The 66,217-nt window shown below is 42.6% G+C and overlaps 1 protein-coding gene across 1 annotated transcript; it reads right to left on the reverse strand.

Moving 5' to 3' along the window:
* Positions 1-34,520: 34,520 nt before the first annotated feature.
* LOC126480844 (putative defense protein) lies at positions 34,521-60,694 on the reverse strand. Its single transcript, XM_050104192.1, has 6 exons — positions 60,536-60,694; positions 55,539-55,720; positions 47,755-47,891; positions 45,376-45,464; positions 38,368-38,434; positions 34,521-34,850 (listed from the first exon to the last, which is right to left on the reverse strand). Exons 2-6 carry the CDS (start codon positions 55,717-55,719, stop codon positions 34,845-34,847), a joined length of 480 nt encoding a protein of 159 aa, XP_049960149.1. The 5' UTR covers position 55,720; positions 60,536-60,694; the 3' UTR covers positions 34,521-34,844.
* Between the last annotated feature and the right edge of the window lie 5,523 nt (positions 60,695-66,217).

Consider the following 66,217-nt stretch of genomic DNA (forward strand, 5'->3'; position numbering starts at 1 on the left):
ACCGGTTTCAGGCTCTGTCTCAGGCTGATATTGATCTTCGGCCTGACATGGCTGCTTGTCCTGTTCCAGAGGTTGCCCCTCAGTCTGCAAGATCCGGGCGGTCGCAGAGGGTGGGCTTACTGGTAGTTGGGAGGTCCAACGTCAGGCGCGCAATGGGGCTCCTTAGGGATATGGCAGCAAGAGAGGGGAAGAAAACCAATGTGCACTCCGTGTGCATACCGGGGGGAGTCATTCCAGATGTTGAAAGGGTCCTTCCGGATGCCATGAAGGGTACAGGGTGCACCCATCCGCAGGTGGTCGCTCATGTCGGCACCAATGATGTGTGTCGCTATGGATCCGAGGAAATCCTCTCTGGCTGCCAGTCTCGCTAGCGGGATGAAAGCAGAGCTCACCATCTGCAGCATCGTCGACAGGACTGACTGCGGACCTTTGGTACAGAGCCGAGTGGAGGGTCTGAATCAGAGGCTGAGACGGTTCTGCGACCGTGTGGGCTGCAGATTCCTCGACTTGCGCCATAGGGTGGTGGGGTTTCGGGTTCCGCTGGATAGGTCAGGAGTCCACTACACGCAACAAGCGGCTACACGGGTAGCAGGGGTTGTGTGGCGTGGCCTGGGCGGTTTTTTAGGTTAGATGGCCTTGGGCAAGTACAGAAAGGGCAACAGCCTCAACGGGTGCAGGGCAAAGTCAGGACATGCGGGGACCAAGCAGCAATCGGTATTGTAATTGTAAACATTCGAAGCTGCGTTGGTAAAGTACCGGAACTTCAAGCGCTGATAGAAAGCACCGAAGCCGAAATATAGGTACAGAAAGCTGGTTGAAGCCAGAGATAAATTCTGCCGAAATTTTTACAAAGGTACAGACGGTGTTTAGAAAGGATAGATTGCATGCAACCGGTGGTGGAGTGTTCGTCGCTGTTAGTAGTAGTTTATCCTGTAGTGAAATAGAAGTGGATAGTTCCTGTGAATTATTATGGGTGGAGGTTACACTCAACAACCGAGCTAGGTTAATAATTGGCTCCTTTTACCGACCTCCCGACTCAGCAGCATTAGTGGCAGAACAACTGAGAGAAAATTTGGAATATATTTCACATAAATTTTCTCAGCATGTTATGGTCTTAGGTGGAGATTTCAATTTACCAGATATAGACTGGGACACTCAGATGTTTAGGACGGGTGGTAGGGACAGAGCATCGAGTGACATTATACTGAGTGCACTATCCGAAAATTACCTCGAGCAATTAAACAGAGAACCGACTCGTGGAGATAACATCTTGGACCTACTGATAACAAACAGACCCGAACTTTTCGACTCTGTATGTACAGAACAGGGAATCAGTGATCATAAGGCCGTTGCAGCATCCCTGAATATGGAAGTTAGTAGGAATATAAAAAAAGGGAGGAAGGTTTATCTGTTTAGCAAGAGTAATAGAAGGCAGATTTCAGACTACCTAACAGATCAAAACGAAAATTTCTGTTCCGACACTGACAATGTTGAGTGTTTATGGAAAAAGTTCAAGGCAATCGTAAAATGCGTTTTAGACAGGTACGTGCCGAGTAAAACTGTGAGGGACGGGAAAAACCCACCATGGTACAACAACAAAGTTAGGAAACTACTGCGAAAGCAAAGAGAGCTTCACTCTAAGTTTAAACGCAGCCAAAACCTCTCAGACAAACAGAAGCTAAACGATGTTAAAGTTAGCGTAAGGAGGGCTATGCGTGAAGCGTTCAGTGAATTCGATAGTAAAATTCTATGTACCGACTTGACAGAAAATCCTAGGAAGTTCTGGTCTTACGTTAAATCAGTATGTGGCTCGAAACAGCATATCCAGACACTCCGGGATGATGATGGCATTGAAACAGAGGATGACACGCATAAAGCTGAAATACTAAACACCTTTTTCCAAAGCTGTTTCACAGAGGAAGACCGCACTGCAGTTCCTTCTCTAAATCCTCGCACAAACGAAAAAATGGCTGACATCGAAATAAGTGTCCAAGAAATAGAAAAGCAACTGGAATCACTCAACAGAGGAAAGTCCACTGGACCTGACGGGATACCAATTCGATTCTACACAGAGTACGCGAAAGAACTTGCCCCCCTTCTAACAGCCGTGTACCGCAAGTCTCTAGAGGAACGGAAGGTTCCAAATGATTGGAAAAGAGCACAGGTAGTCCCAGTCTTCAAGAAGGGTCGTAGAGCAGATGCGCAAAACTATAGACCTATATCTCTGACGTCGATCCGTTGTAGAATTTTAGAACATGTTTTTTGCTCGAGTATCATGTCGTTTTTGGAAACCCAGAATCTACTATGTAGGAATCTACATGGATTCCGGAAACAGCGATCGTGTGAGACCCAACTCGCTTTATTTGTTCATGAGACCCAGAAAATATTAGATACAGGCTCCCAGGTAGATGCTATTTTTCTTGACTTCCGGAAGGCGTTCGATACAGTTCCGCACTGTCGCCTGATAAACAAAGTAAGAGCCTACGGAATATCAGACCAGCTGTGTGGCTGGATTGAAGAGCTTTTAGCAAACAGAACACAGCATGTTGTTATCAATGGAGAGACGTCTACAGACGTTAAAGTAACCTCTGGCGTGCCACAGGGGAGTGTTATGGGACCATTGCTTTTCACAATATATACACTCCTGGAAATTGAAATACGAACACCATGAATTCATTGTCCCAGGAAGGGGAAACTTTATTGACACATTCCTGGGGTCAGATACATCACATGATCACACTGACAGAACCACAGGCACATAGACACAGGCAACAGAGCATGCACAATGTCGGCACTAGTACAGTGTATATCCACCTTTCGCAGCAATGCAGGCTGCTATTCTCCCATGGAGACGATCGTAGAGATGCTGGATGTAGTCCTGTGGAACGGCTTGCCATGCCATTTCCACCTGGCGCCTCAGTTGGACCAGCGTTCGTGCTGGACGTGCAGACCGCGTGAGACGACGCTTCATCCAGTCCCAAACATGCTCAATGGGGGACAGATCCGGAGACCTTGCTGACCAGGGTAGTTGACTTACACCTTCTAGAGCACGTTGGGTGGCACGAGATACATGCGGACGTGCATTGTCCTGTTGGAACAGCAAGTTCCCTTGCCGGTCTAGGAATGGTACAACGATGGGTTCGATGACGGTTTGGATGTACCGTGCACTATTCAGTGTCCCCTCGACGATCACCAGTGGTGTACGGCCAGTGTAGGAGATCGCTCCCCACACCATGATGCCGGGTGTTGGCCCTGTGTGCCTCGGTCGTATGCAGTCCTGATTGTGGCGCTCACCTGCACGGCGCCAAACACGCATACGACCATCATTGGCACCTAGGCAGAAGCGACTCTCATCGCTGAAGACGACACGTCTCCATTCGTCCCTCCATTCACGCCTGTCGCGACACCACTGGAGGCGGGCTGCACGATGTTGGGGCGTGAGCGGAAGACGGCCTAACGGTGTGCGGGACCGTAGCCCAGCTTCATGGAGACGGTTGCGAATGGTCCTCGCCGATACCCCAGGAGCAACAGTGTCCCTAATTTGCTGGGAAGTGGCGGTGCGGTCCCCTACGGCACTGCGTAGGATCCTACGGTCTTGGCGTGCATCCGTGCGTCGCTGCGGTCCGGTCCCAGGTCGACGGGCACGTGCACCTTACGCCGACCACTGGCGACAACATCGATGTACTGTGGAGACCTCACGCCCCACGTGTTGAGCAATTCGGCGGTACGTCCACCCGGCCTCCCGCATGCCCACTATACGCCCTCGCTCAAAGTCCGTCAACTGCACATACGGTTCACGTCCACGCTGTCGCGGCATGCTACCAGTGTTAAAGACTGCGATGGAGCTCCGTATGCCACGGCAAACTGGCTGACACTGACGGCGGCGGTGCACAAATGCTGCGCAGCTAGCGCCATTCGACGGCCAACACCGCGGTTCCTGGTGTGTCCGCTGTGCCGTGCGTGTGATCATTGCTTGTACAGCCCTCTCGCAGTGTCCGGAGCAAGTATGGTGGGTCTGACACACCGGTGTCAATGTGTTCTTTTTTTCATTTCCAGGAGTGTATAAATTACCTAGTAGATAGTGTCGGAAGTCCCACGCGGCTTTTCGCGGATGATGCTGTAGTATACAGAGAAGTTGCAGCATTAGAAAATTGTAGCGAAATGCAGGAAGATCTGCAGCGGATAGGCACTTGGTGCAGGGAGTGGCAACTGACCCTTAACATAGACAAATGTAATGTATTGCGAATACATAGAAAGAAGGATCCTTTATTGTATGATTATATGATAGCGGAACAAACACTGGTAGCAGTTACTTCTGTAAAATATCTGGGAGTATGCGTGCGGAACGATTTGAAGTGGAATGATCATATAAAATTAATTGTTGGTAAGGCGGGTACCAGGTTGAGATTCATTGGGAGAGTCCTTAGAAAGTGTAGTCCATCAACAAAGGAGGTGGCTTACAAAACACTCGTTCGACCTATACTTGAGTATTGCTCATCAGTGTGGGATCCGTACCAGATCGGGTTGACGGAGGAGATAGAGAAGATCCAAAGAAGAGCGGCGCGTTTCGTCACAGGGTTATTTGGTAACCGTGATAGCGTTATGGAGATGTTTAACGAACTCAAGTGGCAGACTCTGCAAGAGAGGCGCTCTGCATCGCGGTGTAGCTTGCTCGCCAGGTTTCGAGAGGGTGCGTTTCTGGATGAGGTATCGAATATATTGCTTCCCCCTACTTATAACTCCCGAGGAGATCACGAATGTAAAATTAGAGAGATTTGAGCGCGCACGGAGGCTTTCAGACAGTCGTTCTTCCCGCGAACCATACGCGACTGGAACAGGAAAGGGAGGTAATGACAGTGGCACGTAAAGTGCCCTCCGCCACACACCGTTGGGTGGCTTGCGGAGTATAAATGTAGATGTAGATGTAGAACCTACATCTATTTGAACCTACTCACTGTAGTCCACCCTTAGTATCCTCCGACTGCTCACACTTCCTTCCTTTACGAAAATAATAATTACCTCATGACTCTGGATATGCTCTGTCAACTGTTTCCTTCTTTAGTCAAGTAGTGCCATGCATTTATTTTCCACCCAGTTTTCCAGTATCTCTTCATCAGGTGTTCGGACTACGCACTCGATCTTCAGCATTCTTCAATAGCACCACACTTAAAAAGACTTTACTCTTTTATTGTCTGAGGTGTTTATCATCCAAGCTTCATTTCCGTACGAGACTGCACTCCATGCAAACATTATGTGCTTATAACTCTAGTGGAGCTCCTCACGGAGGTCCAGCTGTAGTTACCGTATGACAGTCAACATTGATGCCAATGCCCTAATGCGGAACCGATTTATGTTGGAAAAAAATTAGTTCCAGTTGTGACCACCCGGAGGTGCTGTACATTGTTTGTATGACGTTATGACAACCACGCTGTGATTGAGAAGTTTCGATATCGAAAAGTGAGACCGTATGCTGTTAGTGAAACTGTTTTATGTGAACGGCAGCAATCACAGTGCTGAATTAAGAGTATTTTCGACTCAAAAATCTGGGGAGAGCCCGATGTCATTAAATGGTTTAAAGAAAATGATAATGAAATTGTAAAACACAGGTGCGCTTGGTGTAGCACGTACACTACTGGCCATTAAAATTGCTACAACAAGAAGAAATGCAAATGATAATCGGGTATTCATTGAACAAATGTATTATACTAGAACTGACTTGTGATTACATTTTCACGCAATTTGGGTGCGTAGATCCTGAGAAATCAGTACCCAGAACAAACACCTCTGGCCGTAATAACGGCCTTGATACGCCTGGGCATTGAGTCAAACAGAGCTTGGATGGCGTGTACAGGTACAGCTGCCCATGCAGCTGCAACACGATGCCACAGTTCATCAAGGGTAGTGACTGGCGTATTGTGACGAGCCAGATGCTCAGCCACCATTGACCAGACATTTTCAATTGGTGAGAGATCTGAATAATGTGCTGACCAGGGCAGCAGTCGAACGTTTTCTGTATCCAGAAAGGCCCGTACAGGATCTGCAACATGCGGCTGTGCATTATCCTGCTGAAATGTAGAGTTTCGCAGGGATCGAATGAAGGGTAGAGCCACGGGTCGTAACACATCTGAAATGTAACGTCCACTGTTCAAAGTGCCGTCAATGCAAACAAGAGGTGACCGAGACGTGTAACCAATACCATCACGCCGGGTGATACACCAGTATGGCGACGACGAATACACGCTTCCAGTGTGCGTTCACCGCGATGTCATCAAACATGGATCGTCCATCATGATACTGTAAACAGAACCTGCCTTCATCTACAAAAATGACGTTTTACCATTCGTGCACCCAGGTTCGTCATTGAGTACACCATCGCACGCGCTCCTGTCTGTGATGCAGCGTCAAGGGTAACCGCAGCCACGGTCTCCGAGCTGATAGTCCATGCTGCTGCAAACGTCGTCGAACTGTTCGTGCAGATGGTTGTTGTCTTGGAAACGTCCCCATCTGTTGACTCAGGGATCGAGAAGTGGCTGCACGATCCGTTACAGCCATGCGGATAAGATGCCTGTCATCTCGACTGCTAGTTATATGAGGACGTTGGGATCCAGCACGGCGTTCCGTATTACCCTCCTGAACCCACCGATTCGATATTCTGCTAACAGTCATTGGATCTCGACCAACGCGAGCAGCAATGTCGCCATACGATAAACCGCAATCGCGATGGGCTACAATCCGACCTTTATCAAAGTCGGAAACGTGATGGTGCGCATTTCTCCTCCTTACACGAGGCATCGCTACAACGTTGCACCAGGCAACGCCGGTCAACTGCTGTTTGTTGTATGAGAAATTGGTGGGAAACTTTCCTCATGTCAGCAAGTTGTAGGTGTCGCCACCGGCGCCAACCTTGTGTGAATGCTCTGAAAAGCTAATCATTTGCGTATTACAGCATCTTCTTCCTGTCGGTTAAATTTCGCGTCTGCAGCACGTCGTCTTCGTGGTGTAGCAACTTTAATGGCCAGTAGTGTAGAAGAGAAAGGCGCGCTATCCCAGTGGAAATTACTGACGACGGCGTTTTTGTTGCTGTAACTGGCTGCGCAGCACATCCCATGGGTAGTCCTCGTGCTCGTGCAGTGTCACTAGGACTGTCCATCCCATGGTCAACGATACGGGAAGCTCTATGGTCTGTTCTACACTGGTACCCGTACACGATCCAGACGGTGGAGCAACTGAAACCTCATTATCCGCAGCAACGTTCTGAATTTGCTCTTCAGTTTCTGGCACACATCGAAGTTGACGACATGTGTCCGGGCAATATTCTATGGAGTGACGAGGGATATTGTATACTACAGGGTGCAGTGAATACACTGAACTGCTGTAATCCGGATACTGTTAAAACCGCGTGTTGTTCGCGGAGAGCCACTGCATCCGCCGTATGTCACTGTGTGGTGTGGATTCAAAAGCACCTTTATTCTCGGTCTGTTCTTGTTTGAAGAGAATATACCCAAAGGACTGTCAGGTGTACCGTTACGTCTGACGTTATGGAGACCACCTTGTACAGCATGTGATTCCTACTTCGGAAGCGTGCAGCTGTTTGGAAACCACTGTTTTCGTTCAAGATGGGCCGCCTCATGCCGCTAGCCCAGTGAAAGATGTGCTTAATGCAACCTCCCCCGAAATTATTATTTCCAGAGCTTTTTCAGATGCATGCGTAGCAAGATCACCTGATGTGAATCCATGTGACACTTGGCTCTGTGGTTATCTAAAAGAAGGTGTTAGCCAGGGACACATCCAGTATTCACCTGATCCGAAGGCCAGTATACAGGAACCACGGTGCTCGCATTCCACCGGAACTGCTGCGAGCGACTGTTGCTCACATTGCTCTACGGACTCTGCATCTCGTCGACGTCTCTGGTGCTCATATTGAACAAACTCTTTAAGCAGCGGTTAATAATAAAATCAACAGTATGCCTTCTCACTTGTTTCACCTTTTCTACCCACGTCCCGTTGCTAAATCGTTATGTATGTAAATATTTCTACACGTCTTTGTTGCATTCACGGCGCTAGATTTGCCCCGGGTGGCCAAAATTGGAAATATTCACTTTTTCCAACGTAAATGCGTTCCGCATTAACGCCTTAGAGTATCTACCAAGTTATGGGCGCAAATGGTTCAAATGGCTCTGAGCACTATGCGACTTAACTTCTGAGGTCATCAGTCGCCTAGAACTTAGAACTACTTAAACCTAACTAACCTAAGGACATCACAGACATCCATGCCCGAGGCAGGATTCGAACCTACGACCGTAGCGGTCGCTCTGCTCCAGACTGTAGCGCCTAGAACCGCACGGCCTCTCCGGCCGGCTACTACCAAGTTTTGCTGCCATACGATAATTATAGGTAACACTGGTGGTACCCCGTGAGGACCTGCACTTTAATTATAATCACACAGTACCTTCAGAAACGACTTCGTAAAACTTACATTCTGTGTGAACTATTTCTCGAAGAATTTCCTTCCTATTACCTGTCTGCACTTTATTTCCTCTCTATTTTAACCACAGTCACTTCTTTTTCTACCCAAACAGCAAAACTCATCAATAACCCTGTCGGTTTTCGTAATCTAATTCCCCAACACCCTGTGTTGATACTGTTGCTATTCATGTTACAATGTCTTTTCAAACCCTGTCTATTCCATACAACGATCTCCCAGTTACTTTGTCGTCTCTGAAAGAATTACAGCGACATAGGAAAAATTCCAAGCTTGTATTTCTTCGCCTTGAATTTTAATTTCCTTCCTAAAATCTCCTTGTTCACTTACATGAATCAGTGAAAAAACGCAAAATTTTCCACAGTAGGAACAGTACTGTGGAATGTTATGAAAGTTCCGTGAAGTATAGAGCACAGAACAATGCACAAGTAAACCATAATGACTTAGCAGTTATCAAAGAAAAAGAACTTACGCTTCATCTTAGAAGACGTTTGCATTCCACAAATCTGATGTGCCATTTTGATATCCGTCCCAAGTAAACTTGTTACATAGAGTGATTACTTTGAGCATCAATAGAGCGCAGCAGTGGGTGACTAGTGGTTATTTGCATAAACTCTAAAGGAAGTGAAGCCGCTCTCAGCACGATAAGCGGCTGGAGTGCAGGATGGAGACCTGAGAGCAGCTACACGTATCCAGAGAACGAGCAAGCCTGCTGTGTGAGATTCACGTCTGAAGAGCTACTTTTCCACTCCGCGCACTGAATTGCTTGCTCTTGAAGTTAACTCTCCACGAGACAATCCCTAGACAGTCAAGTGTTATCATAATACAGGAGATCTGTTGCAACAGCATAAGGACGAACAATCAAATGTGTCACATATAAGCCTTAAAAAGTCACAATTCCAAGTCAATAATTCAGTTTGTGTAGGCGTAGTGAAGAACATAAACAGAATTTCTATGCTACACTTTCCATCAGATTTAAGCATATCAACGGGAAATTCAGAAATGAAACTATTCTTAGCAGTCTTGGAGAAACTTTTGGGAGCGATAAACTGTGAGCAAGGGGGAACAGGTGTCTATGCAACATATCTGAACAACCTATGTTCGGCCAATGAAATTGTACTTTTTGCCTCCAGTGCACGTAAATACACACATCAAAAAAAATTTTGGCTCACCTCGTTTCCGAGAGTTCCGGGACCTGTACAGAAAATTGGAATAGAGTTCAACATAAACATCATTTCCGCTCTATTTATTGCTCATGAAAACCAATCATTCCATGCTGAGGTGGTGGTCCAAATTGCTGTACACACCGGTACCTCTAATATCCAGCAGCACGTCCTCTTGCATTGACGCATGCCTGTATTCGTCGTGGCATACTATCCACAAGTTCATCAAAGCACTGTTGGTCCAGATTGTCCCACTCCTCAACGGCGATTCGTCGTAGATCCCTCAGAGTGGTTGGTGGGTCACGTCGTCCATAAACAGCCCTGTTCAATCTATCCCAGGCATTTCGATAGGGTTCATGTCTGGAGAACATGCTGGCCATTCTAGTCGAGCGATGTCGTTATCCTGAAGGAAGTCATTCAAAAGATGTGCACGATGGGGCGCGAATTGTTGTCTATGAAGACGAATGGCTGGTTCAAATGGCTCTGAGCACTATGCGACTTAACTTCTGAGGTCATCAGTCGCCTAGAACTTAGAAGTAATTAAACCTAACTAACCTAAGGACATCACACACATCCATGCCCGAGGCAGGATTCGAACCTGCGACCGTAGCGGGAAGACGAATGCCTCGACAATATGATGCCGATATGGTTGCACTATCGGTCAGAGGACGGTATTCACGTATCGTACAGCCGTTACGGCGCCTTCCATGACCACCAGCGGCGTACTTCGGTCCCACTTAATGCCACCCCAAAACAGCAGGGAATCTCCACCTCGCTGTGCTCGCTGGACAGTGTGTCTAAGGCGTAAAGCCTTACCGGGTTGCCTCCAAACACGTCTCCGACGATCGTCTGGTTGAAGGCATATGCGACAACCGTCGGTGACAGAACGCGATGCCTATCCTGTGTTGTCCATTCGGCATGTTGTTGAGCCCATCTGTACCGCGGTGCATGCTATCGTGGTAGCAAAGATGGACCTCCCCATGGACGTCGGGAGTGAAGTTGCGCATAATGTAGCCTATTACGCACAGTGTGAGTCGTAACACGACGTCCTGTGGCTGCACAAACGCATTATTCAACATGGTAGCGTTGCTTTCAGAGTTCCTCCGAGCCATAATCCGTAGGTAGTGATCATCCACTGCAGTAGTAGCCCTTGGGCGGCCTGAGCGAAGCTTGTCATCGACAGTTCCTCTATCTCTCTACCTCCTCCATGTCCGAACAACATCGCTTTGGTTCACTCCGAGATGCCTGGACACTTCCATTGTTGAGAGCCCTTCCTGGAACAAAGTAACAATGCGGACGCGATCGAACCGCGGTATTGACCATCTAGGCATGGTTGAACTACAGACAACACGAGCCGTCTACCTGCTTTCTGGTGGAATGACTGGAACTGATAGGCTGTCGGTCCCCCTCCGTCTAATAGGTGCCGCTCATGGATGGCTGTTTACATCTTTGGGAGAGTTTAGTGACATCTCTGATCAGATAAAGGAACTCTCTGTGATACAATATTCACAGTTCTAGCGTTAAAAGGTTTTTTGCTTTTCGTATTTAACCAAATATAACATTGATGATGATAATTTATGGCAATGTTTGCCGACAAGATAAAGAATGCAACCTTTTAACACTAGATTGCGTACTCACGGCAGTTCTCCTGGGCCGTTTTTTTTTTTTTTTTTTTTGGTACGACTTGGAAAGAGAGAAAAATTAATGAATGATCGACGATGCGTCGGTTCTCGATTGTGTTCAGGAGACGTACAGATTGACTGCGTGAAAATAGTTTCTCAAATGACCTCTTAACCCGGAATGCTTTCACGCAATCAGACTCTTCAATGAAATTACCTAAGGGACCTATTTGAATAAAAAAAATGCAAAACAGTGAAATTTTGTAAAAAAAAGTTGTCAGATCGGAAACTGAACACATTAATGGTCCCCCAAATACAATCGAGACACCGCGATAAAGAGCGAACCTGTAACAAAGTCCATTTAAACATAAACATTATTTGTGGTTAATTTAAAGAAAAGAATAAGCATAGATTTTCTGTACAGTGAAGCATCAATATATTCTTAAAGAACAAAGGCGTTAAACTATAAACATTAACAAATTTACAATGTATACAAAACTTACATTTTTATGTTTTTCTCATACATGGAGCAGTCCAGCAATCGCTGCTTTTGTATGTGTGATATTTTGTAAAACTTAAATGTCCTGGCGTGCGCGTGAGTATTTTTTATCGTCACAAGGTTTACAAAAGCGTTTTCTTTCTTGATGATAACGTGGTTTTTCACACTAAATGAAATATAACTTGTAGCGGTGCTACACAACACGTCTTAACAAGTCGGCAACCAAACATCAAAGATAATGAAGTACATGTTAACATATCGGCGACCAGAAGTACAACTAACTGTAAAGACTCTAGAATTTTCCTAACAAAAGATAAATTGTTCTTTCTTCAGTTTCGCAGCTTCTTGCTATCAAGCGCTGCGGCAATGATTTTAAATATCTGCGCCCAGCGAGTCATAGTGTTTAAAAGTACCTTTTAAACGCTGGCCGCGCGTCTTGGTATAAGCGCACGTTATAAACAGATTTCGTTTCTTTCCTCTCGCGTTGTCATGCTTAGTATCATTACAAACTACAGCTCGACGGCTGTCCTTTTCTCATATGCAAAAATCTGTAATCCAATAATGTCACACAGTCAATGTCTGTCTTCAGAAGTTCTGGGAGACGGGGTGATGCAAACCTTTTTTTGATGTGTTTATTAACAACTAATGTAGAAACATTACAGGAAGAGGTTGCGCGTAGGTGTGAAAATCAGTTATATAAGGGGAATTCAAATAGTTTCCATTCTAAGGTCGTACATTCCAGAATCGGTATGCCAATCAGGTAAAGTCGCCGCGAGCATTGAGGCCATCGTCCTACCGAGGCACTGGGTTGAAGACACCCATTTGGCAAAACACAGAGTTCTGCTGCACGGAGATAACTGCCTGCTGCATATCCTCGTCCCACAGGACTCGTCGAACAATCAAGGTCTTTTTTTAAGGAGGCGGAGGTGTGACAGTTGCATGGGAACAGATCAGGACCGTGAGGCGGTTGCTGAAGTATATCCCACTTGAGTTGGCACAGTTTCTGCATTGCGGCTGTTGCGATATTGTGATTTGCGTGTCGAATCGCAACCAGCATGGAACTTGGCGCACCATTCCACAACGGTGATTTTCGACAAACGTCCTGCCCCATACACATTCTTCATTCTCCGTTTGATCTTAGGCAGCCAAGAAATCAATAACAGTACGTTGGTCCTGTTTGGACTCTCTTGGTCATAACGTCGCCATAGTGAATGTTTCTGTATTTACAGTACGCAAGCCCTACAGCAAAGCCCTCTAACGGTAATGTTTTGATCGCCCCTTGTAATAAAACTACAAGTTTTTGTAGTAAAGTTGTATAAATTAACAATTACGTCACAGAGCAAATACATGAAATTTTGAATTTATATCCGTTGAAGATAGGACTGGAAAGATAGAAGATTATTCAAAACTATGTTCCTAATGTGGCTAAATAAGCAAGTGCAGTTTTGACTTACAGCAGTTAGAACTGTGGATAGGCGAAAGGATGGTAACCGAACCAAGGCGTGTGACATATTGCACAAGAAATAAAAAATCTCGAGATGACAGACTAATGGAAGATGTATACACGGTATTAGGAACCAACGTTGGTGAGTGTAGCTTCGGACTGCAGTGCGTGGAGAAGTGCAACAAGAGGCCTTTATCAAGAAGCTGTTGTCTAATGTCCAATGATGATGAATTTCTCAGACAACCTCGCACAATGCAGGCAATAACTCCTCCGATGGTATCTGCTTCGGAGATATTTGTTGGATGGTAACAGGTTCAGGGTTCTCGCCAAAATAAAAATAGATTTGCTATCGCTCTATAGGTTACCGAAAAAGTTAAAATACTGTCCCCAGTCAGTTGGTTAATTATGTGTTCCATAGATCGTTTTAACGACTTTATCGAAAAAAGTGGAATGAGTCAGTTTACAGGACACGTACACACGATTAGTCTTAATATTAATATTAATGGGCATGTAGCTTATAAATCTCTCGTTTGACCAATACTTGAACATTGGTCGTCAGTTTGGGATACATACAGGATAGGTTTGATGGAGGGAATAGACAAGATCCAAAGAACAAGAGCCTGTTTCGTAACAGGTTCATTTAGCAATCGCGAAAGAGCCCTGGAGATGCTCAGCCAACGTAGTAGCAGACGCTACAAGAGAGGCTTTCTGCAGCACGGTATATGGTTAACTGATTGTTTCGAGAGTGTACGTTTCTAGAAGAGTCAACCAACACATTGCGTCCTCCTTTGTATTGCTCGCGATAAGACCACGAAGCTAAAATAAGAGAGAGTCGATCTCACACGAAGGCTTGCCAGCAATCGTTCTTCTCGCGAACAGTTCACGAGTGGAACAGGATAACGGGGAACGGACACTGATACACGAAGTATCCGTCACACACTGTAAGGTGGTTTGCGGAGTATAGATGTAGATGTAGATGATTTGCAGTCCTACTACACTTAAGAATCTTTTTCTTTCTGGTACCAGTTCTATAAAAAAAATCGTCTCTTGGCTAGAAGGAGCTGTTCAGAGCGAAAGATTTTGGGTTAGACTGAAAACTACCTTTGCTACTCGTCAGAGACTTTACGATATTGGGTAAATGACAAAAAAATTTGTTCACGCATAATGAACTCGTTTCTGAGCCCCTGACAGATTTAATAATGGGCAATGAAGATAAATTTTCCATTTAGTGTCGTAAGTATAACATCACTATCCTCCTCAAATTGTGATGAGATATTTATGATGAATTTCATTAAATAATACATATATTGTGCAGGTGGAGTTAAAACGCCTAATTCTTTGAAGAGATACCTACAAAATGACAGTGGGTGACAACCACATATTATTCTTATTGCACGCTTTTGTGCAATCAATATTTTCTTTCTGAGTGATAAGTTACCCCAGAAAATTATTCCATAAATCATTTTTGATTGGAACCGTGTGAAACATATTAGGAGATTGATTCGTCTTTTTAGCAATTATACGAGGAGCAAAAGTATATGAAGTTATCTGTTTGAGTAGCTCAGTTAATATGCTTCTTCCAGTTCAAGTTTTCATCAATACATGCATCCAATAATATAGAATATTTCGATTACTGACTCCTGTTGATGTACTGCATCAATTGTTGGTACGCCTATTTGTTGTACAAAACTAAATACAATATGTTTTCTCAAAATTTATGGAGAGTCGATTTTCAGAGAACCATTTGATAGTAATTATTTGAAAGCCAACATTAACAGTTTCTTCAGTTGCTTCCTCACTAATAACACTACTTTCATCCGCAAAAAGTACGATTTTGGTCGATGAATGTTAAGTTGTAAGTCATTCACATATATACGGAATAGGAGTGGGCCGAAAATTGAACAATGTGGAACTCCCTTCGCGATTTTTTCCAGTTACTGAAGTTTTTCTCCTTTTAACATAGTTTGAATTATTCGACACAACTTTTTGAATTCTAGTTGTTAAGTATTATTCAAACCAGTCATTTGTAAGGCCATCAGATGCATAAACTAAAGTGTAATATGATCTTCACAGTCAAACACCTTTGACAGTTCACCAAAAATACCAGCTGGCAGTATTTTATTATTTAAGGCTTGTAAAATTTGGTGAGTGAATGTAGAAATATCATTCGCTGTCGTGACATCCTTGTAGAATTCAAAATGTGGTATGTGAAGTGAATTTTTTCTACTTAAATGAAAGACGATTCTTAAATATATTCTAGAATATTTTTAAAAGAGGTCTGTTCGGTAACTGGACGAGAATTACTTAAGCGTTTATTGTCACCTTTCTTGTAAAGAGGTTTAGCAATGGCATATTTGAATCTCCCGGGAAAAATTCGCTATACCAGTGAGGCACTACATGTATACTAAGGACATTACATACTAAACCACAACAACTCCTCAGAATTATGTTTGAAATTTCATCACCACTATAGGATATTTTGTTTTTGAGAACGTCGTAATTCTATTAATTTCAACGAAGGATTTTGGTGCTAGTTCTAGTTGCTTAAAGTTTTGTGGAATGAATTGTTAATAGTCTCTTGTGTCAGCAACGGAACCATATAATTCTATTTTTGCTGCTAAGTTTCAAAAGTGATTGTAGATTATCAGTCACAACACTGTTTCTCAGTTTGACTGTTGAAGTATCTTGTGTACGACTGGTTTCTTATTTCGCAATATCGTGTATAGTTTTAATCTTATTATCTGCATCATTAATCTCTGTCATGATGTACATACATCTGCACGCTGAAATGACTTTCCTTAAAATATTAAAACAATTTTCTTGTAGAATGAAAGCAATTTCGGACTATGACCTGTTCTGGCCTTTATATAAATTTGTCCTTTTCTCTTACCTCCCTTTAGTTATTCATGGCTTACTTTTTTTTTTATGGATGTCCTGCAGCCACTTTCAAATACAGACACAAATGTACTATGAAATATATTGAAATTCTCATTAACGTGTCTTTGCATATATACCCGATTTCATACCATCTCGTTTAACTTATTCTTAAATCATCGTATTTTGGTATCATTAATAGGCCTTACTGTTTTTTTAACATGCCTCTGAGCTGTAAGATGCTACATTGTTTATTTCCAATAATTTTGCATATGATCAGAAGTCCATTCGGTACATATTAATAACTGAGCACTGTCCTAAAAATGTTATCGATTACGGCACTGCAATCTTTGTGCACATGGTACATATTAATAATTGTTTTAGCCTGAGTACTGTCTTAAAAAGTTATTAATCAGGATATTGCTATCTTTCTGCACACGGTATACATTAATAATTGTTTCAGCCTGTGCACTGTCCTAAAAATGTTATCTATCAGGGTGCTGCTATCTGTCTGCACACGAGTTGGGAAATTCACAACTGAAGTCAGACTGAAACAGCCAAGTAAAGATTCCAGGTCTTTTTTCCTGTCTGGATCTTTTAAAAAAACTACACTGTTATATCCACAAACTAATGCGTCTTCTTGTCTGACAGGTAGCTCGATAATGAATCTAGACTTCCAATAAAAGCCCTGAAGATTCCTACAAGGACGTATAGACTGTTAAAATTGGAAAAGCAGTTTTCTACAGTAACAACGCAAAAGCGCATGTTTGTCGCTTACATCATGATGTTTTTTGGGCTACGTTTCGTCAGTTCTGGTACCATTCTTCTGGTGGCCTTAGCAAGTGCATGCCATGGTTGTTATGGGATCGTGGTGATGTTTTTTTTTTAGTTCAAAACAGCAAAAATAACTGTTGTTTTCACAATCTATAAAAAGAAGGATAAACATGATGTAACCATGCTGCCACCTGTTTCTATTTTGACCAGTCTCCATTCTGCCAAGGCACCCTATCACCGTTCGCCAGGTAAATGGTGCCTCGACGTCATCCGCCAATTCCCTGTTGTCTTCTTGCCCTCATAGCATCAACTGGTGTCCTACTGTCAAACAAGCAGCGGTCTGTAAAGTACACATGACACAGGCAAATTACGTAGACTGTACCTAGCGTGAAGTAATTTTGTGCGGCATAACAGTGGTAGCAACACATCGACGTTCCATGTCAGATTCTTTTTTTTTTTATTTGATATTTCTACTTTTGTGATTATTACCTCACTTTATGGAAAATTATGTAGATTATATTTAAAAAACTCTAAAATCATTATCATTGTATTTACATCTAGCCACGCTTGACTTTTGCGTAGAGTATTATGCAGTAATTTGGTTAATATGAGTAGGATTTTAACAAGCTAGCATGTGTCCGTCAAAACAATGTGCAAATTACGTGTCTATTGTCTCAAGGAAAACGAATACTCCCGCGTTTAAACCTTATATTGTGTCATCACGACCACATGGTGCCACCACGTATACTATTGCGCAACGAACTAAAATTAGATCAGGCCGCCTGTTTTGAGATAAGTTTTTGTACGTGTCTACTTGGTTAATGGTACCGGAAGTCACAAGTTTTTTTTTCGTTTGAGTCTCTTCTTAAGTAAAAAAGGGACACAGATCCATAAATAAGTTTAATCAAATAAATAACAATTCGAATATAAATACATCTTTATACGTGCCGGGTAACGAATCTTCAATACGTTCTTGCTCGAAATTTGCGACCCTCTCCCCTAGTTTTGTCTTCTGAAGTTTAGCAGTAATCATTTATGGTAATGAAAATATGTACAGTTAGAGGGAACCTCTACAACTGAACGATTTACATTTTATCTAGATATGTGCCTGCCATACTTTCAAGTACACCTCTTAGCTTTTCCTTCATGGTCTAAGGTGAAGTTATCGTGTCTCATAGATTCCGTATGCTCATTCTCGATACCCTGCAGTTAATAGATACCGAAGTGGAATTAAGTGGAACGTGGGACAGAGCGCTGTACATCTTTTCTCATTTTCTTCGGGAATACTGAGCGCGACAGCATTCGCCTCGGCTAAATTGTGCTCACATTCCTTTATTAGAAAACCTAAACGCCGACATGACATCAGTACAGTGAGTTACAGGTCAGCCATTTCTCATATATCGCAGTTCACTCGAGTTAGCGTAAGGTCCATAACTCTTGTCAGAGGTCTAATCTTCCAGCTCCCTCTGACCAAAAGTATTTCTGTTCTTACCGCGAATTTCAACACAACAAAAGTCGCTACATGGTTTAACTACCACGCTAAACTTCAATTTTTCACCTTTAGAAGTGTGATCTGGCATGATGGAGGAAGATAGTTGGCCAGATGTTGTGAATTTCCGTTGTATTCAAGCCATTCCTTCAGTTTGCTTTATTTAGTTTAAATGCTTTTTTCAAGTCTGACAACTGTTTTGTGCTGTTTTTAACTCCCTGTAATTGATAATAGGTGGGATAAATAATAGTTAACCCAGCATTAGTCATACAGTAAATAATAGATATATTTTGGTTTTATATAGTATAGTATAGATAGATATAGCAGACAGTAAATAGTTGATATGGAGTTCTGATTGGCTGAATCATTGCTCGCTATTTTAATTCTGCACAACAGAATCTGACTCAGCATCCATGAGCTCAAATGACACAGCAAATGTGATACACAGTTAAGGTTCCGCTGAGTAGTTCGTGACATAGAGATACCTTTTTAAACTCCCCTCTTTCCTTGTCCTTTTGAAAAGAGAAGCTAACATTCAAATTAAGTTATAATCTGCGGCCGGCCGGGGTGGCCGAGCGGTTCTAGGCGCTACAGTCTGGAACCGTGAGACCGCTACCGTCGCAGGTTCGAATCCTGCCTCGGGCATGGATGTATGTGATGTCGTTAGGTTGGTTAGGTTTAAGTAGTTCTAAGTTCTAAGGGACTGATGACCTAAAAAGTTAAGTCCCGTAGTGCTCAGAGCCATTTGAACCATAATCTGTGTTTTAATTTAGTAAAGGGCTTGCTGGCACCAACTATGGCAGACATTTAGTCTTTTTTGAAAGCAGATTCGCATTGTTACTACGTGTAACATGAGCATCATGCAAGGAAGGAAGTTTAGAGTTTAACGTCCACTCGTCAACGAAATCGACGGAGCGCGATCTCGGAACAGGGAAGGAAATCGGTCGTGCTCATTCGAAGGAACCATCCTGGCATTTATCTTAAGCCATTTAGGAAAATCACGGGAAACCTAAATCTGGATGGCCATGCGGGGATTCGAACTGTCGTCCTCCCGAAGGATGGTAACTGCTGCGCCACCTCCCTCTGTACATTCAAGCAGTTATAAGAATGCCAAAACTCAACAAATGTATCCGAAATCTCAAAAAAGGGAAAAAGGAGGTGGCTTCATGCGTAAATTTCACAGCCGTTTTGATGCATTTGTTGAACAAGCATTTCAAAATTTATTTTTAATAGCAACCTACATTCATAAATCAGGTATAGAGGTGGATCTACGTTTAAGTTTCATAGCCGTTTTGATGCTTTTGTCTAACAAGCACTTCAAAATTTATTTTTAATGGGAACTTACATTTATAAATCATAGAAAACGTGTAATTCATGCTATCGTATAACACCTATGGATGGACTGAAATAAAATCCAACGCATTCCTCTCAACTGCTGACAAGTCCATCCGGTTATTTTCTCTCTTCTTAATACTAACTTTCCAGGAGTTTGAACATTTTCTGAGAAACTGCTCAAGTATGCTACTCATACAAAAAGTTGTACTCACCTGAAGTCTCTTCATAATGTAGTGGTACTCATGTACCAAGATGCACTCACTGAGCATTGGCTCTCACGTAAGAATATCCACTCAAACGGAAGTTCGAATAAATAGTACTTTAAAATCGAGAGGCGGACTGAAGTCCAAGTGCAGTGGCCAAGTACTGGCGTTCAGATAAAGACGTACGGTACGTCTGAAATCACACAGTCACCGAGTGTTTTGTCACAAGCAATAAGACCTCTGCTCCCTACCTCATAATGATAACATTTGCTTCAAGTCCTCATCTTTACAATTAATGTTATTAGATATGCCACTACGACGATGGACAAAATAGCCTCTGTGTCTCCTTACATAATGAATTGCTTTTCTCCCACATTCAGCTATGTGATCATTCCGTTAGTTAGTTAGAGAGTTCTTTATTCAACCATAGATCGTGTACAAAATAATACGCCATCTTAACCGAAAAAAGACACTCTTTTTTAAAAAAAATCAACTAATTCATGCTTACAACAATATTATTTTATCAAAAATACTTTTATACTATTCATTTCTATCACATCATTAGTCACTCGTCACCGTCCGAACTAAATATACACCTCCGGCTGGAATCAGAACTTTGATGGTACTTCCGTCACTGTCGAATTCTTTATGTTGTCCCTTCCGATCGTCTGAAAACGCTAAGTAAGCATCTCATCACAATAATGAGATGTTGAGCCCAAGAGAGCGGAAAGAAGTTAGAACTCTCCGTCACAAATCCCGGGGTAAGATTTTACAGTAAGAATCATTAACTCATGACAGTTTACTACGGAATAAAGTTTATTATTAAATAACGTAAATTTTCAAACATTCTCTACTCTGTATTATCCTGGACTTCGTGGTATGAATTATTTAAGAGGTAAGTCTTAACGGACTGTACAAATATTTGTGTTTTAGTTGTCTCTTTAATCTCCTTGTGCAATTTATAGTATAACTTTATTCCGCTGTAGAAAATGCTGTTTGGTGTTTTTGTTTGCTTACTCGTGTTAAATATAAATTTAGTCTCACTCTTGATTCATAATCATGAATGCTTCTGTTTGTGACATGATTCCCGATGTTCTTCTTCACGTCTGTAATAGATGTAATAGATCGCTAGATGAACTGACGTTTTCCAGTTAGAATCCCCAGCAGTTTAAACAAATCTCTAAAGTGATCTCGATTATTATTTTTTATAATTATTCTCAAAGCCTTTTTTTGTAGTCTTAAGACTGTCCACGTTTTGAAGATGGGGCCCAACCAAAAATGGTTTGCTTATAGGAATAATATGTAACTACCTAGCATTGACTGTTACACACTTCTAAAAGGAATCTAGGGCATATCATGCTGATGACATTTTCATTGCAAGTGTATTTATATGCTCATTACACTTCAGGTGACAGTCATTATTAATTCCTAAGCTGTACAATTTACGAAATTTTCATCCACGTATTTTCCTTCTTTAAGCAAATTCATGTTCATTGTTTTCTTTATGTTCGGTATAAGTTTGTTGCGAAATGACTAATCATAAATATCATTTAGGGTTTACTTATCTTTCTCTGCCGTAAAGTTTCGTGTTTTATCTGGAACTGCAATATTGCTGTCATCAGCAAAAAGAATTTTTGCGTCATTTCTAACATTCTCGCGAAAGTCATTCATGCATATCAAAAACATTTTAAGTCCTAATATGGTGACCTGAAGGACTCCTATGTTAATATACTCGGGATTAGAAAAAAGCTTTCACTAAGTGTTTTGCTCTTTTTAAGGCTTGTGCTGTCTCTATTCTTTGTTCCTTGTTCTTCAGATATGACAGGAATGAGTGACTGGTGGTTTCTCTTTTTCCTAATGATTCTAATTTTTTATTAGGTTTTTTGTAGATTTAAAAAAATATATCTGTGACACATACATTGTTGTTTAGTACATTATTTGTAAACTGTACTATAGGTGATCCTGTACTTTTTCTGTCATCGAACTGTGCTTTACTGACGAGATAATATTTATTCAAGTAATTCATTGACCCGTGCCGGCCGGAGTGGCCGAGCGGTGCTTGGCGCTTCAGTTTGCAACTGCGCGACCGCTACGGTCGCAGGTTCGAATCCTGTCTCGAGCATGGATGTGTGTGTTAGTTAGGTTTAAGTAGTTCTAAGTTCTAGGGATGTTAAGTCCCATAGTGCTCAGAGCCATTTGAACCATTTGAATCATTAACCTGCCCTTCAAATTGGAATCTATTGTTTTTGAGAATGATTCATGCTGTCAGTTAGCGTGAAAGTTTTTTTGCCGTATGTTAGGTCAGGCAGTTTACTTATTTATGATAGTGCTTCCCTGAGATTTACGAAAAACTGGCTCGACGATGTTTTGAGTGACTGAACCCATTACGTTGCCCTGGACGCCGAATGTCCATCAGGGACGGTGGTAACTTCGATAGTGCCCCAGAGAAGTGTGATAGGGCCGCGACTTTTCTATATGAACATAAACGATCTGTCGGGTAGGGTGGGCAGCAGTCTGTTTGCTGACGACTCCGTTGTATACGGGAAAGTGTCATCGCTGAATGACTGAAGGAGGGCTCAGAACGACTTTCGCAGAATTTGTATTTGTTTTGAGGGCTGGCAGCTTGCTCTGGTAGTGCATAAATGTACATTAATGCAGCTGGGCAGGAGAAACATCCCTGCAGATCCGAATACGGTTGAAGGGAAGATGAATGGCTGACAGCGTTTTATTATGAGAGTTCTGGCCGAGTATAACACACTTATACAGAATAGTGCATACACAACGCTTGTGCGACCCATTCCTGCGTATTTTTGCAGTTTCTTAGATCCCCACCAGGACGGAGAAAACGGTTATATCGAAGAAATTCAACACCTGCTGAAAGAGTCGTTATCGGACGGGTCGACTAATAAGAGAACACGTAAACCCCCCCCCCCCCCCTTCCCCGCCCCACACCCAGTTGTTTAAAGAATCGGACTCCAGTGCATCAAACAGTTCCGTTTAAATAAAAGCGCTTTCTTCATACATCTCAACGTTTATCACGTCACGTCTCGTGAACTATTTACAGATTCATTCAGTAGTAAATATGGATACTCAATGCAAAACGCGTAGCGAATAGAAGTAGAGTTAGTAGTAAAGAAGTAATAAATTAAGGCGTCATACCTGGTGCACTACTGCAATAGCGAACATGTAGTGAGCGATAAAGATTTTTCCTTTCCTTATTTTATGGGGGGGGGGGGGGGGAGGGGTGTCTGTCAGCGAGAAAATTTTTTTAAAAAGTTTGAAGTTAAATGCTAAGTTTGTTGGAAGTCGCTAGCTTTCTGTTTCTCAAATACTAAATGAATATAGTCTGTGTAATTTGTGCGCTGTAAGCTACACACAGTTTCTAACTTTAATACTTGACTTGTCGTGTTAGACCTTTAACGTAAGATTATACCTCTTAATGAGTTGATTAGGGCGGTATTTTAAATTTTTAAATTTGGACTTAACAATATGAAATACTGAAAATTTGAAATACTGAAAATTTTTTGTTCTCCTTTAAGTCGATAGATAGGCAATCTTCAGCTGTGATCAGATGACCGTTTCAGCCATTTAGTAATACCGATGTTACCGAAATGCTGTGTAAGCTTCTATGGGAATCTTTGCAGAGAATGTCTCAAATGGCTCTGAGCATTATGGGAGCACTATGGGACTTAACATCTGAGGTCACCAGTCCCGTAGACTTAGAACTACTTAAACCTAACTAACCTAAGGACATCACACACATCCATGCCCGAGGCAGGATTCGAACCTGCGACCGTAGTGGTCGCGCGGTTCCAGACTGAAGCGCCTAGAACCGCTCGGCCCCATCGGCCGGCCTTTGGAGAGAAAAACATGATTTTATCGTGTAACACTGTGGAGAAAATTTAGAGAATCAGCATTTGCGATATATATAGTCCGATTCTATCGCCTCCAACGTTCTTCTCGTATAAGGACCGCAAGGACCACAACGACAAAATAAAGGAGATTAGTGCTCGCGCATTCACCTAAAGGCTGTCATTTTCCTCAGTTCCATTTGCAAGTGGAATAGGAAAGGCGATGAATAGAGGTGGTACAAAACACCTTCTAGCTGAATTGTATAGTGTCTTCCGGAGTGTGTACGAAGGGTGTTTTAAAGTCTTTTGCGACATCTATTGGTGATAGGCCACATCTCGGGGAACAACTTTTTTTGGGTACAAAATTTTCGTTGAGGCTTCCCGGAGACGCTATTCGTCGTTTAAGACTGATTATGTCCCCTGAGAGGCAGCAGGACAGCATAGGCACTCAGCGGCGTTCATATGCAGTGCGTGTTGCCCTTCATAGTCATTTGTCCCTCGTGAAAGGCGATATGCAGGGCAAAATTAAAGTTCCTTACTCGCTTCTAAACTATCTTTCCCCGCTTAGAGACACCAGTTCATATTTTTCTTGTTGAAAATCACTCTATCAGTTTACCGGGGTAGGCAACATGTTGCACACCTGCTTAATAGACCCTGCCAGTACACTGAAATCTCGTCTTCCCAGGTCCGGCGAGAACTAAAAGACCCCTAGCATCTTTTAGATGCATCAGCTAAAATATTTTCTCTATAAAAAGTTGTTCCCCATGGCACGGTCTAACAACCCTAGGCATCTGATGCGAAGACTCCGAAACACCCCGTCAGATTTAAATGTTGACGGTTCTAAAACTCAACGCTGTAATCGCACTGACCTGCTAAGGGAAGATGAGAGTCAGGACTCGAACTTGTACAACTTCGCGGGCAGTATTCAACCAACAGAGCAAACCAACATTATCTTAAAGCGTGATAGGAATGCGGTGCGGTGCTTTAATGGGACACTCTCCATCTCAGTCTCTATACAGCAGTAAAGTCAACTGGCACAATATATACGAAAGACAAAAAATTAATCTGGAAACAGAAGACTTCAAAAGAAAGAATACTCCTTATTGCGTTTACATGTCATTAATTTATGACATCGCTTTATAGCAGTAGCATCGCAATTATTTATTAGTTTACGCTGATGATGTATTGGAGAAGCATTTGCTCATCTGTACTCAGATAGTATCCTCAAGATGTGCTTACCGAATAATTTTCCTACATATAACGCAGAAATACACGTGCTCATGATAGCTTATGAGACCTTTTATGTTACGAAATTCTTCATGTACTCCGGCTGCGTGAACGCTGAGGGCTTTATTTTGTTGGGCACCAGAATACGTAGGAAAGTCGAGAGAGAAATGACGGTTATCACAGTGAAGTATCTATTGTGGAAAAATGTTTTGTGTCATTACAAGTAGCTACCTCGCATTAGCAGCAAATATTTGCTGATAGTGCATCAGCCGCAATCTAGAAACTAGTTTGCTGAAGAACACTCATTCAGTACTACAAAGCAAAAAATTTAGAGTTTAATGTCTCGTCGACATGAAGGTAATTTGGGAGGGGTTACCATAATTACCGCACAATGCTGGTGAACGGAGTTGGCAGTGGTTTTCCTGAAGTAAACGCTCTACCGTACACCTGAATTAGCGAAGGACAGACCGCAATAACAGGCTAAATGGACTGTTATTTAACCCTGCTCCTCCAAAACATAAATCCAGTAGTGAAGTTCCTCTTATTTTGTCTGTAATTGGGTTTTTTAATTGTTACTAAGACTTTTACATGGCGCATTGTTAGAGCAGTAGCTTATGGAGCTACAGGATTAGGAAAGAAAGGATCAGTTAGTGGTATCAGAAGTAACTTCCACCACACACCGTCAGGTGGCTTGTGGAGTACTGATGGAGATGTGAATGTAGATCATAACGAGAGGTTGTCAGCACGGATGGAGGCAGCTTGGGCCCAACATAGATATGTCACGACATATGGTGCGTATAAACACTAGTAGGTGATGAGACAATGGGCTCAGTACGGAAGAAGATACCTTGCTCTCTGACGTGTAGATCGGGGATGAACCGAATAATTGGCGCCGAACAGTAATAATTGTAAATACAAATATTAATAACTATAAATGTTTCCCATACAATATGTCACGGGCAGTCTATGCAGCAAACTTCGACATTTGCTAAGTAGAGGACATAGTCACTCGAGAGTATACGATGAAGTACGGAACAGTACGATGTTGTATAGCACATTTTACACCGTGCCAAGTCAATCATTCGGCGCTTAGAGACGATCTAGCTGCGTAGGCCATGACTTTCATATACTCCACTTTCGACTTAATAACGTTGGTTATTATCAGAAGCGTATTTCTGTACATTCCACAGTGATTAATTTCTATACGTTCGCCGTGATGGCATCTCTGTTTTTCTTTTATTGCGTTTCTATCAGAAGCCATACTATCAATTTACAGCACAATAGTCTACTGTCTGCGAGGGACATCTTCAGAAGAACTGCAACACGGAGCAGGCGAGAGACTGTCAAATGCTTTCTCAAGAGGTTAATTCAAGGGCGCACTAATCTCGCCTTTCCTTCCTCAATGACGTGGCGTTGACCGGTATATCTTAAGGCATCTAAGTGAATTGTCTGCTTCGAAAGATGTTCCATATTGTCTTAATCATTTTCTGTAGCAGAGTGTGCCCCAAACAAAACCTTCCACACAGATAGAAGCCTTCCACGAATCATATTCCCTGTAGTAGTATCAACCCAGGCATCTAGGAGTGGCGGAATATAGCGGTCTGCAAGTCTCTCTCCATTAATGTTAAGCATTCCGCAGAGCTTTTTCTGTTAACCATTTCTATTAGTCATTCGGTAGCAGTACACATATGAAAAAAAATACGATGGTGAAAGGACATGGACAAAACTAAAGAGTTCTAGGGAAATTAAAAAAATTCTCTATAAATGACTTTCCCAACTAGTTTCTCTGTTCGTTACAAAGAGAAAGACAATCAACCAACTTCTAAGGCAACTTTCACGTAGCATGTCCAATGGTCATCAGCGACCACAAGCTCTTATACATTTTATGAAGACTCAACCTAAATAGTTTTTAATTAATGTAAATAATAACAGTTTCCGTATATAATGCAGCAGTTTCATGGAACTTTCACGACTTTCCTAATGATAATGCCATTGCTGGCTCATAGTATATGTTGCTGTTGAGGAAACAGAATGCTACGTAAGCTACTGTGTAACTAGAGAGCCGACTCTTCACTGGGAAAACCATTTTCGTAACTGCAAATTTCGCAATTTCTTATCTCGTAAAATTTTAAGTACAATTTTAAATACTCACTGTCAATAAAAATATGTTTGGTTTATTCGCAGAATATGTTTCCCAATTTTCCAAACTTCATTTATCTACTCCACAAGTCACGCTACAGTGCGTGGTTCGATGTGTGTTTTTTCTATATCAGTCGCACTCTACCCCGTACTATTCGCAAAAAAAATGGTTCAAATGGCTCTGAGCACTATGGGACTTAACAGCTGTGGTCATCAGTCCCCTAGAACTTAGAACTACTTAAACCTAACTAACCTAAGGACATCACACACATCCATGCCCAAGGCAGGATTCGAACCTGCGACCGTAGCAGTCGCGCGGTTCCGGACTGAGCGCCGTAACCGCGAGACCACCGCGGCCGGCTACTATTCGCAAATGGAATGCCGGAGAGACTACTGCATTCCTCTTCTCACTCCTAGCTTCTCTTGTCCAAATGCACATACGTGATACATGTATTTGAATTACTGAATCGTTTGTTATTAGAAGGAGCCTGTCGTAGGGACTGAATCGGCTCTTTCCTGTTATAGGACTATGCGTCTGAATTGCTTCGACTTTTTCTGTGAGGCCGAGTTAGTGTGGCAGTAGAAAGTTTTTTTTTTTTTTTTTTTGTTTTTTTTTTTTTTTGACTATCAGCCGGCCGATGTGGCCCAGCAGTTCTAGGCGCTTCAGTCTGGAACCGCGCGACCACTACCGCCGCAGGTTCGAATCCTGCCTCGGGCATGAATGTGTGTTATGTCCTTAGGTTAATTAGGTTTAAGTAGTTCTAAGTTCTACGGGACTGATGACCTCAGATGTTAAGTCCCATAGTGCTCATAGCCATTTGAACCATTTTTTACTATTATTTTTTTCATCTGTTCCTTAGCAGAAATTGTCCGGCAAACAGATGTCTTCGTTTCACGACTCATGAAACTCATCTAAAATCTTTCCAATTCGTATGCGCCGAGGCCTAGATCAGTAATGGTGCAATTCAGTATTAATTAATGTTTTCTTCTGCTCATGGGCTTAATCTGAGAATTATTCACTGCACCAGTATACCACCAGCCACAATCAAGAGTGTTACCATGCGCCACCGCCTCCGGCAGACATTCATGGTCTGAAGATGATCTCATAAAAAGATCGAAACCGGTCACCACATTAAAAAAGTTACGCGATCAAGACTGCTTCCAGTTTATTTAAATGGAAATTGATATAGGTGCATTCATGGAGTTGCATAGGCAGTTTCTTAGAGCGTGGTTCACGAAAATCATATAAGTGGTGTTCATTCTGTAAAGTAGTTTGAATACAGAGCTGGTACCAAATATACCAGTGAGCTTTCTCAGGTGACGCTGGGTATCTTTTGGTAATGCTATGCTATGGTATGGTATGGTGCTAACATGCAAGATGTGTGATAAAAGTCATGAGATTGGCTTATCTACCAAAATTTTTATTTTTTTATTTTCAAACAACAATATTGTCCTCTTCAAAGTAGTTCCCTCCGGCAAATATACACCATCGGAGCCATTGTTTGCAGTTTTGATAGCAGCGCTTAAAGGCTTCAACTGGAGGGCCTTTAACACGTCAGTCACATTCTTCTGAATGTTCCGGAGGGTCCTAAAATTACGTCCATTTCAAACATTTTTCAATTTTGGGAAAAGGGAAAATTTACATGGACTTAGTTCAGGTGAACAGAGGGGCTGTGGAACAACAGGAATGCCTTTTGAGATCGTAAATTCCGTGATGGAAGTAACATGGGGCGTTCGCATGATGCAGCGTCCACTTGTCTGCAATCTCTGGTATCACTCGATTCGCCGTTGTCCTGAGCCTTTCAAATGGTTCAAATGGCTCTGAGCAGTATGGGACTTAACATCTGAGGTCGTCAGTCCCCTAGAACTTAGAACTACTTAAACCTAACCAACCTAAGGACATCACACACATCCATGCGCGAGGCCTGATTCGAACCTGCGACCGTAGCGGTCGCGCGGTTCCAGACTGGAGCGCCCAGAACCGCTCGGCAACACCGGCCGGCCTGAGCCTTTCAAGGGCTTCTTTGTAAAACCCTTGCTTGATGGTTTCTCCTGGTGGAATAAATTCTTTATGCACGGTACCCCCTCCTCTCACAAAAGCAGATCAGCATTGTTTTGATTTGTGATTTGCTCATTCGGCCTTTTTTCGGTCGAAGAGCTTTCTCAGTGTGCCACTCCTGACTTTGCCGCTTTGTCTCAGGATAGTATTCAAAAACCCAGGATTCATCACCTGAGATCACTTGACTGAACTGTTCGTGGTCATTGGCAATCCTCTCAAGAACATCAACGCACACTTTTCTTCCAGTGTCTTTCTGCTCAGTTGTGAAGTTTTTCAGCACCATTTTAGCGCAAACCTTTCGTATGTGCATAATTTTAGTCAAAATCTGATTTATATTGAAAGCGTTAAACGTTATCAAAAGTTGGTCTGATCTCTCAAGACCACGCACATGGCCGGCCGCGGTGGTCTCGCGGTTCTAGGCGCCTAGTCCGGAGCCGCGCGACTGCTACGGTCGCAGGTTCGTATCCTGCCTCGGGCATGGATGTGTGTGATGTCCTTAGGTTAGTTAGGTTTAAGTAGTTCTAAGTTCTAGGCGACTGATGACCACAGATGTTAAGTCCCATAGTGCTCAGAGCCATTTGAACCATTTTTGAACCACGCACATGTTCGACGTTTGAAGTTGAAGGTCTGTCTGAGCTAGGCTGATCTTCAACGTGTTCCCGGCCTTCCAAAAATGATTTGTGCCAGCGGAAAACATGCGCTCTTCATAAGGAATGTTCACCGTATGCCTATTTCAACTTTTCAAATGCCACACTCGCGGATTCCCCAAGTTTAACACAAACTCGATGGCCTTACGTTGCTCTAAATTCCTGTGTTCCGTGTTTGTTACACACAACAAAACCACGACCTCACTGACGGCGCTCTCAGAAATCACGTGATGGCTGTACAGAGCTGAAGTTCGGACTAAGCGTCTGGAAGCTAATGAGCATCTACACAAGTAGAACAATACAGCTTTATGCGTCTCATTGCTTTCCCCACACACGTCGTATTACGATTGTTAAGAGGCAAATCGTCACAGGAACATACTGCAGAAATCTACTGGATAGGTTACAGAATACTGTCAAGAACAAGGGAGTGTTTTAGCTCCACGATAATGCCCTAGTTCATTACGCACCAGACGGTCACACATGCTGCTTCTTTGAGATATCAAAGTTTTACTTTATCCCTCCCCCCTCCACTCCGCCATATTCCCCTGAAATGTTGCCCAGTGAATTCTTCTTCTTTTCTCGGGTGAAGAAACAGGTATTTCCAGGATTTTCGATGCAGAATGTTTCCTGAACAACCAAACTGTAGACTTCAACGACCAAGGCCTCCACCAAGTTATCTATCGTTTGGTGTAATGTGTCTCAGTGAATGCAGAAGTTGTAGGGAAGGTCCATAGCCAACTTTCACAATCACAAGTTGATTTTTTCGAGATGTTCATTAAAAATGTGCCGCGCGCGCGTCATATCTTTTCTGGTATCGATTGTATTTGCGCTACGTTTGCCTTTGTCCCGTTGCTGGGAGACTAGAGGATGCTGGGCCGCGTGAATAGCCACGGACGGGATATAATTATGTCCACGCTCGGCTAGCTATTGGGAAGTGACTGTCTGGCAGCAGTGACGATCGAAAGTTTGATGTTTGTGGTTTTCTCCGGTCTGGTATTGTAGATCAAAGGCGCTCGTTGGTGTTAGTCACGTAATGCGCGCTTTCGCAAACTGTCGCGAACGTGCATCAAGTTTTTTGTGTACTCGCCACGTCACCGAACGACATGGACAGCCTGCATTTTCTCTAAGGCTCTTTTCAAGATTTCACTCTGCGAATTTTTTTTTTTTTAATGCCGCACTTGACAGTTCTCCTTAAGGTGTTGGTATTTTATTGCCTGTTATTTAGTGCTCTGCATTTTACTTAATGAAAATACTCTAAAGTAGTCCTTGTCTGCTGGAATTGGCTTTTCATTTAAATACTAATTCTCCCTTAATGCTGGTCTAGTTGATTTTATGATTTGTCCCACTGAAGCATGTGTACTACCATATAGCTATATTGAGTAACTTTTAATCGTGTTTGTGCACTACTGGAAAAAAAATTAGTACACCTGGTCAGATGACGTCTATTTTGACCCAAGTACAGAATATGCCACCTGGCGGATCGTCGGCCAACAATAGCGGTGTGGCATAGCTACCAGATCTGTCCTTTAAATGGGTCGGAGGCAGAGGACTCAGTGTGGTGCAAACGTGTGAAGCAAGCAGGCATTCATGCCACGGGGACGCACTCGTGCTTCCTACAGATAGATGAGCGAGTTTGAAAGAGGTCAAGTTGTGGCCTTCCGAGTGGCGGGATGGTCCTTTCAGAGAACTGCGATACACGTAGGATGTGCTGCGTCGGTTGTGCATCGATGCTGGTACCATTGTTCACGCAAACATTCTCACACCAGTACACGAGGTTCTGGACGTCCACACAGCACAGACGCGCCCCAGGATCGTCGTAGCGCAAGAACAGCAGTGACAGATCATACAGCTACCACAACACATATAAGAGGGTTCGTGAGCCCAGAAGTGTCAACACGAACTGTTGCAAACCGGTGGGTCTGCGCCCTCTCACACTTCTACCCCACTTCCCACTCACGCCACAGCATCGAGCTGCACGCTCGACTGGTGCCGTCAGAGGATCACTTGGAAGATGGAATGGCATGCCGTGGTCTTCAGCGATAAAAGCAGATCCGCCTGCAGGCAAGTGATGGTCGTTCGCTCGTTCGACGTAGACCTGGTGAGCGCTGTCTCGTAGACTGCATTGGTCCAAGACACACTGGTCCCACCTCAGGCCTTATGATCTGGGGTGCGATGAGCTACAACTTTCGCCCACCTTTGGTGTTCCTCGAGGGGACGCTAACCAGCGCTTGGTAGATCCAGAATGTTATTCTTTTGCCGCTCTTGCAACGGGAAGGTGATGTATTGTTCCAACAGGGTAACACTCGCCTACACACACTGCCCGTGAAACTCAACGTGGTCTGCAAGACGTGCAGCAACTTCCCTGCCCAACACGACCTTCAGACTTGTCTCCAGTCGAGCATATGTGGGATATGATGGAACGAGATGTGACTGGTGCGACTCGTCAACCAACAGCGCTTACAGAGCTACGTGAACAGCTCGAGCAGGCGTGGAATAACATATCCCAGGACAGTATTCGTCCTATGTACGATCGACTGGTTGTCGAAGTCAGCGAACGCACTGTCTCCTGTGAAAGCTGCATCACGTACTAATAAAAAAATGGTTCAAATGGCTCTGAGCACTATGGGACATAACAAAATGGCTCTGAGCACTATGGGACTCAACTTCGGAGGTCATTAGTCCCCTAGAACTTAGAACTAGTTAAACCTAACTAACCTAAGGACATCACACACATCCATGCCCGAGGCAGGATTCGAACCTGCGACCGCAGCGGTCTCGCGGTTCCAGACTGACGCACCTAGAACCGCACGGCGACACCGACCGGCCACGTACTGATATTGGTGTTTCAGCATGTGCTCACCTGCCTCGAGATGACTGGGTGTTTGTGTTGTCCTCATCATTTCATTATCATTCATGAAAGTGGCGAGATTGGACTGAACAAAGTTTGGGGATTTGTACGGGCGCTGATAACCACGCAGTTGAGCGCCACACAAACCATACATCATCATCAGTAGCAGCAGTATGTGCTGGTACCTAGTACCTCAGAACTGCTTGTGCTATTGATCCCTAAATGTAATCATTTCATATACTTCATATTCACTATTGCAACAACAAATCTTGAGTGAACTGAAAACCTCTAAAGAGGTGTACTAATTCTTTTCTGGCAGTGTACATATGTGCTAAAATTAGCCATTATTTAATGAATTATTTAACGGCGACATCACTGTAACATTCATCAAACAGTTTTACATTACGACTGACTAAAGGTATCTAATTTTGCTAAGACGTCTGGCCAGCTGAGTGTATTAAATCTCTATTACTTACCATTTGTTACTTTTGTAACTAGCCCTCTGTCTTTTAACTATTTTCAGTTGTCATTTTGGCCTGCTGCCCTTTGGCCTTGCTGACTCTGTGTGCTTGAGCGGCTACTGCTGTCGTTCGCTGTCCGTGGGGTTAAGCGCTGACCTCGCCACGAATATTTCAGTTATTCAATTTTTATGTGATTTGTTTTATAAATTGTCTTTAAATCTCTTAGTAAATGTAAGAAACACAGCCTAAGGGTGTCCTTTAGAATCAGTTCAGGCTGTTACTTGGCCAATGTGGGGCAGCACCCTATTGTATAGTTACTTATGGACTTGTTGTGTTTTCATCAAATTCCAGACAAATCCTAAAGCACCTTCGCCAGTTATAAAACTTGTTTACAAGACCGCCGACCGTTAAGTCAGTAGATGCCTTTCTTTTAAAATACTGTTAAAGTTCGTTATCAGTATTTATGTTCCTGATCTGTTATTGTTTTTGGAATTGTCACTACAGTAGCTTGCATCACTTGAACTTTTCAGTTACCTAAACCGTACTTGATTATATGGAAATATTTTTCTTGTTTGGATAAAGAAACGCCGGTTACAGGCGACCTATAGTATAAATTCCACCTATGGTCTGCGTGATCATTGTGCCTTAAATCATACTATCATTACCAGTGGATTCCTTGCCTTTTAGGGGAATTTCAGGCAAAACTTAAAGCCCCTTCACCGAATGTATCCTTATTTCCGTGATCACGGACCGCTAATTCAGTTAACCTGTAAATCACCTTATTTATATGAATACTACTGAAGGTCAGTGTTTGTAAAATTCGCAGTCCCCCTTACTGTACTGTACTTGCATGTAGATTACTTTTTTTGGCTAATCTATAAACCATACCTTTAACTAGGCCTTGAGCCAGTTTTTCAGTCGCCGAGTTTGTCATTTGATTTCCATTTTCTGCCTATGAACAAAGTCACAAAGATATTAATTATGTAGCAGAAATTTGGTTTGTGATTCTGTGTTTGTCGCTGCAGTAATTCAAAACTTCAAGTTTAGCTGTGAATGTCACTTGTTATTTGCCCTTAATCCGCTGAATTGGATTATTCTTGATCTTTATTCCTTGTTGACCATTTGCGCTGAAAGTGTTTCTTTATACTCTAAATTTTTTTCGTGTTTTGTCATTCTGTCATCGGTCTGTTTTCTTCATTGTAGAGATTTTGACTGGTTTAATAAACTGTTTTTAAAATACAATTTTGTGATTCCAGCACCTTTCCATTCTCTTCAGAAGCTCCCAAGAGCTTCAAAAACTTTATAACAATCCCTCGTAGAACAGATTGTGTAGCTGATAAATTTTGGAGATAAGGACAGACAACATCTGAAGAAGAGACAAGTTTTCAGTACATGGTGTTAAACTCTTTAGTAGAGACTATATTTTATTTTCATAGCCTTAAGTACAGATTTTTGATGAGTGAATGTTAGGCAGATGCAGACATTCGTAAACCTCGACTTGCAATTAGCCAGTTCTTGGCTGAGGAAAGATAATCAGGAAGTGTCGTTTCCCGACGGTTGAGATTACTGTGTGGGAGACAGAAAGTGTCTCCTATGTCAGTATGACTGGTTGCTCTGTTAGCTGACTTCAAGAAGCGAGTAAAGCGATGATGCCAGTAGTATGTGATGTTTGTGATATTAATACTCTTCGTCGTAATCGGTTACTCTGTCTTCGTACAGCAACGGCGTTATTAGGTCTGTAAATAAAACAGAAATCTATTAATAAACGTACAATGTTCCTGCAGTATGGTTAGAGTTCTAACACTTACTTACTAACGTTTGTTCCAACTGTTCAATTATGTAATGGAAGACAAAGAAGAAGAAGAAGAAAGAGAACAATAAGAAGAGGAGAATGAGGAGGAGGAGGAGGAGGAGGAGGAATTGTTGTAGATGTCGAAGTGATGGCATGTTTTTGCTGAAGAGGATCTTCCTTGTTAGAAATGTCAAGATCAAACAGTCGTGCCTAGCAGTTGAAGGCTCTGAGGCAGAGCCTCCCCAAAATATATATTAAAAATTAATTTTAGTTATGTATTACGTAATTTATATTATCAGGAAACATTTCTAAAATTCTCAGAATGCATTTAAATAACTCAGCTGCGCGTATCAAGTGATGTTTATCAAAGTGGTAATAACTAGTCTCAAGGCTGAACCTTGAAAATCCGATTAGCTACATTTAGCAGAGGTTCGAGGGCGCTGATCCTGCAGGGGACAACTCTTATCGTCTACTAGAAGGCTCAGTAAACTGATTCTAAGGGATTTGTTGCATCTCGATATGATTTTTTTCGTTGCACTGATTGTAACCAAGGGGAATCAATAGAATAGATGAACCTTCACTCTCGAATCCCTGTCTCTGTGTCTCTTTACTGTAACTTGATGTGTTGTTAATGAGCATTTGATATTAATATTTTGCCGGTGTTAAAGGCATTTTTTGTTTGAGGCATTGGCGATTCTATTCACTACAGTAATTTCTAGTGGCTTAACGGCCTGATGCAAGTGTATCAATTGGGCGCCACTCCGCCGATTTCCGTATCCCTAACCTAGAACTGTAATACTACCTGGGAAAACGGGTGCGTTCCTCAAGAATCTTCACCACACTGAGAGGAGAAGGCTAGGTTAAGGAAACACCGAAAAATTTCTATGGTTCTGCCAGGATTGGATTCAGCGACATCTTTAGTCAGGAAAGCTGTTTATCGCTAGATGACCAGGTCCGACATCCAAGGTATGCTAGGTTTTTAAAGACTTCGCTATCGTCCACTAGGTCATCTGTCACCGCCTAGGAAGAGTTTCATGAAGGTATGACATACGGGCGTGAAACATGTGTCGTCACATGCAGTTGCTAACAAGTTTCTTTCTTACCAGCGGCGTTTGCTTGATAAAGTGCGTTGTTTAAGACAATTTAAGATACTGCTTGAAGTGCAGTTTAACGGATTTCGCAACTCTTGCGTCAGCACCGCTAAATACGCGTATTTTGACACATAAATAAAGGGAACAAACACATAGGTAGTGTTTTAGGACTATCCCCAGTATGGAAGCCAGAGCCGTGACAAAGATAGAATAAGGATAGTGGCAACGACAACTTCACTGCAAGAAATAATGTGCGTTTCAACTTTCACGATAGGAGTGAGAAATGAATGATAAGCTCCTCAATTGAGTTTCAGTACTATTATCGGTAAATTAAAACCGTATAGTTTTGCTGAGTGATGGGTTCAGTTGCCTAACTGTAACGGTTTTCTTTGATCACATGTATAGTCAGCTTTTGTCTGCGGATTGTTCTATCTTCGTAGTAGGCGACTGATGATTGCAAGCAGACTGAATTTGTGTGTGTGTGTGTGTGTGTGTGTGTGTGTGTGTGAGAGAGAGAGAGAGAGAGAGAGAGAGAGAGAGAGAGAGAGAGAGAGAGAAGAGTTGATGAAGAGACGCGTGAGACAGGGGAAGATACATCCGTGTGCCAGCATATAGCCTACTAATAGCACTAAGGGGACCACGGAGTGCGAACTTCTCATCTGGCAATCGGATCACTAACAGCGTCACAAACCCTCACTATATTGGGACATGCAGTGAGTTTTGGAGTTTAAACCACGGCGTGGTCCATAATTAGGTGATAAGCAAGTGTACGCTTCACCCTCTCTTAACATTATCAGTGATACGTCGCTTAAAATGTCTTTCATCTTAAGGATTCGATCAAGTTACCTTCATGAGGGGCATATGGGGTCACAGTAGATGTCACAGTCGTGAATTAATGATTTCATTTCATATTCACAGGCAAGTGTTTATGGAACGACATGCATCGAATCTCTTGGTAGTGATGAGCTACAATCTAATTCAACAAAAGCCAGAAACACGACAATTACAAATTTTTGTGATAATTGGCAATATAGTAGGAATATCTATCAAGTGAACATAGCGTAGTGCGGATGTCATCAATATCAAACCGATATAGCCGCATGATTTCGCTATATGACAGTGTGTTTACCTTTTTCGGCTGACACATAAAATTTTTTATTACGCTAATTATGCTCCACACTTACATATTTGTTTGCTAGTAATAGCAATTTGCTACTGCAAATGTAGATGTGGACATTCTAGCAAGAGGCACTTCGTGTGTTGATTAATATTGGAACACTGTGTGATCAGGATGTGAAATCGTAGGGCTAACATATCTGACTGTATGGGGACACAATTATGGGACAAGTGGCAGATCGGTTCAATAGTGTGGGAGGATGCTTCCAGTCAATTCGTTGAACGTTTACGCATTTAGAGCAATATTCATCTGCAGATAAGATCAGTGTATGAATGAGTAGTTTCCTTCGCATTTATCAGTTTTCCAAGCCACTGTGTTCATTTTATAGTAAACATAAAATTCTTATGTCATGTTGAATAATTATATGTAATTGCTAGTTCAGTTTCCATAAGGATGAACAAAAATTAACAATATTGTAGCAGAAAATAAAAACGGAAGAATTTCGTCTCTAAATGTGCGATAAATTGTTAATTTGCTGCGTTTCGTAGGCCCAAATTCGAAGTTTTTTGCTACATTTTCGTTTCGTCTTGTTAGGAATTAATTTCGCAGAGCCGCTGCACCATAATTTATTAAAACAGAGATCCACAAATGCAATAAAATGCAGTTCACAACACCAGAAGCAATTGTAGCTATACCTTCTGTCCCTGTAGCAAAAAAGCGACGTTTCAGCTGTAATACCTGTCGCAAATAAGCGAAATGTCATTCAGATTATCTTTTCAAAGCTTTGAAACAAGCTCTTTCAAAATACGGAATCTAAATTGATGATATGCCTATGAAACACATGTATAAAATTAGTGGAACTTAACGAAGGACATCTGTTAGTTTTAATGATGTGATTACACTCAAAATCAGCGGCAATAATTCTGTTCTGTATGTCTGAATGCTCACTACATAGATATTCCTACTCTTAATTAGTGAAGCTCATTTTATAGCTTATAATGACCAAATGAAAGAAACAATAGACTTTTATAAAGTTCCCATAGTATATCACACAGTATCCTCATAAAAAATTACCATCGTAATTTTTAAACACGAAAAATGCAGCAGATTTGTTAGATGGGAGGTATAACTATGCCTTTTTCTAACTACGAGCTAAACAAAATATGTGCTAGAGATTAGATAGAATGGTAGTAAGTGATTTGGACTTAAAGGTAGATGGCTGATGAAATATGGCAAAGCTGCAGGATACCTACACGGACGGTGATTGGAGCTGACTCGACGCCGACCCAGAACTCGGTGAAAGACTTCACGATCGTAGCCCTGCAACAGAAGGTAAACACGTCAGGAACTGCTACAGGTCTTGCAGCGCCGTAAGGGAGACCATACTGAAAATTAACTTTCTGGAAAGTGGTCAGATGACTCCACAAACTAGGACATGACAACGAAAAGGGAAGCAAATCCCATACAAATTATCCTGAAAACCGAGACAGAGATCAATGTAGCTCTTTTTCCTTTAAAATCTAAACTATGACTTCAGACCAAATACGGAGTCCAACATAGCACCTGAGCGGAGTGCAGTATGCAAACTAGATATGATACGGGAAACAAAAACATTAATAACCATAATGGAATTTTAACCTCTGTTCCCGTGCTTGCAGAAAATGACAGTGAATTAAAGATAGTCTGCATTTTACAAGAGCGCAGCTGTTTTGTTTTGTTTAATATTCAAACATGTTTCACCACATTTGCGGCACCCTCGGTAGGTTTTCTTCTTTTATTTTTTCTGTAATATATACACACAAATTTTATATAGGGTAGAAGTATGTTGACATGAGATTTTGTTGTTGTTCAGGTTGCAGATATAATTTCTTTTTACGTTATGTGCGCCCTGTGGCTGCAAACATAAATCAGCAATTAATCAAAACTAATACAAAATATCATCTGCAGCACAAGGATGTTAGGGGAACGTCTTGATTCCACTTCGATTTAGATTATAGCCTTTAAACTATTGCCATACACACGACGTTGCCTAAAGGGATCGCAACCCCTCAGACGCTGATGCATTACGGAGTTGCATAAGTACAAGGCGTTGCCTTCTCAGACTGCGTCGATCACAACGAGGACTGCAGGACAAGCGCCACCAGAGGTCCTCCGTGGCAGGGACCTATTTCCTCCGCCGTGACACTTGTTCCGAACTGGAACGGCGAGATATCCTCCGCGCCCCGGCTGTACAGAGCGGCAGTTCGCTCCACCGGAGCTCTGGGCCAATTCATGCAGCGGCTCTTAGCAGCCCATCAGCCTGGTCGAAAGCCACCGCCGCGGAACCTACGACATTCCAGCGAAATCCGAGGCATGCCTGTGGGCCAACTACACCGAATATGAATGTAGTTAAGGCTAACTGGCCATTGACCTTTTTCTGTACGGATCCACACGTATTGCCCGAACTCCTACGGAACGCGGAAAGATTGTCTGCCGCGAGTAATAAGTGTAATGGGCAGGTGCACTACGAATGTAGTGTGTGGACATTAAGTTGGGAATGTGTGTCTCACGGGGAGCGTGCAAGAGATAAATCCCTGCAGTCGCACTATCCTCTGTGACATCGGTGGCTCAGATTGATAGAGCGTCTGGCATGTAAGCAGGTGATCCCAGGTTCGAGTCCCGGTCGGGCATACATTTTCAACTGTCTCCGTCGATATATTAACGCCTGTCCACAGCGTAGGGTCTTGATTTCATTATCATTTCAACCAAGCCAAATGCTCAAACTCCGTCGTTAGGGATTATCAGTGACACAGTCTTCACATCCCATTACGTTTACTCATATGTGCTCCAGGCCTGTTACTGTCTGAGAAGTTGTATTATTTTTTATTGAGAAGAGTTTTTCCATTGTTATTAAATCTCTCTACTGTGGTCGTAATAACCTCTTTTTTTTGTTTGCCTGTGTCTTATTATGGCTTACCAAACATCTCCCATGGGAGATACAGCCTATACACTATGAGATGAAAATTATCCGGACACCCCCAAAAACATACGTTTTTCGTATTAGGTGTATTGTGCTGCCACATACTGCCAGGTACTCCCTATCAGCGTCCTCAGTAGTCATTAGACATCGTGAGATAGCAGAATGGGGCGCTCCGCAGAACTCACGGACTTCGAACGTGGTCATGGGATTGGGTGTCACTTGTGTCATACGTCTGTACGCGAGATTTCCACACTCCTAAACATCCCTAGGTCCACTGTTTCCGATTTGATAATGAAGTGGAAACGTGAAGGGACACGTACAGCACAAAAGCGTACAGGCTGACCTTGTCTGTCGACTGACAGAGACCGCCGACTGTTGAAGAGGGTCGTAATGTGTAAAAGGCAGACATCTATCCAACGGTCACATATTAATTTCAAACTGCATCAGGATACGCTGCAAGTACTATGACAGTTAGGCGGGAGGTGAGAAAAGTTGGATTTAGTAGTCGAGCGGGTGATCATAAGCCACACATCACTCTGGTAAATGCCAAACGACGCCTCGCTTGGTGTAAGGACATAAACATTGGACGATTGAACAGTGAAAAAACGTTGTGTGGAGTGACGAATCATGGTACACGATGTGGCGATCCAATGGTACGGTGTGGATGTGGCGAATACCCAGTGACCCTCATCTGCCAGTGTGTAGTGACACCAGCAAAATTCGGAGGCGGTAGTGATATGGTGTGGTCGTGTTTTTCATGGAGGGGGCTTGCACCCCTTGTTGTTTTGCGTGGCACTATCACAGCACAGGCCTATATTAATGTTTTAAGTACCTTCTTGCTTCCCACTGTTGAACAATTCGCGGATGGCAACTGCATCCTTTAACACGATCGAGCACCTGTTCATAATACACAACCTGTGGGGGAGTGGTTAAACGTCAATAACATCCCTGTAATGGACTGGCCTGCACAGAGTCCTGAGCTGAATCCTAGAGAACACATTTGGGATGTTTTGTAACCTCAACTTCGTGCCAGGCCGCACCCCTCAGTGCAGCACTCCGTGAATAATGGGCTGCCATTCCCCAAGAAACCTTCCAGCACCTGATTGAACGTATGCCTGCGTAAGTGGAAGCTATCATGAAGGTTAAGGGTGGGCTAACAGCATACTGAATTCCAGCATTACCGATGGAGGGCGCCACGACCTTGTAAGTCATTTTCAGCCAGGTGTCTTTTCAGCCAGGTGTCCTGATACTTTTGATCACACAGTGTATATTCCGGCGAAATATGTCTGTTCATTAACTCTCTCCATTTCTGTAGTAATCTTCTCCTGAGCTGTTTTTTTTCTTTTTAATGTGGTTGTTAGGATTTTTTTAAATGACGTTTGTTCCTGTTCATTTCAAACACAAGAGCATAAACGACAAATTTAGCAGCCAAACAGGAACCAGTACTGTTCAGTACAGCGTAACTACAGCGTCAAAGAAGTGGCATGTTAACTGTTTTACGGGAACATATAGTTTAAAGGCTATCAGCTAAACAAAAATGGAATACAGACGTTACCCCTGTGTTGCTTATGACATGCTCTATTAATTTAGAGTTTTGGTTGATTACAGTTGCAGCCACACGGCACACACAATGTAAACCGATGCTTAAGTTCATATGCAATCTAAACAACAAAATATGATGTCAACAGATACCTAACCTACATAAAATACATTGTATATACACTGTGATGACAAGTCTTGGATATTATCTAATGTCGTGTTGGACCTGCTTTTGACCTGCATAGTGCAGCAACTCAACTTGGCATGGACTCAACAAGTGGTTGGAAGTCCCCTGAAGAAATATTGAGCCATGCTGCCTCTATAGCCGTCCATAATTGCGAAAGTGTTGCCGGTGCACGAACTGATCTCTCGATTATGTCGCATAAATGTGCGATGTGGTTCAGTCGGGCGATCTGAGTGACCATATCATTCGCTCGAATTGTCCAGAATCTTCTTCAAACCAATCGCGAACACTTGTCATCCATAAAAATTCCGTTGTGGTTTCGGAACATGAAGCCCATGAATGGCTGCAAACGATCTCCATGTAGCCTAACATAACCATTTCCAGCCAACGATCGGTTCAGTTGGATTACATTTGAACCCTACCATTAGCTTTTACCAACTGAAATCGGGTCTCATCTGATCAGGCCACAGTTTTTCAATTGTCTAGCGTCCAACCGATATAGTCATGAGCTCAGGAGAGGCGTTGCAGACGATGTCGTGCTGTTACCGAGGGCACTGGTGTCGGTCGTCCACTTCAAAAGCCCCTTAAGGCCAAATTTCGTAGCACTGTCCTAACTGATACGTTCGTCGTACGCCCCACACTGATTTCTGTTGTTATTTCACGCAGTGTTGCTTGTCTGATAGCACTAACAACTCTATGCAAACGCTGCTGCTCTCGGTCGTTAAGTGAAGGCCTCAGCCGCTGCATTGTCCGTGCTGGGAGATAATTTCTGAAATGCGGTATTCTCGGTACACTCTTGACACTGTGGATCTCGGAATACTGAATTCCCTAACGATTTCAGAAATGGAATGCCCCATGCGTCTAGCCCTAACTAGTATTCTTCGTTCAAAGTCTGTTAATCCCGTCGCGCGTCCGTAGTCACGTCGGAAACCTTTTCACGTTAATCACCTGGTTACAAATGACAGCTCGGCCACTGCACTGCCCTTTTATACCTTGTGTACGCGACACTACGGCCATATGTGGATATCGCTATCCCATGACTTTTGTCGCTTCAGTGTATTTCAGAAACAATAAAAGAAAAAAGAAAACTATTGAGGGTGCCAAAACTGTAGTGAAACAAATGGTTCAAATGGCTCTGAGCACTATGGAACTTAACATCTATGGTCATCAGTCCCCTAGAACTTAGAACTACTTAAACTTAACTAACCTAAGGACAGCACACAACACCCAGTCATCACGAGGCAGAGAAAATCCCTGACCCCACCGGGAAGCGAACCCGGGAACCCGGGCGTGGGAAGCGAGAACGCTACCGCACGACCACGAGCTGCGGACTCGTGAAACATGTTTGAAGATTAAACAAAATAAAAAAGTTGTATTCTCGCAAGAAGGCTTGCTACCTTCACTTCGTTATTACGAACATATTGTAACTATCAAGAACAGTGCAGTTACATTTACATCTGCGTTTACGCTCCCTAGAAGACTTTCCAAGTACGGCCGAAGGTGCTTTGCATGTGATTGTCATTCCACCCTTTCCTGATACAGTCGTGAACGGTGAGCGGGAAGGCGGGCTGTAGGTGAAGTTCCGTGTGAGATCACTTAGAAAGGACGGAAAGGTCTCTGTGCGCCCTACAACTGTCCACTGATAACAATGAGGATTAGGCAACATTAATTACGTTTTGATTTGCCATTGTATTATTCGTAGTTAATAGTTTTGCTTATTTTTCGTCAGAAACTTATACCTTTTTTTCAAATACAAATCATACTGTGTAAGTAATTAACTAACTGCAGAGTACACACGGTCCCTAGCCCGTAGAGACAAGCGCTTTTAGCAACAACTGTTCGTCATATGTTGCCTCATGTCAGACATCAATGCACATCAGTGTACGAATGTTGTAACAGATTGCAAACAACATCGTTATAAACCGGCTCATGGGATATAATGGCGGAGCAAATTTTTTCAGCAATCACTTCTCAGCAAACCTAATAATGAAACGGTTTCTACATTCCTAGATGAAACTGTACGCTTTGTCCTTGATGCGCCACCGCTCAAATAAGCTTCCCCTATTAAAAATGTACACTGACAGTTTTTGAGCGCTGTACACGGTATTGAACTGTACGAGTAGGTCACACATACACTACTGGCCATTAAAATTACCACACCAAGAAGAATTGCAGATAATAAACTGGTATTCATTGAACAAATATATTATACTACAATTGACGCGTGATTACATTTTCACGCAATTTCGGTGCATAGATCCTGAGAAATCAGTACCCAGAATAACCACGTCTGGCCGTAATAACGGCCTTGATACGCCTGGGCATTGAGTCAAACAGAGCTTGGATGGCGTGTACATCCTGCCCATGGAGCTTCAACACGATACCACAGTTCCTCACGAGTAGTGACTGGCGTATTGTGACGAGACAGTTGCTCAGCCACCATTGACCAGACGTTCTCAATTGGTGAGAGATCTGGAGAATGTGCTGGCCAGGGCAGCAGTCGAACATTTTCTGTATCCAGAAAGGCCCGTACAGGACCTGCAACATGCGGTCGTGTATTATCCTACTGAAATGTAGGGTTTTGCAGGGATCGAATGAAGGGTAGAGCCATGGGTCGTAACACATCTGAAATGTAACGTCCACTGTTCAAAGTGCCGTCAATACGAACAAGAGGTGACCGAGACGTGTAACCAGTGGCACCCCATACCATCACGCCAGGTGATACGCCAGTATGGCGATGACGAATACACGCTTCCAATGTGCGTTCAACGCGATGTCGCCAAACACGGATGCGACCATCATGATGCTTTAAACAGAACCTGGATTCATCCGAAAAAATGACGTTTTGCCATTCGTGCACCCAGGTTCGTCGTTGAGTACACCATCGCTCGCGCTCCTGTCTGTGATGCAGCGTCAAGGGTAACCGCAGCCATGGTCTCCGAGCTGATAGTCCATGCTGCCGCAAACGTCGTCGAACTGTTCGTGCAGATGGTTGTTGTCTTGCAAACGTCCCCATCTGTTGATTCAGGGATCGAGACGTCTCTGCACGATCCGTTACAGCCATGCGGGTAAGATGCCTGTCATCTCGACTGCTAGTGATACGAGGACGTTGGGATCCACCACGGCGTGCCGTATTACCCTCCTGAACCCACCGATTCCATATTCTGCTAACAGTCATTGGATCTCGACCAACGCGAGCAGCAATGTCACGATACGATAAACCGCAATAGCGATAGGCTACAATCCGACCTTTATCAAAGTCGGAAACGTGATGGTACGCATTTCCCCTCCTTATACGAGGCATCACAACAACGTTTCACCAGGCAACGCCGGTCAACTGCTGTTTGTGTATGAGAAATCGGTTGGAAACTTTCCTCATGTCAGCACGTTGTAGGTGTCGCCACCGGCGCCAACCTTGTGTGAATGCTGTGAAAAGCTAATCATTTGCATATCACAGCATCTTCTTCCTGTCGGTTGAATTTCGCGTCTGTAGCACGTCATCTTCGTGGTGTAGTAATTTTAATGGCCACTAGTGTAATATACGGAATATGAAAATAATTCATACATGGTCGGTCTCACCTGAAGGCAACCTGGGCGTTGATTTGTGATGCCTTCCACTCAACTTCTGCCTCTTTAGTTCCCCTGCGTGAGTTGTACGAGAAGGCGTTCTGAAAGGAAATAAGGAAGTCACACAGTTGTCCACTACAAATTTTCAACGAAAAGAAGAAGAAAATAAGCTATAGTGTATATTACTCAAGTTTTAAAATTATGAAGATGCGCAATGAATATCAAAGGCGTATACAGAATGATTACCTTGTATAATACTTTCTTCATGAAGTTAATGCAAAATGAAAGATTCTTATACTTCAGAGGTAAAATAAAGCTTTATAGACGAAGCAAGGAGGATGTAAGAACCAGACCAGCAGAGCCAAAGTGGGAGTTGTTCACTAAATGAAGTTTACTAGTTTCAAACACGTGCCTTAATTTGTAGAAGAAATTTCTAAGCATGTACGTTCGGAGCAGAGCATCCTATGGGAATGAACGACAGATTCTGGGGAACCTGGAAAATTTGAGAATCGAAGCGTCTGAGGTGTAGTGTTACAGAAGGTTGCTAAAAAGTAAGTGGACTACTAATAAGACAGGGAATGCGAAGGTCGTCCGCAGAATCGACGAGAAAAGCAGTATATGGAAAACGCTGACTAGAAGATGTGACACGACTATAGGACACGTGTTATGACCTTATGGAAGTTGCATAATACTAAAGGGAGCTGTAGAAGGCGACAATAGTAGGTGGAGGGATAGAAAGTAATACATCCAACAACTAACCGAGAATCTCAGGTGTAGGTGTTAGTCTCCGATGAGGAAGAGGAAGTTGAGGGGGTTTGCATCGAACTAATCACAAGACTGACGACAAAAAATAAAATTATCTAACAGAGGTGGTGATTACGTACAATGTCACACATCAACCAGAAGTCACCGGTTAGCTGTGCACTACTGACTTTGGAGACTGTGCACTTCTGACTTCGACACTGGGGACTGGTACGTTGTATCATTCGTATAAGCAAAATGTCACACGATCTGAAGAGAATGTGAAATGTATAGTGGAACTCTGGGGGCAAAACGGGATAACTGTGACTTGGTCCGGAGTGCGACTTGTAAGTTAACGGTTGTTCTTCGCGTTACCAGTCGCGTTTTTTCAACTTATGGTGAATGTAAAGGTAGGAAAATCCGTTAATCCCTAATTGCACGCCCTTAAATGATATGTAATCTTAAAATGCGTGCCTTTCCGTATATTTCAGTTACGCAACACGTTAAATCCGCCTGTTATTACGCTCCATAAGAGTTGTTGACCTGAAATGTGCACTTGGGGCAGAACATTACATGGCAGACTGGGACAGTATCCCGTTGGGTCCCGTCATTTTTTGATGCAAATACATTTCAAACTACATATGCCTTTTTTTTCTTCCTTTTCCAGGTGGTGTGAACTTACATTAGAAATACTAATGGACAGAAATTGAATAGTAAATCAATAGAAATTGCAGTTTCAACCGCATTATATTCAGAAATGGGAGTTTTAAAAGCAGCTAACAAGTTTAACGTACCCAAATCAACGTTGGAAAGATACGTTCGTAAAGCAAAGAATATTCACAGCTATAGTGCTGACAAATCAGATGGAAAATTTAAAAATTTGTTCACTGCAGAACAAGTAGACAAGCTGATGACATATATGAAGTCAACGGAGAGAAGATGTTTTAGTCCAACGATAAAACACCTCATTGACATATCATTAGCCTATCGGCTAGTACAAATAAATGGTTTGCCACACATATTTGACAAACAAACGTGTCTAGCATAGCAGGATGGGTTATAAGATTTATTACTATGTATCCATTCGCAAGCCGGAAAATACATCTACTGCACGAGCGACGATATTGAATAAAGTAACAGTATATTGGTATTAAGCAACAAAAATAATTGTACATTTTTTCGTAATGATGTTAAAATATTTTCTTCTTATTAACATTTTTTTAATATTCCTTATTCATAAGTATAACTTGTGAATTACACAACTTTGTTTTAATTTTAAGATGTTTTTCCTGATAATAACAACGATTGAGCAATAATTTCATAAAAAAATTACCTTATCCCATTCTCCTAAGTAGGTGGGGCAGAACGGGAAATACGCAACCATTTCTTTAAAAGAACGTAAGAAATACATAACATACGGTTAAGGTGATTTTCAACTAAAGTACGGTACAGGATGATTTTCGACACCTTGAAGAAGTGTTTTTTGTGGTCCTTTATTTTAAACATCCCGTCCGCCCCGTGTTACCCTAGTTTATAATGAGTAACGATATCGACAGCGAAATGATGGCAATTATTTGTGGTTGTTTGCGTATGTGCTCCAGGAAGAAATGATTCCCGTAAGTAGTGCAACAGTAACCAGGCATTACTCACTTTCTGTCCGGACGGGCAGCCAAAGACGCCGGCCCTGCAGCCTTGTCCGCTGGGGACCAGGAACTCCCCCACCGGCTGCTCCCCGTTCCCTGCCTGCAGGTACACGCTGTGGAAGTTCTCGCTGCCAGATATGCGCACTGCAAGCACAACAGTACCAGCTGTAAGAGGTGCCAGCTAGCTATCACCGTCACAGGACACGTTACAAAGAATCTGCGTCATTTACTTTAACACTATAGTGCAGTTATCCACTGCGGTGGACAGATGTTAATGTCGCGTCTTCGGCGTTTTTAATCAGTCCTGAGGCTCCAAATGTAAGCAGTCCACTCAAGCGGATACTTCCTGCTGATGCTATGCCCTGCATCCATTTGCCGTCTTTCTAGAGACTGCCCCAAACTGAAATCCTATCACTTGCAATGAAACTTCATAAACTGAAGCGCCAATGAAACTGGTATACGCGTGTGTATTCAAATACAGAGGTATGCAAACAGTCACAGTACGGCGCTACGGTCGGCAACGCCTATGTCAGACAAAAAGTGTCTGACGTAGCTGTTAGATCGGTTACTGCTGCTACAATGGTAGGTTATCAAGAATTAAGAGCGTAGAAACGTACTGTTACAGTCAACGCACGGGCGGTGGAACACAGTATCTCCGAGGTAGCGATCAAGTGGGGATTTTCCCGTACGATCATTTCAATACCGTGAATATCAGGAACCTGGTAAGACATCAAATCTCCGACATCCTGCAAGAACGGGACCAGCGACAACTGAAGAGAATCGTTCAACGTGACAGAAGTGCAACCTTTCCGCAAATTTCTGCAGATTTCAATGGCGGGCCATCAACAAATGTCTCCGTGTGAACCACGCAACGAAATATCATCGATATGGGTCTTCGGAGCCAAATGCCCAGTCGTGTGCCCTTGATGACTGCACGACACAGTTTTACGCCTCGCCTGACCCCGTCAACACCGACATTGGACTCTTGATGCCTGGAAACATGTTGCCTGGTCGGGCGAGCCTCGTTTCAAAGTGTATCGAGCGGATGGACGTGTACGGGTATGGAGACAATCTCCATAGACCCTAATACGTCTAGATACGACACTAACAGGTGACACGTACATAAACATTCTGTCTGATCACCTGCATCCATTCATATCCACTGTGCATTCCGACGGACTTGGTCAATTCCAGCTGGACAATGCGACACCCCAGACGTCCAGAATTGCTACAGCGTGGCTCCAGCCAGGAACATTCTTCTGAGTTTAAAAATTTCCTCTGGCCACCAAACTCCCCAGATGTGAACATTATTGAGCATATCCTGGATGCGCTGCAACATGGTCTTGAGAACAGATCTCTCTTCCCCCCTACCCCCCCCCCTTATACTCTTACTGATTTATGGGCAGCCTTGAAGGATTCATGGCGTCCGTTGGCTCCAGCACGTCGCGTTGCGGCACTTCTTCGTGCCCATGGGGCCCTACAGGATATTAGGCAGGTGTACCAGTTTCTTTGGCTCCTCGCTGTATTTCCGTAAGTGCAAAGTCAAACATCCTCCAACAAGACTCGAGGACATAATCCCTAAACGAATTATCGACTACCAGTTTCACCCCAACAACTACCTGTGTCCCTTTAGCATAGCTAAAGTAACTGTCCGATTCGTCTCAGTAATGCTGCCAAATGTGCAACCCTTCCAACTTTCTCACACGCTATACCAAATTTCCGTAGCTGTCCAATCTGTCCTCCACTGAACTTTAACTGCCACCTATTCCTACAACCAGATAGACTTTAGCTTGAACCACCTATCCATCCTAATTACCCGATCCACTCCCACGTTCTGCTCGAGAATCCGTTTTGACGTGGATACAACAAACAACTACACCCCTCTGATTTCCAAATGACACCTATAACCTTTCATTTTGTCATCCGTACCCTTTCTTTCCCAACCCACTCAATGAAGGTCCCAGTTCGTGCTTCTGCTTAATTCAATTCCACCTACTGTTTGACTCCAACACCCCATCTATTTCGATCCGTTCCACGTAAACATACACTTCCTTGCACGCAAAAAAATCTACATCAGTTCCACCGTTACCAGGAGCCTTCACATCATTTCCATGAGTCATGAATCAACACACATAATTAAGATCTTAATAAATATTTCATCACTATTGTTCACGTTTTAAAAACAAAAACGTATTTTGTTCGTTTGTAAACACTGTGGTTGAAGAGACAATCTGTTATACCGCTGCCAGCACAAACAAAAAAGAAAAAAAAAATCGTGGCGTCGTGGCATTTTTTCACATATAGAAATCACATCCTTGTGAACGGAAAAAACAAAATTAAAGAACATCTCGTCAGATAGCCAAATATACTCGTAGGGTGTCCCAAGAGGAATGGTCAGTATTCAGTGATATGACAGTAACGATCATTCTAAGCAAAAAAGTCTACTGAACAATAGCTATACAATGGTTACCTTAAGAGCAGTGAGCACTAATTCAGTAGAAGAGATGTGTTTCACAGTAACGGAGGCAAATGTTTTCTAGACAATTTTTTTCTTCTTATGGTCCTCCAAAAATGTGGAAAGCAAAAAGCTTTCAGCAGAAGAGATTTGTTCCCCAGTATCGAAGACAAAGTAACGCTCACAACCAGTAAAGTATGCATTTTAGAACCCATGTTTGCTAGACTTTGTTGCTTCGAAAAGTGGTTCAAATGGCTCTGAGCACTATGCGACCTAACTTCTGAGGTCATCAGTCACCTAAAACTTAGAACTAATTAAACCAAACTAACCTAAGGACATCACACACATCCATGCCCGAGGCAGGATTCGAACCTGGGACTGTAGCGGTCGCTCGACTCCAGACTGTAGCGCCTAGAACCGCACGGCCACTCCGGCCGGCCTGTTGCTTCGAAATGAATACTGTCCATCCCTACTGGGACACGCTACACTGTAAATGTCACATGGGAGAATCATTCGGCTTCAGTCCAGAATCAACTATTAGCATCTGGTTTGGAAACGGATAAAATAGTAGGATGTTTACTCCAAAGAGTGACTGTGGTAGCACGTTCGAGCATCTCGCAATGATTTGGAAGAAAGTAGTAGTACATTTTCTCATTGAATGTACAGCCGATGACATCTTACTTGAGGAGATTAACTGAATCCATATAAGCCAGTATTATCTTCAAGTATCTTTTTTAATTCGATGTGGAGGTGGATAAATAATTGTGTAGTTACTCTTATCAGACCTTCCTGCACATGAATGAGACTAATACATGAACAGTAGCTTATATTTACTGAAACAACTCTAGTGTTTTGCAAGTGTTTCTGAGCGTAATAAATGTTGCTAAAGCTCTCGAGCGTTGCATCGGGTGGTGCTGCTAGGACTTCGAGTTATTTCGATAGAGCAGCATCTTCGGGAGATGACGCTGACTCCTCTACGGACTTCCAACCACAGTCAATATCATTGCCTTTAAGCTTCTGGGATAGAGTTTTGCCAAAATGCTGAAAAATTTAGCGAAAGCGTCCTCAAGGAGCTTCGGTAACAACGTTATAAGAAAATTCTGTCTCTTTAGTTAATGATGTAATGAATATAGTTAATGATGTAATTAATATAGTTACGAATCTACTGTGAAGCTGTGATTACTGTGTCTAGTAGCCTGAACAACTGTCTACAGTTCGACAGGCATGTTTTTCTTGCACTTATTCCAAAACATTATCACGTATAGCGTTTAGCAATGAAGCGCACAAACTATTCAACTTTCTTATACATAAAACGCGGAAGTTAAAATCATGCACACAGTAAAAACGCTTGAATTTTAGCCTTTAATGGCTTCAATATGCGATTTTTAATTAATGTTCTTATCAGCAAACACCCAAGGAAAAATTTTGAACGTTTTATTTTACGTATTGTTGTGCTGAGGCTGTAATAGCACTAGCTTCTACGGAACTATGCGAACTTTGTTTCTTCCGTTTCTCTTTTTTACGGTAAGTGGTACCACCATTTACAGAAAATCGGTCAACAACCTTGTCACATACTTCATTTATCATTCCTTTTGCATGCACATCTCTGAAGGATCTTGATCATAATGTTTGCGGCGTCAAAACCGATTAATTATTTCTGATTATTACGTAACACATTTACATATAAGAAGAATACATAACTGGTATTGCAGAACGCTGTGGCAATTTTTCATTAGTCGGAAATTTTTGCCTTAGTAGGGAGTCGACCATTGCGCAAACTCGTCGCGTTGCCTAACGTGGAATTAGAGTCCTGAAGTTAAATGTAAACTACCAGTTATTAATCGTGCGTGCATTGGCTAAAAAATTAAATTTCCAAAGTTGGATAGCCAAACGCGTTAGGCGCATCACCATCAGTTTCTGTTGTTGATAAATGATAACATTTTGTTGTCATGAGGAACAATACTGGATAAGTTATCTTGTTAAGTGTATTCTGCATGTGATCGACGCCTCTCTCGAAAATGGTTGCAGTCATATCGATCCCCAATGGATAAACAATGGAAAACTGTGCGTGCAGAAGTTTAGGCTATTTGGATCGACGTACCGCATCAACATGGACTGCAGCAAGACGTTCAGATCATTCCAATTGCACACTTACTCGAATGCGTAAGTAAAAGACGGAAAACTACGGAAAATAATTTTCAGATAGTGGAGCGGTTATTACAGTTCAGGAAAAACGCGGTAGATTACTCATGAGAACACGACGAAAAATGTGCTCGGTCCTAAGTTATTCGATGAGAAGCTTAGAAGTAAGTAACGTTAAAACACAAAAAATAATATTAGGAGCACTTAAGACATAAATTAGTTTTTTTAATAAATTTTCCTTAACTCTCTTTCCCTCTCTCTCTCTCTCTTTCTCTCTTTCTTTCTCTCTCTCTCTCTCTCTCTCTCTCTCTCTTTCTCTCTCTCTCTCTCTCTCTTTCTCACACACACACACACACACACACACACACACACACACACACACACACACACACACACACACAGAGAGAGAGAGAGAGAGAGAGAGAGAGAGAGGCAGGTTGAAGAAATAAACAGTAAAATGTATCTCTGTCTCCACTGAAATGTATTTTAAAACCGCTTTTAGTTCCGTATATTCCGTCCGGTATTTTTGAACCACCGCAGACCATCATAATAATAGTGTCTCTGTAAACAGAAAATAGCAAGAACCACTTCTTGCTGTTGGAATATGGATGATGAAAGCACTGGTCTGTGCCCCGACTGCACGATCTCCTTCCCTGCTCATCCACTATACTCTGAGCACGCACAGCTCTGCCATCATTTACTACTCACTGTAAGATAATAACTGCCCGGTGAGCCAAAAACAACAGAAAATGTAAGACTTGATACATTCAAAAACTATTGCCCATAGTGGAAGGTCATCTCAGTGGAACGTGGAGCAAGATATAAGGCCGCTAATAATGCTGTATTAACCGTCAAGAATGCCGTGACGGGAGAAATGTCACGTAAAATTAATTTTAGATACGATTTTAACAACTTTACCTCCATTTTGTACTTGGATGTTGGAGTCCTGCATGATTGAAAACCCTGCGCACCTGCACTGTCAACATTTCAGGGCGTAATTCAAACGCGCCGATGCAGACGACATACGTCAAATGGTACAATGAAGATGAACATAATTAATTCATTATCAGTATTACTGAAACACGGGCATGGCGGACATGATAACAGTAACCCGAAATCAGGTTTTAAACTGTAAAACGTTCCCAAGGGCAGATGCGAACTCTGGCAGTAATTTATGGGTAATGAACTGCAGATTAAAATTGAACAAAGACCAAAAAGGAAATTAAGGAGATGAGTTCTGGATAATTAGGAACCAGAAGTTGTTGAGAGATTCAGAACGAGCATTAGGCACGTTTTTTCGAAACTAGACACATTCACGTTGACTAGACACATTCATGTTGACTGTGTATTGAAATATCAAGAATCAATATCATCGCATAAAAGATGAAAACGTGCTCTGTTGAAATATTTCGATTTTAGTGACAATTCGACGGACTGCCCCAAGCCTTAGAATCTAGCACTCTGGACTCTGAATCCAGAGTCGGTGGATCCTTCGGTTATTCCAGTATTATAACTTTTCCGTCACTTTCGCACTGCCACTGTCTCCTTCTCTCTCAGCATGAAAAGCACGAATTTGTTTCGCATGCCAAAATTTTTGGGAAAATTTATAAAGGTGCTTAAGGAAGGTTGAATGAGGCAGCTTGTGCTCCACTTTTCACCCATAGTCGTCTAAACAGGAGCATTTTCACCTTTTGTGCGCTTCGATAGGAGCATTTTTCGGCTGCTTCCGCTCTTTTTCCTGCGACAGCAGAGCAAGTCACTCATATGAAAAGAACTTTATGGATCACTAAAATTTTGGTAGTTTACTTATGTGAAATTGAAATAACGCAAACCTAATTTTACACCTCAGATAGGATTTTACGAGCACAAACATTTGCATGTACTTCAGTAGCACAATAAGGGGTTCTCAGAACCCTTCTGATCACAACGGAGACAGTTTACAGGACAGTCCTCCGTGATAGGTCACTTTATAATCTACGTTTTGGGTGACTTTGAACTCTGTATCTCGGAAACGGATAAAGATATCAAGAAAATTTTCAAGGATTGGTATTGGGTTCTTAGAAACATATCATACAAGTTTCAGCCATTTGCTGCCTATAGCCGTCTGGACACCGTGGCTCGGATTTGGCACGAAAATTGGTAAAAATATCTTGCCAGAATTAGATTTTCACTCTGCAGCGGAGTGTACGCTGATATGAAACTTCCTGGCAGATTAAAACTGTGTGCCGGACCGAGTTCGACTCTCAGTCGGGCACACAGTTTTAATCTGCCAGGAAATTTCATATCGGCACACACTCCGCTGCGGAGTGAAAATCTCATTCTGGAAACATCCCCCAGGCTGTGGCTAAGCCATGTGTCCGCAGTATCCTTTCTTTCAGGAGTGCTAGTTCTGCAACGTTCGCAGGAGAGCATCTGTAAAGTTTAGAAGGTAGGAGACGAGATACTGGCAGAAGTAAAGCTGTGAGGACCGGGCGTGAGTCGTGCTTCGGTTGCTCAGATGGTAGAGCACTTGCCCGCGAAAGGCAAAGGTCCGGAGTTCGAGTCTCGGTCCTGCACACAGTTTTAACTTGCCAGGAAGTTTCAAAAATACCTTGGTTGGAGATTTGCTAATGAACCGTCCTTGGACTAATGGTGCCCTATTAAGCCCCCCAAGGCCCACCGTAGACCACATCAAATGCAAAAAGAACCACCGGTTTGCCACATTTGTGTAAGCAGGAAGAAGTGTGATAATGTCCATACTTTGACCCTCTACTGTAGGATAGTGACTCTGTGACGATCCTTTTGTTGGATATGCAAATGGTCCCTAGCGCAAGACCTCTCCAAAATACCTGATCGTATCTTTCTATCAGCAATAGAACCTGAGTTGTGAGCCCCAGAAGAATCCCGATTTTATGCGTGGCATTTTGGAAAATATTAGGTAGTTCATGCTGTCACATGCATACCAGTTTCAGTTAATCTTCTCAAGCAAACTGTCATCGAATACTCATACAATTAGAAAACGTATTACTATTTACACACAAGTTTCTACTAACTATTTACCGTGTACCTGTATTAAAACAATGATGGTTGTGTGGCCCTCACGAAATGGTTTCGGAGTTTGCTACCCACTGGGTTAGTCAATCATACCAGAAGAACTTGGCGCTTTCACTGATGAAGCGTTGTGTTTGTGAAAAAGCAGATGTGCAGCCGCTCACCTTTAACGGTGCCTCCCGCGTTGACGGTGGTCGGCGTCACAGTTATGGTGTAGGGCGACGGCTTTGTGCTGGGCTGGGCGTCCCCGAAGATGGGCAGCGTATCGACGCACGCTGTGGCAGACAGCGGCGCGGGCAGCACGGCGAGCGCAAGCAGCATCACGGTGGCCGGCAACAGGTTCATCCTGCAAACGGACGCCCGTTACCTGGGCGCTGCTGCCCCTCACCTTCAACGCGACGCGGAACCACACTAGTCGCAATGACAACAGGGTGCTAAGGCTTTGGAGATCTGTACATCGTGTAGAACTGGCACCGAACGGTCGTGTTGTAACACCCCACCCGTCACCCCAGGTAACTGACAAACAGATCAACAGACAGTGCAAAACTGCCGCAATGTCGGATAACGCAAAGAAAGTGATAAGGCCCCGTGACTCCTGATTGAACTGCGGTGGCAGAGTTGACATTAATTGATTCAGAATTGATCCCTTTTAATTAAAAAGGGGTGCACATTGATGTTATATTCAGCTATTGAACACCAGATGTAAATGTTGAACATGAAATTAATTAAGAAAGTGACTTGGGATTTCAACTACTTGATTGAAAACAGATGCAGTCGATTAGCACAGATTTATTTTAACTCACGACCTTCAATCATCACATTACATGACTCTCCTATCAGGCAGTGGTAATAAATTGCGTTTGCATGGAGTAAAGCGCGATAAATCAAAAGTAATTCCTATCGACTGACCCAGGCGTAATGCGAAGTGCGAGAAGAATTCTACAATACGCGGCCCATGAAACCCTCGTGGAAACTTTGCCGACGTGATCCAACAAATTAATCAGTGGCCAGAGCGGGCACAATATCACCGAATACAGCGTGGCGGAGCGGCGTCGTTATGCGGACGTCGGCCGACCACGTGGTGCTCCAAGGCTGCGCTCGTCTATTCACTTCTAGCTATCTTGCTCAGTACATAGCTGAAAGAAAACTTTCTATCTTCAAGCTCAATCGTTCCGTTTGCTGTGTCCTAAACTGCAGAGATGCCCACTCTCTCTCAGGTAAGCTGAGTAAAGAACGCCACGTCCGCACTCTAGGCAAGCTGGGAACGGAAGACCCCTACAGAGACTTCTCCCAGTCCGCTCTTCGCCTCGGTTTCCCCTCCAGCAAAATCACTTACGCCAATTGCAGCGCAAGTCGCGTTAATTATGCGTTGCTTCCCAGCACCGACCAATGTCTGCTCTGGGAAGTGAACAAATGCCCACAGAATTTCCCTTCCTCTCAACTTCTCCTATTTAGCTTCTCCCAGGCCACCCATCAAGGTTAGCGTCTGCACAAACACCAATTTTACCGGAATTCTGACTCCCAGGAGTGTACTTCAAATTCCTTGGTCCTACGTTCCCATCGGAGGCTGGCGTATTTCATTCTGTCACTCTTCACCTGATTTACTTCAGACTCTGCAGACCGTGAATTCAGCGTGAAGTTCCTATAGTCAAGAACACGCATATTTTGACCTCTGTTGACCGCTCCACCATAGCTTTCTCGCATGTTTCACTGAAAACGGGACAACGGACATTTATCGACAGGTGTACAAGTTCTCCGTCTGCTTCCCGGTACACCACATGGGGTCAACCACCCACTCACTGTCACTCATCTTAAGGCAACTGGAGGCCGCACCCCATTACCGCTATCTCAGAGCTTGAGCCGCCCTAAGCTGCCTATTGTCGCTTCCCTTTGCCTCTCCCCCGCCGGCCATGGTGGTCAACTCGAATACTTCCCTGGGATAAACTAGCCTCCAGTAAATCGACGTATTTCCACAAAGTTTTCATGTCCTGTGAATTACTTTAAAACCATCACCCAACAATTATTCCAATACGTCCATACTATCTACAAGATGCAGTGTGCCTTGTCAGTCATTTTTGTTCAGCCCTACTGTTCGCTCAACGTGAGTTAGGTGATTTTTAATGACTTCATGTAAGGAGCATAGTTCTTGCCATCTTACAATGTGACCCTCTAACAGCAGATGTTAGTCACGGCAGTGGATGTGGTGTGTACATTCCAGTCGGTTGTATGAAACCAGTGCAGTAACATGGTTTGATGAAGAGACTAGACTGAATGGCAGAAAGGAACTGTCTCGGTTGGATGTGTTCGTGACCACACCGTGAATGAAACTGCCTGATTTTGATGGTGTGTTAACGCAAACTGTCCCAAGTGGTGCAATGGAACTGATCAGTGACATACTTTTTCTTCAACCTACTTTTCGATACATTTAATAAAATCACTACCCAACCCACTAACATTCTTTACACTTCACGTAATTTTGATTTTTATTTACAATCAAACAAACGGTGAAGGATTGTTTCATTTGAGGCACTGAGAACCATATGAGCCCAAAGCGCAAACTTTTGAGAGAAAAATAGATATTTGTGAAAATCAAATTTGTACGCAAGCCACCATTCTCATAGGCTGCACTTGTTTTTTAACCAAGTGTAAACATCCTTTATCTCCAATAGAAAATAATGTACCTACTATATGTTATGAAATTTTAATTAATATTTAGGACTATTGTTATTAATATAATCCACAAAATGTTCATGTATAGACTGTTGGCAATACTGCCTTTTTAACTGTTGTATAGTTTGTAATTAATGTGAAACTAGAATCAGAACATAAAGAACAACACTAAATACACCACCCACGCAATTACGACCCATCCCAGCCCTTCAGAGCCTTCGTTATCATCATTTTCATTAAGCACATCCTCCGGCTTGAGGTTCAGATAAAACCGTCTGTTCAATTCAGGCATGAAATCTAGTGGTTTTGTTAATTCTATGTGTTTTAAGCTTGATCTAGTAGTATTGTTATGTCTTTGTGTTTCAAGGTCGAAATTTGCCTTTCACTTACGTTGGTGGGCACTAGGTTTCGTAAGACATCTACAAACTGTGGGGAAATAACAAATTGTGGTCTCCCTCGATGTGACTTAAGGTCAGTGGCAGCTTTTCACGAGTCCAGTGAAGAATGTGTTACTTTAAACGACAATTCATGGACATTCTGTTGAAAACTTCATCATTGTAAAATTTCTGAAATGTACATTGTTACCACGAACATCATCTCATGGTTTGGTAATGACGGTGGTGACACCCTAGAGATTTTAAAATCCCCAGCATCAGTTTTACAGACTGGAATGCTGAAACCATGGAAAGTAACGTTATGGTGGGTCATTGGTTCAAGAGATTCCAGCTTTTTGAAGAAATGGGCATCAGTGTAGCCAGTGAGCGTTCCCAAAACAATGAAAACTTGTGCTTAGGGCCCATATGGTAGTGAATATCAGAGAAAGCAGTGAGACTTTTCGTAAATGTTCATACATACGGTGTAGCTGAACAGCGCTGGTAAAGCTGGTTCATCGTGAGATCAATAGATGTCAGGACTTGTATGCATGCTACAATCTCAAAATCCACCAACTCCTGACTCCATATGGAACCATTGTGCACAGCGACTACATATTACTATACGGAAGGATAGAAACACAACAATCAGTCGCAATTCCATTAGTTTTCTTATTAATCTTACATATACAGATTTCAGCTATAAATAGCCATCTTCAGTGCATTTGAGCGATTTGTAATCCAACGAACTCCCCGCTGTACGCGACACCAATAAAGTCGTATGGTGACATGCATTTCTGGGAGTTTGTTGGATTATGACTCACTCATATGCACTGAAGATAGGTGTTTATAGCTGAAATCTGTATACGTAAGAACAATAAAGAACCAATGCGATTGCGACTGATTGCTGTGTTCCTATTCTTCCTTATAACCTCAAAACTGGCGGTGATGTGCTTTAGTCCCTTATGGTACTCAGTTCCACGTTTACATTCAATTATGAAAACGTGCGATATCCAGTTATTTCAGACCGAAAACTAAAACATTAAAAATTTGTGTAAAACATACATTTATAAGTTTTGAAAATAGCTGAAATAATAATAATTACTATTATTATTTCATAACTTTTTGGTGAGCATTTGAAAACATTTGTAAAGTAAATTATCTAATTTATTAATCAAATATTAGTTTATCTTTGCATGTATAGATCGATATTAAAATATATCTTTATGTAGCGAGATACTATTCGCTAATCTTTGTCTAATTCTTGGTGCGTTTAATAGCAGTTCTAAGTTAGAAAAGCTGGGCCTTGTAAGTGTCTATTTTGAAAAGGGCGTTACTTGATAAAGTGTCTGGAGGCAAACATTTATACTGCGTGATTCAAATGTCACACCCGATAGGTTTAATGCAACACACTATGCCTTCAAATACCATGCGGAAGATTTTCATATTCTCTCGCTCGGTATATGCAAACTATTAGTCCTGCAGAAAGAAATTAATAGAAAACTAAATTTAATGTAGTCAAATTTTGTATTTAGACACGTTTTCGCTGGAGGCCGTAATTTCTAATAACTCCTGAAAAACGTACAAAAATCGCTATCAAACACGTTTTTCTTGAATAACTCGAAAATCGTGGCCTCCAGGGAGAATGTATCCCATTACAACACTTAACTACATTAAATTTCCTACAAAAACGTTCTGTTCATTTTTTATGTAGGACTAATAGTTTTGCGCGTAACGCGGGGGAGAATATGAAAATCTCGTTTGTGGTTTTTGATGGCTCTGCACTTTGCATAAAACCTACAGGTAGGGGCAGCTGAGTCTCTCTGTATTAAAGGCCTGTAAATCTTTATTTGGGTAATGTATAGTGTTCTTGTAAATAAAGTAATGAGTAGTGGAAATCCTGAAGACGAAAAAACTAGAACTAATCATTCAGAGGTTTAGACGTAACCTCGAAAACCTTGTAGCTCTACTTGACATGTGCAGCAGTGCTGGGGGAACGGAGAGAGCACCAGTAACAAATCAGCACGCCAGGTTTGTTGGACGCAACCAGGTCGCCAAAACTTACTGTGCGAGGAAAAGATGTAAAGAGGTGGCGAGGAGCGGCGGCGGAGGTGACTGACCTGCTAGACTGAGAGTAGTTCGCCGGTGGCCAAGGCAGACGGTGCAGACGACGTGCGTTGCCGATGGCTGCGACAGCACGCCTTTATACACGCGGACCCCGCACTGCGGGTTCTTCCCGCGGGGACTCACCGCGGGACTTGGCGACAACAAACAGCAAATAAAGGCGGGTTCTCTTCCTCCTACTCCTCGTCCTACTCCGCCCGATGGCAGGAGGTCGTCCCCCACCACCAGCAACTCTGCGCCGCTGCCGATCTGCCTCACTGGGGCCACGGCCAGTGCCCTAGCAGCATCGGAACCATCCAAGCAACAAGTTTCATACTATGTATTCCACACCACCACGTCGTGACGTCCTTGCGTTCTGTCCACCACGTATTCGTTTTTAACTCGCGACGCGAAGACTGCTATAGTAGTAAGTGACAATGTCGTCTACTTAAACTCGGCTTCAGAAATGCTTTACAGTGGACCCTCGCATAGCGAGAATAATTCATTACAGAATCGTACTCGTAGTACGAAACACTCGTTAAGTGAAACCATTCATCCCATATAAAGTAATCTAAAATACGATAATGCGTTCCATGCAGAAAAAGGTGCTAAATGTTTTAAGTTATTTCATGCCATTTATCCAAAGATAATTATACATACAGTATTATGTACTTTTTTTATTCACGATACATAAACAATTCTTATTGATTAGGATGCTATCTATTGTCATTTGTTTCTGCAGACGTTTAAACACTTGGCGAAAATGCGACGTAGCATTATCGTCAAATAAATTTGTAGCGCGCGTAGCCACTGATTTATTTGTGTGACGATTTTCAGTGTACCAGGTGTAGAAGTATGAAACCGGAATTTGGTTGCAATAGTTACAGTTCTATTGTTTGAAACTGATAAACAATATCTTGTTCAAAGCAATCTCCATCGCTATTTATACATTTCTCTCAACTCTCCGGCAGGCTCTGAATTCTACGCTCCCTCCCCCCCCCCCCCCCCCAAATTTTTTAAGAGTACCAGTCAGCAAGCCGTTTTCGTACATATTCATACGAACTGAAGCGTTTTTCAGCGAGAGCGTGTCCCAGTGATGCAAATAGATGATAATCGGACAGAGCCAAGGGTGGAGAATAAGCCGCATGCCCTAGTACTTTCAACTTAACGCCTCGAACGTTTCCGTGACCCGTTTTGTTGTGTCTGATGGGGCGTTGTCATGGAGCAATATGACTTTGCGTTGACGTTTTTCTCATATTCCGGTCGTTTTACATGTAATACTCGATTTAAATCGATCATTTGCCGTTGGCAGCAATCAGTATTAACGGTTTCACCAGGTTTTAGCAGCTCATAATAGATAATACCCTTCTGATCCCACCAAACACAGAGCATTGTCTTCTTTCCAAGGCGATTTGGTTTGTCTGGATTCACCCATGATTTACCACGCTTAGGATTCTCAAAATATATCCACTTTTTATCACCTCTCACTATTCGATGGAGAAAAGACTTTCTTTTGTATCTGACGAGCAGCATTTCACAAGTGGTCTTTCGATTTACTTGCTGTCTTTAATTCAGGTCTTGCGGAACCTATTTTCCCACTTCCTGCATCTTCCCCATAGCTTTCAACCGAGGAGAAATGGCTTTATGCGTCACATTCAATTGTTTCGCGAGTTCCTGTTGAGTCTGAGTATTACTTCATCCAACAAGGTCTGCAATTCGTTGTCTTCGAACGTTTTCGGTGGGTTCCCGCGCTCGTCAAAATCACCACTTTTGAATTTTTTTAACCAGCCGAAACAGTTTTCCCAAGAGCATGCTCACCGAAAGCTTCGACAAGCGATTTTGCAGACTTGTTCTTCAAACGATAACAGAAAACCAATGCTCTCCCCAAACCGTAGTTCGTAGGCACAAAACTCAACATTTTTATAGGTTTGAAACTCGACATTTTTATAGGTTTGAAACACGGTCTCGCGGACCCTATACTGACGGCCAGCGTCATCTGTAGGGTAATTCCGGTTTTTTGCTTCTATCCCTGGTACGATGCAACCGACTCGCGCGCTTTCAGCATTTCTCTTGTTGCACCATAAGATTGCTGCTTTGCTGTTACCATCTCCTTCTCTGAAGAAGTCTTCTCCTACACCCTCCTGCTGTGAAATTCACTGCAGTTCCATTAGCTCATCGGTGGTCATTTCGTGGCTGTGATCTACCACAAGATCATCAATATAGTTGTTATCCACTTCTAGTCGCATGGCGAAAGACACAATCTCATTGACTACAGGCTCCAAATAATCTAAATCAAATGCCTCAAATTCGACAACGCACCCTGTCCAAAGTTTCTTCCAAGCAGAAGTGAAAGTTCTCTCGGTAACCCCTTCCCACGCGTTTTCGATCATCTTGACGCAGGCAACGATTTTGAAATTTTTCCAAAACTCTCAGAATGAGATTGGTAGCTTCAGTCAATGCTCCAAGAGTGCTTTAGTGTTGAACTTCTTAAAATTAGAAAATATCTGCTGGTCCATAGGCTGAGGTAACGGAACTGTGTTGGGAGACAGAAAAAGGATCTTGATAAATTGAAATTCTTCAAAGAGGTGATTTTGTAGGCCTGGGGAATAGGCAGGAGCGTTGTCCGTACCAAGCAAGACAGGGAGTGACAGATTCATCTCAAGCCGAAGGACCAAACACTTCATTCATCCAATCGCACCCTTAGCTCTTCTGGACTTTACACTTCTTGAGGACTCATGGAATTTCTGAATGGTAAACAAGCAGCGGTTTAATTTTGAAATCGCCGCTTGGATTGGCACAGAATAGCTGTGTGAGACGGGCTTTCACTGGCTTGTGACCGGGCAATGCGTCCTCCTATGCTGTTATAAAGGTACACGTCGGCATCTTTTTCCAGAATAGGCCCGTCTCGTCAAAATTAAAAACTTGTTGTAGCAAATATCCTTTAGAATTTACGAGCATCTTGAAGTTGCTGATGAAGTTCTCTGCTGCCTTTGTGTCGGAGTTGGCTGTTTCGCCGTGCCTCGCAACGCTGTGGAGGTCGCTTCTTCTCTTAAGCTTCTCAACTAGCCACGGCTTCCCTGAAACACTTCTTAGGCCGTTGATGATCCTGATATCTTCTAAACGAGATCGTTGAAAATCATTCTCGCCTTCTCGCAAATGGTGTCTTTGTTAATCATGTCGCCTTACAGTTGCTTTTCATTTATCCGTATAAGGAGCAACATTCCAAAATAGGAAACCGTTGTTTACATACTCTTGGACACTTTGATACATTTGTTTCCTTAATCTTGTCCTTGTTCTTGAGGATAGTGCAAATAGTTGATGTAGTCCGATTGTAAGTGCGTGCCACATCAGCAACGCTCACACCATATTCGCTTTTTCAATGATTTTACGTTTTATTTCTAGGGTCACATACTTTCCCTTATGGTCGTCTTCTTGCGGCTTTATCTTCGGGGAAATTTCTATGGAGGTATTAAATTTGTACACAAAAAGCACCGTGTGAACAGTAGTTTAGAAAAATATGTGTCACAAGCTGCTCTAAGATGGAAGCAGAAAAAGCACTAAACCCACACTGCAGTACGAATTAAAGAAATTGTTCATATGTCGCTGCCGACAATCAAAAGTGTTCATATTGTCGAACTTTTCCTCCACCGTGCGCGAAGCCCGGAGACGTCACACTAAATCATCGTCACTCGACATGAGAAACATTACTCGTTAAGAGTGTCATTTTTTTACAATTTGTTCTGCTCCTTATACAAATTGCGCATTCTGGGAGGTGCTCGTTAAGCGAGGTTCCACTGTATTTCGTTCTTCGTTTTGTCCAATGAAGGAGCACGTTTAAACTTGGTAGTTGGTTCAAAGGTTACCTCCTAAAATTTCTTTATAAATTCACCAAGTTATTTTTTCTCCCGAGAAGTGTGCTTCGTTACTACATTTCCAAAAGCTAGACGATTAACGCACATCGAAAAAAGTTTTGCGTCACCTCGGTTCCGAGAGTTCCGGAACCTGTACTGAAAACTGGAATAGAGATTAACGTAAACATCATTTCCGCTCTTTTTATTGCTCATGAAAACCACACATTGCATGTTGTACCACCATACAGCGAGAACTTCAGAGGTGGTGGTCCAGATTGTTGTACACACTGGTACCTCTAATACCCAGTAGCACGTCCTCTTACATTGATGCATGCCTGTATTTGTCGTGGTATACTACCCACAAGTTCATCAAGGCACTGCTCCTCCACATTGTCCCACTCCTCAACGCCGATTCGGCTTAGATCTCTCGGAGTGGTTGGTGGGCCACGTCGTCCATAAATACCACTCAAATACCAGAACAAAAAAAAAAAATGACCAGTCAGTTTGTTTAGCCGTTTTACTGATTTAGCTGCTGTTAATTGGTGGATTATGTACTAAAGATCTTGTATAAAGGAAGGGGTACTAAAATGTAACAGATCCTCCCTTCAAATTTTGTATTGAATTTAGCTAATGACCTGATAAAGTCTTCTCATGTGAGAAGTTCCTCACGGCTTAGATTAGATTAGATTATATTAGTTTTTCGTTCCATAGATCCGTGTTGAGGAGATCCCCGTGGATGTAGAACATGTCACTTTTTTTAAAATAAGAAAAGCTGAAACAACAATACTAATAGTATGAATATATATAATACATCATTTGCTTCTATTAAAAAATTCGTCAATGGAGTAGGAGGAGTTGGCCACTAGTAAGTCTTTCAGGCTACTTTTAAACTGATCTTTATTTGTAACTACATTTTTTATGTTTGCTAGCAAATTATTGAAGATGAGTGTTCCTGAGTAGTGGACCCCTTTTTGAACTAAAGTAAGTTCTTTTAAGTCCTTGTGCAGATCATTTTTGTTCCTTGTATTGTATGTATGAACTGAGCTGTTTGTTGGAAAAAGAGATATATTATTTAGGACAAATTTAATTAAGGAGTAAATATACTGAGAGGCAGTAGTTACTATACCCAGTTCTTTGAAGAGGTTTCTACAGGACGTCCGTGAATTTACTCCACAAATAATACGTATTACACGCTTTTGGACTCTGAAAACGTCTGTTTGACTTGAAGAGTTACCCCAAAATATTATACCATATGACATTATGGAATGAAAGTAGGCAAAGTATGCAAGCTTTTTCACTTTTATGTCACCTATGTCTGCTAACATTCGAATTGCAAATACAGATTTGTTAAGGTGTTTCTGCAGTTCTGTGGCGTGCTCCTCCCAACTGAATTTATTATCAAGTTGTAATCCCAGGAATTTAAGACCGTCAACCTCTTCTATCTGCTCTTCTTCATACTTTATGCATATGCTGGGTGGAAACCTCTTACAGGTTCTGAATTACATATAGTGAGTCTTTTCGAAGTTTAATGTCAGTGAGTTTGCTTTAAACCATTTATTAATATCCATGAAAATATCATTAGGAGATCTTTCTAGAACTACACTCTACATACTATTTATTGCAATACTTGTGTCATCTGCAAACAAAATGAACTCTGCTTCTAGCAGTGTAACTGATAAGAGATCATTAATGTACAGAAGAAAAAGCAATAGCCCTAAGATGGATCCTTGTGGGACGTCACATGTAATTTCTTCCCATTCTGATGATGACTGATGATTTAATTCACTAATCCCTTGCACTGATACCCTTTGATTCCTGTTAGCGAGGTATGACTTGAACCATTTTGCA

The sequence above is a fragment of the Schistocerca serialis genome, chromosome 5 (genome assembly GCF_023864345.2).
Source record: "Schistocerca serialis cubense isolate TAMUIC-IGC-003099 chromosome 5, iqSchSeri2.2, whole genome shotgun sequence".
Lineage (NCBI taxonomy): Eukaryota > Metazoa > Arthropoda > Insecta > Orthoptera > Acrididae > Schistocerca > Schistocerca serialis.

Coding starts and splice junctions, on each gene's coding strand:
- LOC126480844 (XM_050104192.1), bottom strand. CDS start 55,719: ATGAACCTGTTGCCGGCCACCGTGATGCTGCTTGCGCTCGCCGTGCTG. Junction 45,465..47,754: donor GCTGCCCGTCCGGACAGAAA/GTGAGTAATGCC, acceptor ATTTCCTTTCAG/AACGCCTTCTCGTACAACTC. Junction 38,435..45,375: donor AACGCCCAGGTTGCCTTCAG/GTGAGACCGACC, acceptor CTTCTGTTGCAG/GGCTACGATCGTGAAGTCTT.